The sequence below is a fragment of the Oncorhynchus keta genome, chromosome 13 (assembly GCF_023373465.1).
Source record: "Oncorhynchus keta strain PuntledgeMale-10-30-2019 chromosome 13, Oket_V2, whole genome shotgun sequence".
Taxonomy (NCBI): domain Eukaryota; kingdom Metazoa; phylum Chordata; class Actinopteri; order Salmoniformes; family Salmonidae; genus Oncorhynchus; species Oncorhynchus keta.
In genome coordinates, this window is record NC_068433.1 from 50265789 (window position 1) to 50336383 (window position 70595).

Sequence of the window (70595 nt, forward strand, 5' to 3'; positions counted from 1 at the left end):
GCCAAAAAGCTCTATTTTTGTTTCATCAGACCAGAGGACATTTCTCAAAAAAATACAATCTTTGTCCCCATGTGCAGTTACAAACCATAGTCTGGCTTTTTTTTATGGAGGTTTTGGAGCAGTGGCTTCTTCCTTGCTGAGCGGCCTTTCAGGTTATGTCAATATAGGACTCGTTTTACTGTGGATATAGATACTTTTGTACCTGTTTCCTCCAGCATCTTCACAAGGTCCTTTGCTGTTGTTCTGTGATTGATTTGCACTTTTTGCACCAAAGTACGTTCATCTCTAGGAGACAGAACGAGTCTCCTTCCTGAGTGGTATGATGACTGCGTGTTCCCATGGTGTTTATACTTGCAGACTATTGTTTGTAAAGATGAACGTGGTACCGCTTGGAAATTGCTCCCAAGGATGAACTAGACTTGTGGAGGTTTACAATTTGTCTGATTTCTTTTGATTTTCCAATGATGTCAAGCAAAGAGGCACTGAGTTCAAATAAAATAAAATCAAATGTTATTTGTCACATACACATGGTTAGCAGATGTTAATGCGAGTGTAGCGAAATGCTTGTGCTTCTAGTTCCGACAATGCAGTAATAACCAACGAGTAATCTAACTAACAATTCCAAAACTACTACCTTATACACATAAGTGTAAAGGGATAAAGAATATGTACATAGTTTGAAGGTAGGCCTTGAAATACGTCCACAGGTACACCTCCAATTGACTCAAATTATGTCAGTAAGTCTTTCAGAAGCTTCTAAAGCCATGACATAATTTTCTGGAATTTTCCAAGCTGTTTAAAAGGCACGGTCAATTTAGTGTATGTGAACTTCTGACCCACTGGAATTGTGATACAGTGAGTTATAAGTGAACTAATCTGTCTGTAAACAATTGTTAGAAAAATGACTTGTGTCATGCACAAAGTAGATGTCCTAACCGACTTGCCAAAACTATAGTTTGTTAACAAGAAATTTGTGGAGTGGTTGAAAAAGAAGTTTTAATGACTCCAACCTAAGTGGACGTAAACTTCTGACTTCAACTATAAGTATTCACATACGAGTCAATACATGTTAGAATCATCTTTGGCAGCAAATTACAGCTGTGAGTGTTTCTGGACAAGTCTTTAAGAGCTTTGCCCACCTGGATTGTACATTATTTGCACATTATTGTTTAAAAAATTCTTCAAGCTCTGTCAAGTTGGTTGTTGATCATTGCTAGACAGCCATTTTCAAGTCTTGCCATAGATTTCCAAGTCGATTTAAGTCAAAATTGTAACTATGCCACCCATTCAATGTTGCCTTGGTAAGCAACTCCAGTGCATATTTGGCCTTGTGGTGAATTTATCTCCCAGTGTCTGTTGGAAAGCAGACTGAACCAGGTTTTCCTCTAGGATTTTGCCTGAGCTTAGCTCTATTCTGTTTCTTTTTATCCCTAAAAACTCCCTAGTCCTTGCTGATGACAAGCATACCCATAATATGATGTAACCATTTGCCTGAAACATAACCCTTTGTATTCAGGACATAAAGTTAATTTATTTGCAACATTTTTTGCAATTTTACTTTAGTGCCTTGTTGCATATTTTGGAATATTTTTATTCTGTATCAATCAATCAATTAATCAAATGTATTTATCAAGCCCTTCTTACATCAGCTGATGTCACAAAGTGCTGTACAGAAACCCAGCCTAAAACCACAAACAGCAAGCAATGCAGGTGTAGAAGCACGGTGGCTAGGAAAAACTCCCTAGAAAGGCCAGAACCTAGGAAGAAACCTAGAGAGGAACCAGGCTATGACCAGGCTATGAGGGGTGGCCAGTCCTCTTCTGGCTGTGCCGGGTGGAGATTATAAAATAACATGGCCAAGATGTTCAAATGTTCATAGATGACCAGCAGGGTCAAATAATAATAATCATAGAGGTTGTCAAGGGTGCAACAGGTCAGCACCTCAGGACTAAATGTCAGTTGGCTTGTCATAGCCAATCATTCAGAGTATCTCTACCGCTCCTGCTGTCTCTAGAGATTTGAAAACAGCAGGTCTGGGACAGGTAGCGCGTCCGGTGAACAGGTCAGGGTTCCATAGACTCAGGCAGAACAGTTGAAACTGGAGCAGCAGCACGGCCAGGTGGACTGGGGACATCAAGGAGTCATCAGGCCAGGTAGTCCTGTGGCATGGTCCTAGGGCTCAGGTCTTCAGAGAGAAAGAAAGAAAGAAAGAGAGAATTAGAGAGAGCATACTTAAATTCACACAGGACACCAGACAAAACAGGAGAAATACTCCAGATATAACAGACTGACCCTAGCCCCCGACACATAAACTACTGCAGCATTAATACTGGAGGCTGAGACAGGAGGGGTCGGGAGACATTGTGGCCCCATCTGACGATACCCCCGGACAGGGCCAAACAGGCAGGACATAACCCCACCCACTTTGCCAAAGCACAGCCCCCACACCACTAGAGGGATATCGTCAACCACCAACTTACCATCCTGAGACAAGGCCGAGTATAGCCCACAGATCTCCGCCACGGCACAACCCAATAGGGGGTTGTGAAGGAAGCCTGTTGACGTTGCTTCCAGAGGCAGTTTGGAACTTGGTAGTAAGTGTTGCAACCGAGGACAGACCATTTGTATGTGCTTCAGCACCCGGTGGTCCCGTTCTGTGATCTTGTGTGGCCCACCACTTCCCTGAGCCGTTGCTGCACCTAGAAGTTTCCACTTCACAAAAACAGCAGTTACAGTTGACCGGGGCAGCTCTAGCAGGGCAGAAAAAGTAGAGTCCACTAATTTGAAGGGGTGTCCACATACTTTTAGTCATGTAGTGTTACTCATAATTGGGGCCAGGAGAAATTCTCCACTCTTTTTAAAACCGGTAGTTATGTCCTACAGCACCAAAAGGTTGATAGTGCCATCTCAAGCCACCTGTTGGCATTTAGACCCTACAGGGGATGCACCTGTGTGGGAGGGGCTAGAAAGATACTCCTGACCTGTAAAATGACTAACCACGACTAACCATGTGTTCATTATGTTGAAATGTGTTTGAAAGAGGCTGTAGTGTCACCAGTAAAATGATTGATTGAACTGCAGGTTAATGTTTGTGTTGTAGGTACAAGGAACACATGCGGAAGCGCGATGACACCAAGGAAGATGGGGCTCTGGAGAGGCACCTGTTCCACGGGACCGTCGGGGACTTCATTGAGGACATCTGCCACAACAACTTTGACCCACGCGTTTCGGGAGTCAATGGGTTCGTGTACAGCTACGGCTCCTACTTCGCCAGCGACGCCTCCTACTCCAACACATTCGCTGCGGTGTCACCTGACGCTGGGGTGCGTAACATGTTCCTGGCCAAGGTGCTGGTGGGATAGGTGAGCATGGGCAAGTGCAAATACCGCTGGCCGCCAACCGTCAGATCCACAAAGGAGGACTACAACCTATACGACACCTGTATGGACCAGCTGGTCAACCCCACCATCTTTGTAGTTTTTGACCGGTGCTAGTGCTACCCCTACTATCTGATCAAATACAAAGAACTGCTAGTGGTGGACGTTAATGAGTAGGTTTGCCCTGGGAGAGCTAGTGTTGCTGCCTGTGACTGTAACTGTTGTTGTTCACTGGATATTCATTCCACACCAGACCGTAATGCAGCACCTTGCATTAAGGTGAAAGACAGTCAAAACTGTACCAAACAAAATGTTTGTGTATCCAGTCCAAAGGATAATGTTCAAAGCCTTCCAAAGACTTGGAATGTTTTAAGAAAAAATGGGTTTTATGAAGTTTTATAATTACCGTTTTTACAGTAAGTTTCTACAAAGTCCCATTTTAAAATGGAATTATAAATGTAACACGAAAACAAGTTTGATATATTTTCTAAATGTTTTAATAATCAAAGCAATTGTAACACTTGGTCATATAGAAAAAATAAATGTAAAGTTCTAGATGTTGCTTTCAACATGTTATTGAAAATAAATGGGTTTACTGAATACATCAGGGGCAGTCGGTTCTGTTTATGATTAGGGAGGACATTTTTTTTTTAAACAAGCATGGCATTATTTCTATTACAGAATATTGGATGACTGTCATTCATATTCCATTCACCCAGTTGAATGTAACACCGATAGGTTTAGGCTACTACATGATACTAACATTTTCCCTATACCCATCATGAGGTTGCTACAACCTAGCCTATGAATGAACGTTTATACAGTCGTGCTGTGAAAAGGTTTTTGCCGCCTTTCTATTTTTGATACTGAATGTTATCAGATCTTCAACCAAAACCCAATATTAGATAAAAAAAACAAAAATACATTGCTAAAAGGCATCACAATTGAAGTTTTGGAATGGCCTAGTCAAAGTCCTGAGCTAATCTCAAGGGTCAGAGTTAAAGCAGTTCTGCATGCAAGGAGGCCAAAATTCCTCCACAGTGACGTGAGAGACTGATCAACAACTACAGGAAGCGTTTGGTTGGAGTCATTGCAGCTAACTGGCAAAACCAGTAATTGAGCTTAAGGGGACACTTTTTCCCACAGGGGCATTGGATGTTGCATAACTTTGTTTATTAAATAAATTATATAAGTATGTAATTGTGTTATTTGTTCACCCAGGTTCCCTTTATCTAATATTAGGTTTTGGTTGAAGATCTGATAACATTTAGTATAAAACATACGCAAAAGTAGAGAATTAGAAAGGGTGCAAATAAATGTTTTTTACTAAATACATTCATTACTTAAACTTACAAGGGGAGTCTTGTTCACTTTACAATATCTTCATTTATTCAATTTACAGTCATATTTCTGAAATTCAATTCCCCAAAAATTGTCAGAAAGTTAAGTTATGAATGGAATGCAATTCCCCTTAAATATCTTGTAGTAAAACGGTATATTTCTCTCTTTTATATATTTTGTACAAACAAACCCTTTCCCTCTTTCTAACAGTACATCTTGTGAATTAACTTTCCCGACACTGTCACACATCAGTGGACAGGAATCAAATGCATCCTGCAGGCTACCCCAGGAATGTTCCTAATCCTCCAAGAACAAGAATCACACTACTGGACAGAAGCATCTCTATAGCACATCCATCCAGCTGAAACTTTAATCAAGGGTGACTTTTTCATGGTGCAAAATAGTTCAAACCTGTGCAAAAAAATACTGTTAAAGTAATAATCTGGCATTGTGATTTTAAACTTTTCTTCAGCAACGAGCGTTGTACAAAAGGCCACTATTTATGCATTTTTCAGTGTACTAAAAACTCTACTTAAATTACTTTTTATGGTCACCTTTAAATATATTTTTTGCACATATTTGAACTATTTTGCACCTTAAATGCCACCCCAAAAGTAATTTCCCACGGGGCACAGACGTCAGTTCAACATCTAGTTTTGATTTACATTTGGTTGAGTCGTGAATTCAACGTAAAATCAACAAAACATTTCATCCAGTCATTGGATTTAAAAGTTGAGTCAAAAAAAAAATCATTTTTGCAAATCCAATCAGTGTTCCATGTTGATTCAAAGTCATAACCTCAAATGTTGGGGTTGAAATGACGTAGAAACATTGTGGATTCAACCTGTTCTTGCCCAGTGGGTTCTCAATGACCTCATGGTACAGTACAAGTGTAGTCTGCTGAACAGAGTAACACTTCCAGCTACAGTACATATCAAATGTAGTGTTATTATTCAATCTGGTGTCATTTTACATGGGTAGATAAGTTTGGCATATAATGTAGACTGAGTACAGGGCGACCGTTGTCACTTGGAATCCAAACGGAATATTCCTCTATTGTTTGGATTCCAGGCTCTATTGTTTGGATTCCAACTTATGTATTCCACACATTGAAATGACATTTAGATATATCTTACATAAAACTAGAATGAAATCCTTTAATCGTGCTTGCTGGGCAACTCTATTGACTTTCCCGTGTGGTTTTAACTTGACATGGGGCTAAGACATCACAAAATGACATGTACAAAGGAATTGCAGTAAGAAATGTTCCCTTCCAAACTCCTCAGAATGCTAATGAGATACTTTTACTAACATGTGTTTTTAAAACAAGGAAACAGATGAGGACACATTGGATGGACATGCATGACTTCAACACTTTCTGATATGCAAGCAAATAAATGTGATTACGAGAAATTCATCTTTAAGAGGAAGAAAAACTATGTCAACCCTTTTTTATTAACGTTAGAATTGTTGAACATCTTGATGCTGCAAAATGGCTGGAAACCGAAAACACGTGACCATTTGACGACAGTGAGGTGAATTTTAGGATATAGACCATAAAGTTTCCAGAGTTCGTCAAAAGAATCGCACAACAGTGATTGTAGAAGGCAACATAATGTAAAATGGGAGTAAAATGACACTTGGAATCAACATTAAAGGAAACTTTAAAAACATCTGCTAAAAACGAACAAACTCATAAGTTCATCAGACATGTTTTGAGGCCTATAAAACATTCAAATCTGATATAAATCAAAGACACCATCTCCTGTGACCTGGTCTAGTCTGTGTTAGAAGTCCTGTCCCTAACAGGGAGTGTTTGGTCTATGATGCTTGGTGTCATTTTTCCCTTTCAACCAATTTCAATACACATAAAATCACCAATATACAACAGCTAAAGCAACAAAAAGCAATACAAACTCAATGAAACAGAACGACAGATAAATACAAATGAAAACAAAGGCGCCTTGATGATTTGTGACCAGTTTCCCTTTGTGGACGGTAATTTCATTTTTCTGCCGATAAGGAAAATCCTATATCCTCCACCCAAATCTACTTGCTTTAGTCCTCTCTTTTACACAACCACTCTCTTCATCCGCTCTCCAAGTCAGCGTGATTAGTGTGCCATGATTGGATGTACCACGTACGGGTGAGAGGTCATAATTCATGATTATTTTCATAGTGGCAGACTGCTGGTGAGCTGTACAAGGAAGGCGCTGAATCCTGTGAGGGGGAGGGGCGGTGTTGTGGAGTTGGCGTTGTCCTGGAGGGGGGTGAAAAGGCCATGGAGGGAATGGCGAGTTAGGAGTCGTGATGGGGTTGGTCACTCGCAGGCCAGTTTACTGTCGAAACTGGACAGGCCAATGGCGAAGGCTTGCAGGGCACACATGGGGTAGTTGTAGTCTAAGGTGAATACGTCCTCGGCCACTCTGCCAAACTGCATTACGATGTAGTCCGCTGAGGGAAGAGAGAAGAGATGACTCAATAATGTGAAATCATTATTCCATTTTACTCAAGGAGAGGGGGTGAGAGAGTGGGAAATAGAGAAAGTGAAAAAGAGCAAGAGAGAAAGAGTCAAGAGAAGCACTGACGGATCGACTCACGATTGTTGTCGTGGACGATCTGAAAGTTCTTGACGGAGGCCTGTGTGACGCGGCCGTGGAAATTGAGCACGTAGGACTGGGTGTCGTCATTCCACACGGGGGCCTTGTTGTGCAGCTCGATCAGGTTCTCCAGTGAATGGTTCTGCCACTTACTTAGAAGGCTGTCCTGCTCCTGGAAACACACAGACAACAGGGTTGTATTCATTAGGCACTAAACAGAAGAAACAGGACTGAAACAGGGAGTGACAACCTTGACTTATCCAATAAGAACGCTCAATTTAGTTTTCCATTGCGTGCCCTAATAAATACGACCCGGACATCCAAACCATCTGATCTGACATCACTCCCCAGTGACCACATCTCACAGCCCTTAGTGGGTTAGCCTCAGTTTCCATTACATGATGTTGACTTCAATACTCACTCCATTATTCAGATTGTGCTCAATGATTTCCTATTTCGAGGTGTAAGAATGCCTCTTTCAAGGTGTAAGAGTCTTAAAAACCTTTTAGGGCTCGGCGTCCCGCTAGCGGGACAATTTCCGGTGAATCTGGAGGGCGCGCAAGTCAAATAAATAATCAGAAACATATGGACATTAAACATTTAAGTACATATAAGTGTCTTATCAGTTGAAAGCTTAAATTCTTGTTAATATAACTGCACTGTCTGATTTACAGTAGTTATTACAGCGAAAACATGCCATGATATTGTTTGAGGACGGCGCCCCACATCAAAATATTTTTCCACCGGCGCAGGTTTCATAAAATCACAAATAGCTATTAAATATTCACTTACTTTATGAAAAATGTTCCTCTGATTTGTCATCCAAAGGGTCCCAGCTATAACATGGTGTCGTTTGTTTTATAGATAAAACCCTTCTTTATATCCCAAAAAAGTCTGTTTAGTTGGCGTGCCATTGATTTGAGTAATCCACCTGTGCAACATGCAGAGAAAGGAATCCGAAAATCTACCCCTAAACTTTGTTTCAACAAATCAAAATATGTTTCTAGTCACTCCTCAGATACCCTAAAATGTAATCAAACTATAATATTTCTTACGGAAAGAAGTATGTTCAATAGGAAACCGATTTTAGAAGGTGTGTCCTGTCTTCATGGAACGCACAAACACAAATTTCCAAGACTGTGCCCCTGTACTAAAACTGATATTTCTTATTTGTTTTTGAAATTACAAGCCTTAAACCTTGAACACAGACTGCTGACACCCTGTGGAAGCCATAGGAATTGCATCCAGGAAGATAATTTTTAGTATGAACTTATACTTGCCATTCTAAAAAAAAAACTAAAATTAGGTTTGGTTTATCTTTCGAATTTCTCCTACCCTATCTATTGTGTTATATTCTCCTACATTATTTTAACATTTCTACAAACTTCAAAGTGTTTGCAATGGTACCAATTATATGCATATCCTGGCTTCAGGGCCTGAGCAACAGGCAGTTTACTTTGGGCACGTCATTCAGGCGGAAATTTAGAAAAAAGGGGCCTAGCCCCTCAATCATGCCCTCTGACACGCCCCTCTCCCTTACTGTGCATAACAGGTACAGTGACTACAAATGTTAGGAGAAGTGATTGGAGTTGTACAGTCCCATGGGGCTGATACATACACAGTTTGGACGGACAGGAACCCTCTCAAAGTTCATGTTCATGCCTGGGATGATGACGGTCATCTTGCGGGGACCTTTGAACCCCAGAACGTTGGTCTCCTGCAGAGAGAACACAGGGGATCAGAATGTCACACAACCTTACAGGTTCAATAATATTAGTGTGTGTGTGTGTGTGTGGTTCCTCTCTAGGTTTCTTCCTAGGTTTTGGCCTTTCTAGGGAGTTTTTCCTAGCCACCGTGCTTTTACACCTGCATTGTTTGCTGTTTGGGGTTTTAGGCTGGGTTTCTGTACAGCACTTTGAGATATCAGCTGATGTACGAAGGGCTATATAAATAAATTTTATTTTATTTTATTTTATTTGTGTGTGTGTGTGTGTGTGTGTGTGTGTGTGTGTGTGTGTGTGTGTGTGTGTGTGTGTGTGTGTGTGTGTGTGTGTGTGTGTGTGTGTGTGTGTGTGTGTGTGTGTGTGTGTGTGTGTGTGTGTGTGTGTGCACTCACATAGCAGATGGCTGCGAGTTCCTGTCGTGTGTTGCTCTCCTCCAGCAAAGCTCCAGGGTTCTTACAGGGGTTGGTGCCTTGGTCATACACCGTGAACTTGGTCCCCATCAGGTTAGACCTGCAGGATGACCAGACCAATCACATTAGAGTCTACAATGACCCTCCAGCACTCACAATCCCACCCAATAGAGTTATCAGATGCAGCCGAGGGCTCAAAACAATATGTAAATTGTTCATCAGCAAGGATTTAGAATTATATTTAGCAGAGTTGTGACAGAGTGAGACATGGTCCTACCTCAGTTTCCCCATGAAGCTCTCTCCCTCGCGTGACAGGTCCGTGGCGTCCACTGAGATCAGGTAGTTGGACGTCTTGCTCTTTTTCCTCTTCCTCCCAGCCAGAAGAAACAGCTGGGTGAAACAAAGAGAGTAAACTCAGGGTGAGAGGGAAACTCACAAACCATCATTTTAATCACTGCAGTCAAAACAGGTGTTACTCTTACTTTATATTCTCATACCATTTCAAATGTAGCTATTGAGGAAAAGACAATGAAACAGGCCCGTGAAATACAATTAAAAAGAAATCTCTTGACTGTAAATCTATCTAGGTCTTCTCCATGTTAATCCCCCATGACAGGATGTGAGGTCAAATGTACCTTCCTGCCGTCCTCTCTCTCCATGTGCATAAAGTAGGTGGGGTACAGGCCGCGGTCCATTCCCTTCTTGTCCCGGGATATGCGGCACTTGACGGTGACGCCGCGGAGGGCGGGACGCACCACAAACTCCTCCAGGTTGTCCACTTCGATCAGGGCGCTCTCCGCCGTGGGCGACCCCGGTGTCACGCACTCCTGTAAGGGGGGAAAAAAACACACAATGATACGTCACAAAACATACCGGCCAATCACTGTTATAAAGGAGATACGGTCCAGGAGTAGGGGGGGACAACATTCATCTGCCATCTTGTTGTTTCAGTGTCTTCATGCATTTCTATATGTCTTCAAGTGACAAGTTGATTTGCCATGTGAAAATGAATACATTAGAAATCTCACAAGCCATAGCCACATAGCTATGTACAGTGGGGCAAAAAAGTATTTAGTCAGCCACCAATTGTGCAAGTTCTCCCATTTAAAAAGATGAGAGAGGCCTGTAAATTTCATCATAGGTACACTTCAACTATGACAGACAAAATGAGAAAGAAAATCCAGAAAATCACATTGTAGGATTTTTTATGAATTTATTTGCAAATTATGGTGGAAAATAAATAAATCCTGCAGTGCCAGGCGTGTCCCCCTTCTTAAGCCAGTACATGTCCAGGCCCGTCTGAAGTTTGCTAGAGAGCATTTGGATGATCCAGAAGAAGATTGGGAGAATGTCATATGGTTAGATGAAACCAAAATATAACTTTTTGGTAAATCGTCGTGTTTGGAGGACAAAGAATGCTGAGTTGCATCCAAAGAACACCATACCTACTGTGAAGCATGGGGGTGGAAACATCATGCTTTGGGGCTGTTTTTCTGCAAAGGGACCAGGACAAGTGATCCGTGTAAAGGATGACAATGATCCCAAAAACACCGCCTGGGCAACGAAGGAGTGGCTTCGTAAGAAGCATTTCAAGGTCCTGGAGTGGCCTAGCCAGTCTCCAGATCTCAACCCCATAGAAAATCTTTGGAGGGAGTTGAAAGTCCGTGTTGCCCAGCAACAGCCCCAAAACACCACTGCTCAAGAGGAGATCTGCATGGAGGAATGGGCCAAAATACCAGCAACAGTGTGTGAAAACCTTGTGAAGACTTACAGAAAACGTTTGACCTCTGTCATTGCCAACAAAGGGTATATAACAAAGTATTGAGATAAACTTTTGTTATTGACCAAATACTTATTTTCCACCATAATTTGCAAATAAATTCATTAAAAATCCTACAATGTGATTTTCTGGATTTTTTTCTAATTTTGTCTGTCATAGTTGAAATGTACCTATGATGAAAATTACAGGCCTCTCTCATCTTTTTAAGCGGGAGAACTTGCACAATTGGTGGCTGACAAAATACTTTTTTGCCCCACTGTATGTGCTCCTAATGATATGACAGGACAGAGACAACTATATGGTTGGACTCACTGTGTTGGACTTTGCGCTGGAGGCAGACGCAGGCCGTGTTGACTCTGGGTTGGGGGACAGCGAGCGTGGCCGGTCTTCATCACCGTGTTCCTCATCCTCACTGGCCTCTTCGTAGTTCATACTGCCTGACAGACCTGGTCAGGGGAGAAAGAATGCACTATGGGAGATGTGGCCTACAGCTTACACTCCATTGGTTGGGATCAGGAGGACCCAGGGTTCTATGCAGACATGAGAGATCATCTCAGATGCCCAGCCAAGCTGAAAACTCCTCCATATCTCCTCAGTAATCCCATAGGTTCTTATTGCCATGACTCAAGGAGAGATTTTTTTTCTCCTTCGACCCATTGTGATTAGCCTGCATGTAATGGATATGGGCAATGCATTTCTTCAAATGTATGCAGATTTTGTTTTTGATAACATAGCCTTTGATTTGTTCCAACTAAGTCATCATACTACCCCAGTTGAAAATATGAACTGATGCAATATTTCCTGTATCGGAAAAGGCCACATATTACAATATGCAGCTAAAACTGCTCTCTATAACATTTAGTATTCCCCCCAAAATTTGAGGAGACAACCTAACCTTAAAACAGCTGGCAGAGGATAGAAAGGAAAGCGGATGCGAAATAGTGCTGAGTAACTGTTGAGACCCATTGAGGAAGAACTTTTCTGTATGGAACAGACGAGACTACCCAGTAACCAGGTTACGATAGAAGAGACCTGTTATGAACCTCTAGCCATCCCAGCAGCCTTCATTATCCCCAGACACCACTGTTAGTCCACTTCAGAGCCCTATACATTTCCACAATGGAAAAAATACAGTGAAATACAAGACAATAGATTCTCCATCTTCATTGTGTTTTATCCATCACTGAGAGCTGATTTCCTGGGCCCAGATTAAGCCTTGTACTAAATGCACGTTAAGCATGCTTTTCAGTCCAGGAGTAATCTGTGTCCACGAAACCGGCCCTGATTGTCCAATGTAAAGGGGTTAGTTAGGAATGAGGGAAAGCAGAAATCCTATTGAGAGATGCCAGCCAGACAGACACAACACGGTGTGGTCAGACAGGCCTCTGTGGGAGCTGCTCTGGACAGGTGTCAGTAATGCTGCTAATTGGATTTACCAGCCGTGACTCTGGCTGGTGCTGTGGAATATTTGAATGAGAAAGCATTTTTTAGATGCGATAGCAGAATTCAAAGTGAGCAGGGGAAAAATGTCCGCTCTCAATGTGTTCCATTGTTGATGATACAAGAAATATTAACCTGTTTTCCTCGGTGTGTCTTGAAGCCAGAGTATGATATCTAGCACTTTACATCCAATGACTAGGTTATTACCAGTAACTATATAATTCACTGTTGCTGTATCCTCAGTTTCACCTCTGCTCCATAGAGTTAGTGCTGCAGAGAGAGGATAGGAGGGAGGGAGAGAGACAGAAACCCAACAACCTTCACTCCAGCCCTGTCACCATGGGAACGGCAGGCTGCTCTCTACTACCTGACTGGAGTAGTTTCTCCCTGGCAGACAGTGGGCGCTCTGGCCCCTCCTCCTGCCCCTCCTCTGGGCCCTCCTCCACTGCACCAACCAACTGGACCACCCTGCCGTTGGCGGGGTCAATCAGAGAGGGGGAGGGGCTGAGAGAGATGTCCCACGCCTCTGCAGACAGACACATATGTATTGGCCAACGTGGCTAGAAACAATATGTACACAGTGGTGTTCACTCCATCTAGCCCCAGAGATGTCTAAATGTCAGGGTACTGACAAACATGAAATACAGACCGCAAATGTCAGCTACATTCTAATAGTGACTCAAAGGCATCAATTAAAACAACAATGTTTTGTATAGTCACTTCTTTTACTAAATCAGCCAAATGGAAATGCCAATACGTTCTGATAATACAACTTTTCTAAAAAGAAAGGGGTCGATGCTCAGGTTGTAAAACCAAAACTTACAACGTGATCATTTCAACCACTTTCTCGGTCTAGCAGCACATGAAGAACTTTACCCTGGGAACTCGCTGACCAGTTTTGATTGAATAGCGTCCCCAAGTCAAATCCAAATGGAGGCAGTAGGCTATTACTAATCCTTTGCTGTTTCCATTTAAATTCGTTTACACTGGGAAATAAAACTGATTGGGCAGCCAGGCACTATCTAAGGCACCTGAGGACAGGCTGGATCTCAGTAGCACTAAGCAGACCAGACATTCATTCATGATGAACGTTTGCATTATTGAGAGGGGAGTGTTACCTGCCCTCTTGTTGCTGTTCAGGAGAAGATCCTTAAAAACGGAGGCTAATGCAGTAATACACTGCCCTTAATCTGGGTCTCAGGTTTAACTAGGTAATACATCTCTCTCCCGGATATAGACCTGGCTATCTTAATTTAGCTTGTCATTTCGCACAGTAACAGTACAGAATGATATTGAATTGGTCTCAGGAAATGAAAGAGACTTCAACACTCTTCGTGGACCTGCCAGAAGGAAGGAAGGTAAAGTGGCATAAATAGGTACTGTGGTAGGTGGATGCTACTCTTGCCCCTTACAAAATTATCAATTTCTCACTTTCACCATCAACCTCGCCCTCCGCCGGCTCTCTAACTGCACACTGCAGCACCACAGCCCTGGGAGGAGGTAGTATCCCAGAGCAGGGAAAAGGTTTTAGCACTGTGCAATGGCTTTTAATGAGAGCAACTGAAAGGACAGCAGCAACAATAAACCACAACCTCCAATGTTCTTGAGACTGTCCCTGAACAACGATGTTGACCAGATATGCTCCCATTTCTCATCTGTCCTCCTTCGCTTTCTTTATCTTCTCACCCCATCCTGCATTCTCTCTCTCTTTCAGTTCAGCCTGTCCTCTCACTAAACTACAAAGTGCCTCTATCAGCCCAGAAGTGTGAAAGAGACACTTATATCGAGTGATCTCTGAAGCTGCTTAGTATTCGACCCAGAGGATTTATCAGGGTAGATGATGATATAACTGACTGACTCGCATGTGTACACACTCTCCTAGGTCTTCTGTCTATAGCACTACTGCGTATGAGACATTGTCTGTGCTGTGTAGGTCATAGGGCTAGGACTATTTCCTGGTCACATGGTCTGACCATAACTAGGCCCCAGAGTATTTCCTGGTCAAGTAAGGTGTTCAAGAAACCCCCCAGCCTTACCTACTGACAGAACTCTTTATAACACTCTACTTTAACACTCCTATCTTCTGTCCAAACTGGCTGTCCTGACTCCCTAACCCCCTTCTCACCTCGTTTCTGCAGCAGCTCATGGATGTCCGTCTTGGGCTCCAGCAGAGTCTCCGTGTCCCCGTCCCGGTCAGGCTCCTCGGCGAGGGGAGACTGGTGCAGCGGCTGGGACAGGGGCTGGGACTTGCTCACCGACAGAATCTGGATCTTGGTACCCAGGTCTGGGGCCTCAGAGCCCATGAAGGCAGCAGGGCCGTCGATACCTGCAGGGTGGGGCGCATTCATAGACAGGTTTTTTTAATGTCTTGAATTATGTTAATGACTTTGCTTGTCTGTGTGTTTGAGCATCCAGCTGTTTACTTCTCCAAGAGCTGTTCTGTATTCCTGTCTGTGCTTCCCTGAGGTGATTTGATTTGTACCTACTCCTTATTACTTAGCCGTCTGCTTGCAGCTGCGTTTCTCTGTAGTACCTATCCTCTATGTTCATGTCAGAGCTTAGCCTTGTGCCATGGAGTGATATGCTGCACTGAGCAGGTGGCCCTTTTCTTGCCTGAGAGTCTGAATGCTGCTCTGCCTCTCTGAATGTGACTCTCTCCTCCCCATCTGAAGGCCCCTCTGGGCATCAGAGAGAACAGCTTCCTGGGTGTCTCCTCCACTACATTGAACAGGCGCTTCTCCACACGTCCCAAGACTGAGGGAGGCGTAATTAGACACACGCACCACACACACACCTCAATATATTAGTTTCCTGATTGTTTGGAGGAACATTTTATAACATTGTATCCCAGTATGTGAGAGACTAACATACATTGCATGCCAATGTACAATGGGAATTGATGGGAAATTATGTAAAATATATCACTAGCCACTTTAAACAAATACCCTACATTATTATCTCATATGTATACGTATATACTGTATATACTGTACACTATATCATCTACTGCATCTTTATGTAATACATGTATCACTAGCCACTTTAACTATGCCACTTTGTTTACATACTCATATGTATATACTGTACTCGATACCATCTACTGTATCTTGCCTATGCCGCTCTGTACCATCACTCATTCATATATCTTTATGTACATATTCCTTATCCCCCTACACTTGTGTGTATAAGACAGTAGTTTTGGAATTGTTAGTTAGATTACTTGTTGGTTATTACTGCATTGTCGGAACTAGAAGCACAAGCATTTCGCTACACTCGCATTAACATCTGCTAACCATGTGTATGTGACAAATACAATTGGATTTGATTTGATTTACAGGTGATTGGTATCCGAAGTGGGATGCACCAATGTTTATAACCCTATTCTCTAGTCTTGTATTTCCTGACTGGTCTTCTCTACCTCGATCTGGAAGGCCACTCTGCTCCTCCAGAGTGAGCTCCATGACTGGCCCTCTCCCTGCTTTCCTGGGCAACATGGGGCCTGGCCCCACCTTCTCCCACCACTCCCTCTCACTGTCCTCACCTGACGTACTGCCCTCACTCTGGACTGGAAAGCAAATGGATCATCAAAGAATTCTTCTTCATAGCCAACAACTGTTTATCTCTGACTGTGGACTGGGGTGCAATCACTCAGCACTGATCCTGCTTCCTCAGACCCATTACTTTATCCCGATCGTGTGATCTGACCCCGGAAAAACTAGCTAGTACAGTAGCTAACCCCAAGAACCAAGGCTCACCGTCCATGATGACATCGCTGATGATGCCGAGGCGCGACTCCACCAGCGGGGCCTGCTCCTCACTGCGCCGAGGCCTGGAGCGCCTGGGCCGGGCCTCTGGGTTGGGCTGCACCATCAGAGGCTCCTGCCGCTTCCGCCGCTGCTTCTGCTCCAACAGCGCCCTCTGTGGACGGGGGGGGGGGGATTACGACAGTAAGAGTTTACCATGCAAATATTGTTTGTCCGTCCGGCCTTTCCTGCCCCAGACTGACAGCTGGACTGACAGCTGGTGATAAGGCTCTAGTGATCCTCTCTCTCTGGACCCTACCTGTATTTGTCCAGGTATACCTGGCCTCTCTTCCCCACAGTCCATGAGGACACCATCCCTTTCCCTCATTAAAACACTCTTTAATCATAGAGGTCTGGCTGCTATGTAATGCATACCTCTAGACTGTGTACTTCCAGTCATTGCTCGAACACTAGTTAGCATTCGCTCGCGAAACTACAGCTAACTTCCTTCCTACTGGATGAGGAGACATACAACTGGTACCCACGAGTTCATCTGACTCTGGGGAAGAATTACTTTATGATGACTTCCTCATCATCAAGCCAGACACTCATCTATATTCAACCTTATACAGACAGCCTTACACCTTTTCCAGATAACCAGACAATCAGTAACGACTCTGTCCTTATCAGATACTTGGGACACTGATCGAAAAACCACCGGTGTTGGTGTTTTGAAAAACAAAGTTATCTTAAGCAATATGACAAAACAAATTAGCAAAAAACACAGTATCATAGCTTGCCAGCTTCGTTTCAGGGGTGTCAAACAAGATGCATGTTCCTATGGTAACTGTGTCAGTGTCCTTGATAGACTCCACAGTCTTTGTGGTTGTCTTTTCACCACTCCCACTGTTGTTGGGGGAGAGGACAGAATATGATGGCCATTCAATGTGTATCTCAAAATGGAACCCCAGATGGCTTTGTAAACAACACACACACAAGCGTCATGACCTGACCTGGCAAATCATTCAGCCACAGTAAAATGTAATGTTTTCTTCCTTCAGTATCTTTGACACTAAATTGGAAGGCAGAATATGCAACTCGCATAGAAACAGAACAGGTGAGGTAAGGTTGGCTAGGCTATATTTATCTCATAGTAAAGGTCACAGAATAATGGACATTTGTATCCTAGCATTACCACTAGAGGAAATGGGATATAAGAGAGTTAGCTACTCAGTGAAGGAACCTTCAGCAACAAATCCATTGAAATCAATTTAGAAAAACCTGTTACATGGGTCCTGGACAAGTAAGCCTAGACTGTTGTAAAAGATGCTGAGACAAAGTAACAGAGTGCTTGACATACAGTGCAAACAATTCAAACTACTTTAATAAACCTAGAGTTGGAAATGCTGCTTCCAGTGGAACCCTATAACTCTGTGCTGTGCTGACTGAGGCTCTGTTCAGTACAGGGACAGAGAAACTGGGGACAGGGGACAGTGACAAGGCAGTGGGATCATTAGAGCTGACATTGTCACAGCCATCACAAACGCTCTGGGAAACTAGGGACAACAGCGACGAGGGTTGGCCCCCTTTAGATTTATGGCTAGACAAATACACAGCACGATGTCTCTATGACTATAATAAAGCTTCACACTAGAGAAATGGTCCATTTCCATGAATTACGGTGACATTTATCAGTTGGCTCTGCAGTCCTGGTCTCTGGTCAAAGCAGGCAATGGGTTATGTAACTGCCTCAATTAGTGGGGAGCATCAAAACAACAAGTGGTGTTTAGTGATGAACTGGGCTGGAAAGAAACGAGAGGTCCTTGTCTCTCTGAAGCCTCATTGGGCTGATTAACCACCACTACAGAAAGGTTTTATTACTCAGGGCTAACGCAACACACACATTCAGGGTCAATGCAACACAGGCGCACACACACAAAAGCACAGACACACACGCTCGTACCTACACACACACACGCGCACACACTACCATGGCCTGCTTCTATTTGACACCTGAAAAAGAATATTAATTAAATACCCAGTCTTGGATTAAAATGCAAATAAGACCAGATGAAAGGCCTCTGGGAGCTTAATGGTTTCAGCTTGGAGTCTGATGGTTTACATTTCAAACAGGCTTTGTTTTAAAGGGACATTTCGGTCTTTTGGCAATGAAGCCCTTTATTTACTTCCCCAGAGTCAGATGAACTCATAAATAGCATTTGTATGTCTCTGCATCCAGTATGAAGGAAGTTAGAGGTAGTTTTGCGAGCCAATGCTAACTAGCGTTAGCCCAATGACTGGACGTCTATGGCATCTACTAGCATGCTAGCAATTACAAGAGACTTCCAGTCATTGCGTTAACACTACTTATCTATTGCTATAACGCTAGTTAGAAACTTCCTTCAAACTGCACGTAGAGACATACAAATGGTATCCACAAGTTCATCTGACTCTGGGGAAGTAGATACAATCGAAATACCGAAATATCCCTTTAAGAGGGGAAAACGGCTCGCCTCTTCGTTTTCTTCTAAGGCTAAAAATAGCAGACAAATGAATAAATCATCTGAATGGATTATCATAATGAAACAGACTGTTAATTTGGACACAGGATAGAGATTCCATGTAAACAAGAAATAAAAGCCCCACAATGCTTCACGATGAGATCCTACTTAAAAATGTGCCATACATCTGACCCAGGATCTGATTAAACTTTGAAACCCTTTTGTCTAGTTTTTTTTCTTTGTCTTCCCTCTTTGCTCTGGGCAACAGTAGTCATCCTGTGTAAACTGGCTAGCAGTAGTCTTCCTGTGTAAACTGGCTAGCAGTAGTCATCCTGTGTAAACTGGCTAGCAGTAGTCTTCCTGTGTAAACTGGCTAGCAGTAGTCTTCTTGTGTAAACTGGCTAGCAGTTGTCTTCCTGTGTAAACTAGCTAGCAGTAGTCTTCTTGTGTAAACTGGCTAGCAGTTGTCATCCTGTGTAAACTGGCTAGCAGTAGTCTTCCTGTGTAAACTGGTAAGCAGTAGTCGTCTTGTGTAAACTGGCTAGCAGTTGTCTTCCTGTGTAAACTGGCTAGCAGTTGTCTTCCTGTGTAAACTGGCTAGCAGTAGTCTTCCTGTGTAAACTGGCTAGCAGTTGTCTTCCTGTGTAAACTGGCTAGCAGTAGTCTTCCTGTGTAAACTGGCTAGCAGTAGTCGTCTTGTGTAAACTGGCTAGCAGTAGTCTTCCTGTGTAAACTGGCTAGCAGTAGTCGTCTTGTGTAAACTGGCTAGCAGTTGTCTTCCTGTGTAAACTGGCTAGCAGTAGTCTTCCTGTGTAAACTGTCTGGGAAATGCTAGCCAAATTCATGTAGGCTGTTTTTCTCTCACTGATGTGATATTGATCTGTAACTAAGATGATATTGCTGATGGAATCTTAGCAATGGCCACTCCTAGATTTAACTAATAATAATGTTTTTACAGAACGGTTACCTCACAAGAACTGACAGCAGTAGAGCAGAAACTGAACTGTCTCACTCGCTGACAGAACTCATCAGTGGCAACGACACTTCACTGAATTAACCCTATCCAAACTCGACAGAACTCAAACCTAGTTCCTAGTTTGCTTGGACTATATGTAACAGTATAATTTTAAACCGTCCCCTCGCCCATACCCGGGCGCGAACCAGGGACCTTCTGCGCACAACGACAACAGTCACCCTCGAAGCATCGTTACCCATCGCTCCACAAAAGCCGCGGCCCTTGCAGAGCAAGGGGAACTACTACTTCAAGGTCTCAGAGCAAGTGACGTAACCGATTGAAACGCTATTTAGCACACACCGCTAACTAAGCTAGCCGTTTCACATCCGTTACACTCACCCCCCTTTTGACCTTCCTCCTTTTTCCGCAGCAACCAGTAATCCGGGTCAACAGCATCAATGTAACAGTATACTTTTTAAACCGTCCCCTCGCCCATACCCGGGCGCGAACCAGGGACCTTCTGCGCACAACGACAACAGTCACCCTCGAAGCATCGTTACCCATCGCTCCACAAAAGCCGCGGCCCTTGCAGAGCAAGGGGAACTAGTACTTCAAGGTCTCAGAGCAAGTGACGTAACCGATTGAAACGCTATTTCGCTCACACCGCTAACTAAGCTAGCCGTTTCACATCCGTTACATATACTCTTAGCACCTTTTTTTCTATCTAGAACGTTGAACAGTTATACGGCTGTCCCTATAGGAGAACCCTTTAAATAACCCTTTTTGGTTCCAGGTAGAACTTCTTTGGTTCCAGGTATAGAAGGAACCCTTCTGGGTTCCAGGTATAGAAGGAACCCTTCTGGGTTCCTTGTAGAACCCTTTCTACAGAGGAGTCCACACGGAACCTAAAAAGGGTTCTACCTGTAAACAAAAAAAGGGTTCTCCTATAGGGACAGTCGAAGAACCCCTTTGGAACCCTTTTTTCTAAGCGTGTATAACCAGAACATAGAGTATGGCTACAAAATTAGGAATATTTAGGCTACTCATTGTTCAACTATGTGCATTTTCAAACAGTAATATAAAGAGTTGATATAATCTGTTGAATAGACTATTAGATCCCAGTACACCAACATTACACAGATCATACCTCTAAATGATTAAATATCAGAATATTTTTTGAAAAACTGGAGAAAAGAAAGTAGGCTACTTGAAACAAAACTGCCCTACAATTAAAACAATCCATTGTATTATTGTCAATTTAAACAAGACTTAAGAGGATAGGATATGAGAAAAGGATATGACTCAATACACTGTTTCATTCACTATCCTGAGGCATTGGGAGAAAGACATTGTACAGACCTAAAACAAGACACAGGAGGCTAATGAAAATAGCAGACTAGGAGATAGCCCACATCCACGGAAGTGTGTCCCACCAGAGACAGGCTAGAACAATGATATCACCAGGATGAGCTGAAATCAAATGCTCGCACACATGCACAGTACACACACGCAAGCACGTACATATGCAAACACACACACACACAGAAATATACACACCAAAATACATACGCGCAAGCATGTACCAGTGCACACAGACACACACAAACAACTTCCCATGTTACTCTCAGATCAAAATAGTCAACCATAAATGAGATAAACAGAACAGAGAATAAGAGGTGCTGACCCACCCTGTCCATTGGTGTCCGGAGTGGGACAGAGAGTAACAGTGAAGTGCAGAAGTTTCTCTGTGGGGCTCAGGGTTCCATGCTCTGTGAGACCGCGTCACGTCTAAACTCTCCCCCACTGAGCAGCACTCTTGCCGGGCATGCCTCTGTCTCCCTGCCCTCCACTACCCCTGGATCAGGCTTTCAGATCAGACAACTAACACAAGGATAACGACGCAACACCAGCTTCCCTCTCACTCTGAGTCCGTGTCTCCTCCTCGGCGTGTGTGTGAGAGAGAACTAGAGTGTATGTGCGTGTGTCTGGGTGGTCACTGTCACTAACTGAATCAGCGGTCGTAAGCACCCCGGGGCAGAGTGAGGGAGAGAGAGAGAGAGAATGAGTGAGATGGAGAAAGGGAGGGAGGGAGGGAGGGGGATAGAGGTGCTGCGAGTGTCAGACAGTAAGAGCAATTTTTTTTCTGTGTTTGTGTGTGTGGGTTGGTTTTTCTATCCTTGTGGGGACCTAAAGTCCCCACAAGGATAGTAAAACAAGGAAAATTCTCCCTTGTGGGGACATTTCTCATGTCCTCATAAGGACAAAGGCCATTTTAAGTTAGGGATTAGGTGAAGAGTTAGAATTAAGGTTAGAGTAAGGGGTTAGTGGTTAGGGTTAGGAGTTTGGTTTAGGGTTACAAACTTTAGAAGCCTTTTTAAAACTCAAATGCACTACAAATTCTCAGCAACAAATGTGATTAAATTCAGATCCTACATCTGTAGGCATATAGTGCACTACACAGACTCTGTCTATTGAAACCTTTCTACGGTTAATCCCTACATAGTGCACTACTTTGTTAGGCTCTGGTCAGAAGTAGTGCACTATGTAGGGAACAGGGTGCCATTTGGGACGCAGACATCGAGTCAGTCTATGTGCCTACCAATCATCTCATCCATCTTTTACTCCATTGTGTGACTGTTGCTTAAGGCTGGTTTCTTAAACCAAATCAGTCCGTTTCACTTTAAAGCAGCGTGGTGATAAGGATACTGTAGGCAGGAGGGATTGTAAGGGACAATCATCAGACACGCAGACCAGGAAGAGCTGTTCGCTGAGAAAGGAGCAGATTTGTGCTTTATCTCTACAATGAGTGCTAAAACAATTAACTTCCGGACAAATACTTTTCTTTCTACTAATTGGATCAATTGTACTTTCCTTCGAAAATAAAAGAGTTCAAAGACACCCTGTTTTCCCTCGGTTTCATGACAATCAGCCTTACTGTGCTGATGGTCGGAAATTCATAGCCTGAGTGACACCGGAGGCAGAAAACAAGGTCATTTATACACTCGCTGCCAGTCAAATGTTCAAGCTTGACAGGCTCACAGCTATAAACATGGACTGAGACCTCAAAAACAATTCTGACAAAAGATGAAAAGACACCAAAAACAACCAAAACATCAAATGCAAAATGCCTCTAGATATAAATAATATGGACTGGTCTGGTCATTTCTGCATCATAAATAGAATACTCATGACATATACCCTGAACAAGTCTATGGAAGCTGTAATGTCTATATGGGAGCTGTAATGTCTATAGAGTGGCTATGTGTGTTGAACAGGTGCTGTATGTGGCGTAACTAGTTAAATGTGTTTAATAAAGTTAGTCATTACCTGCTTTTCCAGCTTCTGCTGCCTGAGGCTGGTGCTGTCATCATCAAGGGCACTGAGAAGAGATGAAAGACAAAATGGTTACTATCCACTCATAACTCATATCTGACTGAGACATAATACAAGTGGTTATGTGGTTAATATGAATCTGTTATCTGGATCTCATCTGTTATCTGTTATTTTTCCAATAAGAAACTAACTATTTTCTACAGTGGTCACTAATGAATGCACGCCCGATCGAGGTTGGGTGGCAGGCAGATTTTCATACTGTTTCTGTGCCTTCCCGGGGGGTATTTGGTATTACCGGAAGTGCACACAAGGGGCCTTATTTCTTTTTAAAAAAGGTATTGAAAACCATACCATCGGTATATCTAAATACCCCGGTACATGGTATATCGCCCAAGCCTACCCTGTTGTCACTTATAATGACATGAATGATTTTCAATGGAATTCCACCAGGGGGAATCGCTGCTGTGAATAATAACTGAGGACAACGCACTGAAATCTCCTGGCAGAGATTGAGATAGAATTGAACGTTACCAAGGTGTTCGCTTGAAAAAGCAGTTACACTGCTGCGTATAACTAAGACTGTCATACAGGATTACTGTCATACCTTAGGCTATAACTGTTTGAGCTTAGCCTGACTGCATGATCTGCACACTGTAAAAAAACATGTAGTTGTTAATAGATATCATTTTGTCCAGGAGTTGTTTATGACCACGTAGGCTAACTTGACCGTGAAAAGCTTAGGGCTCCAGCTACAAAACTCAAAAACTCAAAAATGATACTGTATCAGGACTGTATAATGCAATAGAACAACGCATCAGACAGCAGCACCACCGTGCTACAAAGCAACAGCAGTTACACCTAAAACACAGTTCTCCATAGAGTCCTGTCTCTGGCCGTCAGAGTGGTGACTGTTGTTTGGGACTACTTTTCCTGGACTCCTGTGAAAAGGCCTGCTGGGTACATGTTGCTAAGCTACAGTGGAGAAGGAGAAGAAGGTGGGAGTAGCAGTGGGAGTCTATTCAGAGGCACAGAGCGAGTTAGAGGAACCCACCGCTACTCTACCCAGCCACAGACTTAACCTACAACACACTCTCACTGACAGACATAACCTATAAGACAGACATAACCTACAAGACACTCTCACTGACAGACATAACCTATAAGACAGACATAACCTACAAGACACTCTCACTGACAGACATAACCTACAAGACTGACAGACATTACCTAGAAGACACTCTCACTGACAGACATAACCTACAAGACACTCTCACTGACAGACATAACCTACAAGACACTCTCACTGACAGACATAACCTACAAGACACTCTCACTGACAGACATAACCTACAAGACACTCACTGCAAGAGCACAGCCTTGGGGGGTGATGGAGGATGGGGGAGTGTGTGATGGAGGGATGGGGAAGTGTGTGATGGAGGGACGGGGGAGTGTGTGATGGAGGGACGGGGGAGTGTGTGATGGAGGACGGGGAGTGTGTGATGGAGGACGGGGGAGTGTGTGATGAGGACGGGGGAGTGTGTGATGGAGGACGGGGAGTGTGTGATGGAGGACGGGGGAGTGTGTGATGGAGGATGGGGAGTGTGTGATGGAGGATGGGGAGTGTGTGATGGAGGATTGGGGAGTGTGTGATGGAGGACGAGGGAGTGTGTGATGGAGGACGAGGGAGTGTGTGATGGAGGACGAGGGAGTGTGTGATGGAGGACGAGGGAGTGTGTGATGGAGGACGGGGGAGTGTGTGATGGAGGACGGGGGAGTGTGTGATGGAGGACGGGGGAGTGTGTGATGGAGGACGGGGGAGTGTGTGATGGAGGACGAGGGAGTGTGTGATGGAGGACGAGGGAGTGTGTGATGGAGGACGAGGGAGTGTGTGATGGAGGACGGGGAGTGTGCGATGGAAAAGTGTGTGATGGAGGACGAGGGAGTGTGTGATGGAGGACGGGGGAGTGTGCGATGGAGGATCGGGGAGTGTGTGATGGAGGAGTGTGTGATGGGGGATGGGGGAGTGTGATGGAGGATGGTTGAAGATTGTGAGAACAAAAAAAAACAAGGTTCTGCAACAAGCTGCTGAAATCTCTCAGAACAATTTAACATCTCTGGGCTTCACAAATTTCTCTGTCAGTCCACATACTCATAACATCTGTTGCTGTCAAACAGCCTGGGCTGTACTTTACCCTTTACATCTCCCATTCAGACACAATGTGTTACAGGAGTAGGACAAGAAGAACTTCATTAAGCACAACTATCTACAGTAAATAACAATCTCTCCATACCACTGATTTACTCTCGCTCTCCCTCTGAGCTGTAAATCTCATACTTCTGGTGTCTGGGATAAGGTCCGTGACACATCACACTGCTGGAGGATATAAGGGCCTCATTACGTCATCAGCACCGCTTCTGACGGACAGTCACCAAATGCCAAGAGGAATAGAAAGCAGAACGATCATCTGCTGAGAGGCAAACATCATCCGTCTATTACGTGAACTCAGATTATTACAGACAACAACATAGATAACTTGGCCACGTCCTCTGACATCCTCAGAATGATTAATTAAAATCATTAAGCTAAGCAAGTAAGTCAATTATTACAGATTGAGATTCCACATTTTGTGGCAATAAGAATTGTTGCCAATGTCATCGAACCAATGAGTTTTGGACCGGACTTTGCGAGTTGCTTGTCTATTCATTCAACAACAACCCCTGTTTGGTCAGCTTAACATGAATGATCAGTCATCTCAGAAGCTGCAGAGCACTCCGTTTTAGTGTACTGATTGTTACAGCCCTCTTCAAGTCTAATGAGCCCAGTGCAGCACTATCCATACAGGCGTGCAGATCTGTCCACAGGGAATCCATTACATGGCCCTGAGGTGTTGGTGACAGTAGTGACGAGGGAAGGATGATGGGAGGTGTTAATTACACATCCGGGATGGTCATTACACTCGTAGGAAGAAAAAAAAGGTGCTATCTAGAACCTTAAAGGGTTCTTCGGCTGTCCGCATAGGAGAACCCTTTTTGGTTCCATGCAGAACCCTTTCTACAGACGGTTTTACACGGAACCAAAAAGAGTGCTACCTAGAATCAAAACAGGTTCTACCTAGAACCACAAAAGGTTATCCTATGGGGACAGCCGAATAACCCTTTTAGAACTGTTTTTTTAAGAGTGTAGGGTGGCCTGAGGAGGGCCAGCTTGGGACCTGGGTGGAGACGCAATGGGAATACTCTCCACTGGGGAAAGGCTGGAGACTTGGTGTGTATGGTTACTACCAAAGGGTGTTTGACCTCTTTTGGAACACTGACCTATTGGAGCTTACTAGGAATACAAAAATTATACTTCGGCCATGAAATTACTAGTTGGTGGAAGCTGTGGGTGCCTGGGTGGATGGTTAATTATAGGTATTCTAATGGATGGGTGCTAAAGATGTAGAATCTTAATTTGAGCCAGTTTGCTACAGCAGGAGAATAATCTTGAAGCAACAGGAAATGTGAATCATTATGTAGATTATAATTAATGGAAGCCTTTATAAACCTCAAATACACTCCAAGTTTTAGATTTCCTGCATTGCAGGAAAGTTCTCCTGCAACAGGGTGATGAAATTAAGATCCAACATCTGTGCTACTTACCTTGCTGTTGCGGTAGAGGAGAAACTGGCGGAGCTGGAGGGTCTTCAGGGCCATGGTGTTTTCGAACAGGAACACAGGACACAGAGAAGAATAGAGTTAGCAAGAGATCAGTGATACCAAAAAGAAGAATGCTAAAACGGACCTCTGGCAGTCTCTATGGGGGTGCCACAGGATTCAATTCTCGGGCCGACTCTTTTGTCTGTATATATCAATGATGTCGCTCTTGCTGCTGGTGATTCTCTGATCCACCTCTACACAGACGTCACTATTCTGTATACCTCTGGCCCTTCTTTGGACACTGTTAACAAACCTCCAGACGAGCTTCAATGCCATACAACACTCCTTCCGTGGCCTCCAACTGCTCTTAAATGCTAGTAAAATTAAATGCATGCTCTTCAACCGATCGCTGCCCGCACCCGCCCGACTAGCATCACTACTCTGGATGGTTCTGACTTAGAATATGAGGACAACTACAAATACCTGGGTGTCTGGTTAGACTGTAAACTCTCTTTCCAGACTCACATTAAGCATCTCCAATCCAAAATTAAATCTAGAATCGGCTACCAATTTCGCAACAAAGCCTCCTTCACTTATGCTGCTAAACATACCCTCGTAAAACTGACTATCCTTGACTTCGGCGATGTCATTTACAAAATAGCCTCCAACACTCTACTCAGCAAATTGGATGGTCTATCACAGTGCAATCCGTTTTGTCACCAAAGCCCCATATACTACCCACCACTGCGACCTGTATGCTCACATTGGCTGGCCCTCGCTTCATATTCGTCGCCAAACCCACTGGCTCCACGTCATCTATAAGTCTTTGCTAGGTAAAGCTCCGTCTTATCTCAGCTCACTGGTCACCATAGCAACACCCACTGTAGCACGCCCTCCAGCAGGTATATTTCACTGGTCAACCCCAGAGCCAACACTTACTTTGGCCACCTTTCCTTCCAGTTCTCTGCTGCCAATGACTGGAACGAATTGCAAAAATCACTTATCTCCCTCACTAACTTTAAACATCAGCTGTCAGAGCAGCTTTACCGATCATTGCACCTGTACACAGCCCATCTATAAATAGCCCACCCAACTACCTCATCCCCATATTATATATTTGTTGCTCTTTTGCACCCCAGTAGCTCTACTTGCACATCATCATCTGCACATCTATCACTCCAGTGTTAATGGTAAATAGTAATTATTTCGCACTATGGCCTATTTATTGCCTTACCTCCCTAATCTTACTACATTTGCACACACTGTATATAGATTTTTCTATTGTGTTATTGACTGTACGTTTGTTTATCCCATGTGTAACTGTGTTATTTATTTTGTCGCACTGCTTTGACTCATCTTGGCCAGGACGCAGTTGTAAATGAGAACTTGTTCTCAACTGGCCTACCTGGTCAAATAAAGGTGAAAATAAATAACACTGACACTGTGCTATAAAAGACTTACTGAGAGACAAGCAAACAAAACGCAGCCCAATAATAGCCTGTTACTTTGTCACGAACAAGTTTTAGGATACCCTTCATGTCATGGCATTGTCCTCGGTCTGTTGGTGAAAAGGCTTGAGAATAGGATGAGACTCCTGCATACAGATGACAATATGATGCAGTTCCAAACGTCTCTGGCATTTAGCATAAAATTAGAGACTTTATTATCAGACGAGAGACAACAGAGAAGCATATTAACAAACTGCAATAAACGGATTCTCATTCATATACTTCACAGCTTTGGACTAATTTAAATCATGTTTTAAAGTTCATTGAATAAAGTAAATGTAATTTCCCCTTTGGCAAATTACTTTCCGGGGTTAAAAAGAAAGACTGAACGAAGTCTAATTAAAATTCTATTTCCCCAGAGGTTGGACAGAATGGCTTCAGTTCCAGTTCAGCCAGTGAAATCACAAGAGAGAGGGATTATTCAAAACAGGGTGATGACATGGGTGAGATTAGGCAGCTTTTGATTACCTGGCATTCAGATCAGCTCCTCATCAAGTTAAAGCTAGAATATGGGATTTGTTTTTTGTGTGAACCGGCAGCCCTGCTAAATACCAAGAATTGAAATGACCATTAAAACAGATTTCCAGATTGCAGATTGTGCCTTTAAGGAAGCCAGACAAAAAGACACCAGCTCAATAAATGATCAACGCATGGTGAGGTGTAGAGCATGAACAACACTGTTTAACTAGGCTTAGGATATTATAGGACTCATACAAGATAAACGACAAGTCTTTTCAACACAAGAAACTTCAATCAAATTCTTTCATGTCAGCTACTTGGTCAAATATTATTCTTAGCACGTCCTTAGAACAAACAGCTGTAAAACAAAACCTCACAATATGACATGTTAAAAAGAAACTAGTACAAGTGGTGGAGCTCTGAATAAGTAACGACGATGCAGCAGATGAAACATGAGCGTGGGAGAGATACTTAAAGAGATCTTTTTTTTTTATTATCCCTGTTTACACTGCATTTGGCCAGTGACACTTTGCTTCTTGAAATTCCAATATCTTTCAAACTTGACTGCTGACATACAGCCCCAAAACGTTTTGTATCAACAGTGGACTAATGAAAAAAGTGGATTCCCTTTAACAGCAGGTAAGCCATTCAGTCCAAGGAGAACAGAGAACAGAGGTGTGGGTAAGAGGTAGGAGCAGTGGGAACAAGAGGATATGCTCAAAGCCTATCTGTCTGTCACAGGCACAACTAACACCTGATTCACAGGACAGACTCCTATCAGTTCCTCTACCATATTACAGTACACATTTATTAGAAATCAAGCACACAGAGTGTGTGTGTACAATATGATCATGTCTACGTGCGAGTGTGTGCCTACGTAGGCCTACTGAATACCTGTAGGACCAGCGGCTGTAGACAGGCTGGGAGACACCACTCTTTACACTGTCCATGATGCTGTATCAGCCAGTCTAGGTGTGTGATAGTCAGTCCAGCGGCAGCTCCGGTAATGTATGGTACTCCCAACCTGGTCCAGAGTCAGTCTGAAGGTCTACCTGGAGCTCCAACTACAACCCTGCTACCCTGATGCTGGAGGCAGTCCCATCCCGGGGAGTGACAGCGCCACACAGCTGAGGGTGAGGTCTCTGAGTAGCAGCAGTTGCCATAACGCCACACTTGAGGCTAGCCTCTGAACACAACACAGTGAACGCACAGGGATTTGTTAGGGGAGTCTAAATGTGGTGTGAGTTCATGCCAAGACACCGGGCATAAAATCCCTAAACTTGGTCCTCTGACTTAGTTATATGTCTGTCTTTCTTCAGTTTCTAAGATGTATCAGATATATAGACTGATAGGCCACGTGCTAAAACTGGACATGACTGTATCGGAATAGCTAAAAATGCTTTCTGCAGAACTCCACAGACGCCATTTCCTCTGACTCAGAGGGAGATATTGCACATATCAAAACCGCAGACCATTGACTAAAAAACTGAATTTAACACCAATTGGGAAAGTTTACGTTTTGTGAGCTTTAACCTAGGCCTAGTATCTTAAGTTAAAATATTCCAACACTTTTATTTTGACAGAAAATGGCAGATGTGAAACCACATTATTCTGGTTTTCTGCCTTTCTACATAGGCTTTTCTTACATGCTCCTTGAATCCGTGTAAGTAGAACGGTTTCTGGATGACAACCAGTTACTCCCAATTACCAGAAGTATAAACAAACAACCCTCTCATTCCTTAAACTGGCAAGAAGTGGGGGGACCTTGATCCTGTTGCTAGAAGATCACAGGACCTTTAAGTCATATCGTCTTCTGTTAGTGTACGTGTGTTTGCGTGCCTGTGAAGGGAAAATGGCATTCTCCTCAGCTGAGGGCAATCTGGGGAATGATTCACCTGAGAGTAATTAAACACTGTCAAAACAAATTATGGAAACAGGAGTTAAGTGTCGACTGGTAGGCACTTGAAAGCATTGCCGTACGTCCATATAACAATGATGAAAACTCAAAGACCGAAACTACAGAAGCTCGCTATCTCATGCATCCCATTGAGTCATGGAAGGTTCTTTGGTCTACACGCAGAATCTGCCCACACGGGATTAGGTAGGCTAAAATGGAGTAGCCTACATGATACAGTTGAGAACCAGCCTACCTATTGCAAATACCAGATTATTTTCCTCTGTCTGTCAGTCCCTGACTCAACTGGGTGGATTGTCCAAGCCACTGCGGAGGCATGTGTTCGGAATGTGCTGGAAAACAGAAAGTAAATTGCAACCCATTTTCTCACCCACAGGTCTTGAACAGTTAGATACTTGAGGTCCAGCTGGTTTGTTATAGGTCAGCTGAGCCATTGTGAAATAGGGATACAACAACCACACCTTTATGGAAACAGAATTCCTGTTAAAGCTGATTTAAGCTGAAGATACATTGAATTAAAGCAGGAACAATTTTCCTACAGCAGACTGAATGGTAACTGATTTTGAGTGAGACTGTGTATGCATGATTATCTTTGGTCACTGACCATGATAATCGTGTGCACTATACCTTACAGACACCATGCGCTTTTTCAGTACAGTTTCATGTGAGGAATTTTCCCCTCTACTCTCAGGTTTGTGATATCAGCCTCAGATACTGCTGTGTTAAGGTCACTTTCCACCTCTCTGTTCAGCTCTTAAAACAGACACTTGAGTCACCCAAGCATGAAACCCACAGCAGAGAGAGAAGAGAGCCCTTACGGAGAAAGAGAGAAGGATAGGATACTGGAAAGGGCTTGAGAGATAGGTTAGATGTTTTACATGCCAGGATTTAAAACTCCCATGTTTCCTCTCTGAACAGACCTTGCAGCTGTGCCATCTGCGTGCATGACAGCTGGACACAAACCAATAGTGTCTGGCTGGTTGGGGGGCTTGGACATGGTGGCGAACCAGGCCTGGTGTGTTGTTTTTGCCTGACAAACCCAGGCTCTAGGTTTCCTTTAGCCGGTAAATGACAGCTTCCGGGCCAAAAAATAAATAAAAAGCCGCTAAATAAAATTGTGACCGGACCCATTGTCCTGAAAAGAAATAAAATAATCTATTGCAAAATAATGCCTTTTATTTATTGATTAAGATACCAGTCAACTTCATAGGCAAATACATTTCATTAGGTTAATAAATCCTCAAGCTGCTTGGAAATTAGTGTCAATGTGCGTTACTATTTTTAGTCACGCAAAAAGATGCAAGGTCCTCACAAGGGACTAAGAGTACTGGGTAAAATTGGCGAAGATTGTGTTGATGATCCCTGTTTCCAGTGTGCCCATCGAGAGGGGATTCTTTCTCCAAATCAGAGTAAATACGGCCTCAAGATCGCGCCTTCTTGAGGACAAAGTAACGAGGCTGATGTGCATCAAGCTGCTCCAAGGAGTTGGACAGTTTTGACTTCCCAACAGCAGCAGCAGCTCACTTTGAGCAGGCCAAGGTCTGCCGCAAATACAAGTAAATTAGAAGCAAATTATTATGTTTGACAGGCCCAGTCTTAGCAGTTCTGCTGCCGCTCTAGGCAAGATCACCATGTATAGTAGGCCAGGCCTATATAGATTTGGAATGGATTGATAGACCAGAGTAGAGTAATGATGTGTATCGTGCACTATTGATGCATTTCAGTTCAGCTTATTCAGTGGCACTTAGAAACTAAAAATGGAGCTTTGGAAACAAGTGCTTTTATAAATGCATGGAGCATTGTAAAATAAGCTTTCTATTAATGAACCAGCTGTAGCAATTTTTTTAAATTTACATATGAAATTTTATTGTCCAACATCAGTTTGATAATTTCTTCATTTTGTAGCCGCGTAGAGTGGCCTCTTTCCACTGCTGTGGTGCTGAATCACAGCTGGAATAGGGAGCGAGGCGGGCTGGCCCTGGAGTTCGTAGACAGCCATGTTGTATTATTTATTAGCCTAATTAAAACCTTTATGCCTAGGCTAAATTAAATTAGAGAGGCCTAGATTGTATTTGAAACCAGCTGTGTTTTTTTATTTATCAATTAAAATGTTCATAAAAATAGGCTATAGGACAGGTCGTTTGCAAATTATATTATACAAATATTATATTTTGAAGTTGTGTTTTATTACTGTGTAAGTGACTTGTTCTTCTAGGCTAAATGTTTCTTCTTTTTTTTAAATGATATTCATTTACGATTTATTGCAGGGACGAAGACGCATTGGGCAATGTTTTGATTTTCGATAAAACCCGTCATGTTGATATAAGAACATCAGTGTACTTTATTTTATTAAACCTTTACAGGCTAATTTATATTCTGTTAAGATGAATTATAATCATCTAAAATGTGCTTTTGAGCACCATGGGAGGACACCCTATGTTACGCACCCAATGCGTATGGATGTCTGGTAAGTTTGTCAAACATCCGGTAAATTAAAATCTTGCTGGTCACAGAGTCTGGGCACCACATTTTCCAAACGGAAACCCTGCCCAGGCTACATGTCTGTTCTTTACACTAATCCTCTACACACATCCTCTGAAAGAATACACAAGCAGATTACATCAAATAATCACAGTCCACATTGCAGCATTCGAAAAGGAAAGGGTGGGAACTGGCCTCTGATTTTATTCTCCTCTCAGGGTAAAAATGGACCTATGGATTTGACACTTTTTCTGCAGAGCTTACAGTAACCTCCTACGCACACAGCACCATGCTCTGCTCTCATGGGCACCTCTGGCCAGCACAGTCCTAATGCACTGACATAAAACAGACATCAATAGGAGTGCTGGGGAACCATAGGGGGAGTTTGTTTCCCTCAGACAAGCCATTACATTAAGGACAGTGCCCTCAGTTCTGAAACTGATTGAGAAGCTAGAGTAAGAGGAGGGAGAAGCATGGTCCAACACGTCATGTCAGTGTTTCCCCTGTATTCATAAAACGTTTTCAGTGTAAACTTAAACCAGATATAAAGAATAGAGGTCGACCGATTATGATTTTTCACCGCCGATACCGATACTGATTATTGGAGGACCAAAAAAAGCTGATACCTATTAATTACATTTTTTTTGTAATAATGACAATTACAACAATACTGAATGAACGCTTATTTTTACTTAATATAATACACCAATTAAAATCTATTTAGCCTCAAATAAATAATGAAACATGTTAAATTTGGTTTAAATAATGCAAAAACTAGCTAGCCATTTCACAACGGTTACACCAGCCTAATCTCGGGAGTTGATAGGATTGAAGTCATAAACAGCGCAATGCTTGAAGCACAGCGAAGAGCTGCTGGCAAAACGCACAGAAGTGCTGTTTGAATGAATGCTTACGAGCCTGCTGCTGCCTACCACCGCTCAGTCAGACTGCTCTATCAAATATCAAATCATAGACTTAATTATAACATAATATCACACAGAAATACGAGCCTTTGGTCATTAATATGGTCGAATCCGGAAATCGCATATACCCTGACTCTGCGTGCAATGAACGCAAGAGAACTGACACAATTTCACCTGGTTAATATTGCGTGCTAACATGGATTTCTTTTAGCTAAATATGCAGGTTTAAAAATATATACTTCTGTGTATTGATTTTAAGAAAGGCATTGATGTTTATGGTTAGGTACACGTTGGAGCAACGGCCGTCCTTTTTCCGTGAATGACACCGCATCGATTATATGCAACGCAGGACACGCTAGATAAACTAGTAATATCATCAACCATATGTAGTTAACTAGTGATTATGATTGATTGATTTGTATAAGATCAGTTTAATGCTAGCTAGCAACTTACCTTGGCTTCTTACTGCATTCGCGTAACAGGCAGGCTTCTCGTGGAGTGCAATGAGAGGCAGGTGGTTAGAGCGTTGGTTGCAATATTGAATCCCCGAGCTGACAAGGTCAAATCTGTCGTTCTGCCCCTGAACAAGGCAGTTAACCCATTGTTCCTAGGCCGTCATTGAAAATAAGAATGTGTTCTAAACTGACTAAACTGACTAAACTTGACTAGTTAAATAAAAGGTGTAATTTTTTTTAAACAAAAAATAATAAATAGGCCAAATCAGTGTCCAAAAATACTGATTTCCGATTGTTATGAAAACTTGAAATCGGCCCTAATTAATCGGCCATTCCGATTAACCAGGTCGACCTCTAATAAAGAATGCGCAAACGATAAAGAGGGTATATATTTTTAAATAAGATCATCTTTGAGAACTAGCTAACAACCACCAGAATAAAAACTGGCATGGGGCCCCTATTGATTTTGTTATGTTTGAGTTACTCAGATAGCATAAGAACACAGCATAAGCCATGGCAAAATGTGTAGAATTGCATGACATTTGCATAAAAGTAGCTATCCAGTGTTTCCAGATTAATACGAAATATGACCTATAACGAATTACAATATGAGTAAAATAGCTTTCCTTCCCAAAAATGATTTTCTGTGTTGGAATGGTTTAGGCGTACCCCAACAACAGAATGGTGTGGGCATATACCGATCATTAAAAATATTAATACGAGTAGACTGCTGATTGGCCAGCTCAACCTCCTTAGGAGTATTACATCATACTCCATCAGGAAAAAGCAAGCATTTTTTAATAAACGGTCTGTTTGAGATGCAAGTTTGAAGTGTTTATTCTCCAATTTATGCTTTGGCCACAAATATGAGTATAGGACGGGTCTATAACATTATTTGGATATGAGTTAACAGAATACTAACTTTTAAAGTGAGATTTTCACTGGACAGTTACTTTAAACTTTGGCATAGCAGTTCAGACGTCTTTTGTCCTCGTCTTGTCGTGTCCTGTATATATATATATTTACAACTTTTTTTCACATACATTTTATTTTTATTTTCCATCAACTCATCTTCAAAACACTCTCCTGCAACCCGCCTCACCAATTTATATTTATAAATAAGTATTATTTACCTCAAATCTGCAATCCTCCAAGAAGCTAGCCAGAAGCTAGCCAGAAACTCCAAGAAGCTAGCCAGAAACTAACCAGAAGCTAGCCAGGAGCTAGCTAGAAGCTAATCAGAAGCTAGTTCAGAAGCTAGTTAGCTTCTTTACTGGCAAATCGTATTCAGTATTCAGTATTCAGCTAACCACGGTTTGTGGTCATCAGCTATCCTTTAGCTCGAAAATCTATCGCCAGTTTTGTACGGCGCAGCGCGGCTCGGAACGGAACATACCGGACCAATTTTTCTCTCCATGTCCTTGGATTTCAACTGCTCTCTGGACATTCATTCCCGGATCTCACAGCTAGCTAGCTGCTATCCGTGTGTCTATCTGCTCTCGTCGATTCCGGAGCAAACATCAATTACTCCGGAGCTAGCCAGCTCCGTCAATCACTCCTGAGCTCCGTCAATCACTCCTGGGCTGCAGTCACCTATCCGGACCCGTTTTACTGCCTACGCGGGCCCCACCGGGCCTTCACAACTGGACTGCCGACGTTATCTACCCGAAGGAGATCCGGCTGGCTCCTCCGTCGCGACGTTACCTGAACGCCCATCTGCGGCCTGCTAACCGTTAGCTGTTTTACCGGCTGCTCTCAGAATAGACAATCGGACAATTTATTTATTTTTATTATTATTATGTTTCTTCTTGGGCCTCTATAACTATATCTATTGTTTTTATTTTATTTTTGTTGTTGTGTGATTTGGACTAATCCCCTCTACTACACGGAACCCCACTAATCTACTGACGGAACGCAAGAGGTGGCTAACAACAAACCTCCATCCTATGCTAGCTTGCTACCGATGTCCTGGCGAGCTGTCTAAATCGCCGTGACCCCCAAACCATCCACTCCACTCACTGGACTCTTTTGATCACTCGACTAAGGATGCCTCTCCTTAATGTCAATATGTCTTGTCCATTGCTGTTCTGGTTAGTGTTTATTGCCTTATTTCACTGTAGAGCCTCTAGTCCTGCTCACTATACCTTATCCAATTTATTAGTTCCACCACCCACACATGCAATGACATCTCCTGGTTTCAATGATGTTTCTAGAGACAATATCTCTCTCTTCATCACTCAATACCTAGGTTTACCTCCACTGTATTCACATCCTACCATACCTTTGTCTGTACATTATACCTTGATGCTATTTTATCGCCCCCAGAAACCTCCTTTTACTCTCTGTTCCAGACATTCTAGACGACCAATTCTTATTGCTTTTAGCCGTACCCTTATTCTTCTCCTCCTATGTTCCTCTGGCGATGTAGAGGTGAATCCAGGCCCTGCAGTGCCTAGCTCCACTCCTATTCCCCAGGCGCTCTCTTTTGATGACTTCTGGAACCGTAATAGCCTTGGTTTCATGCATGTTAACATTAGAAGCCTCCTCCCTAAGTTTGTTCTATTCACTGCTTTAGCACACTCTGCCAACCCGGATGTTCTAGCTGTGTCTGAATCCTGGCTTAGGAAGAGCACCAAAAATTCTGAAATTTTAATTCCAAATTACAACATTTTCAGACAAGATAGAACTGCCAAAGGGGGCGGTGTTGCAATCTACTGCAAAGATAGCCTGCAGAGTTCTGTCCTACTATCCAGGTCTGTACCCAAACAATTTGAACTTCTACTTTTAAAAATCCACCTCTCTAAAAACAAGTCTCTCACCGTTGCCGCCTGCTATAGACCACCCTCTGCCCCCAGCTGTGCTCTGGACACCATATGTGAACTGATTGCCCCCCATCTATCTTCAGAGCTCGTGCTGCTAGGCGACCTAAACTGGAACATGCTTAACACCCCAGCCATCCTACAATCTAAACTTGATGCCCTCAATCTCACTCAAATTATCAATGAACCTACCAGGTACCCCCCAAAGCCTTAAACACGGGCACCCTCATAGATATCATCCTAACCAACTTCCCCTCTAAATACACCTCTGCTGTCTTCAACCAAGATCTCAGCGATCACTGCCTCATTGCCTGCATCCGTAATGGGTCAGCGGTCAAACGACCTCCACTCATCACTGTAAAACAATCCCTGAAACACTTCGGCGAGCAGGCCTTTCTAATCGACCTGGCCGGGGTATCCTGGAAGGATATTGATCTCATCCCGTCAGTAGAGGATGCCTGGATATTTTTTTTAAATGCCTTCCTAACCATCTTCAATAAACATGCCCCATTCAAGAAATTTAGAACCAGGAACAGATATAGCCCTTGGTTCTCCCCAGACCTGACTGCCCTTAACCAACACAAAAACATCCTAAGGCGTTCTGCATTAGCATCGAACAGCCCCCGTGATATGCAGCTGTTCAGGGAAGCTAGAAACCATTATACACAGGCAGTTAGAAAAGCCAAGGCTAGCTTTTTCAAGCAGAAATTTGCTTCCTGCAACACTAACTCAAAAAAGTTCTGGGACACTGTAAAGTCCATGAATAAGAATAGAATAAGAATAAGAACACCTCCTCCCAGCTGCCCACTGCACTGAAGATAGGAAACACTGTCACCACTGATAAATCCACCATAATTGAGAATTTCAATAAGCATTTTTCTACGGCTGGCCATGCTTTCCACCTGGCTACTCCTACCCCGGTCAACAGCACTGCACCCCCAACAGCAACTCGCCCAAGCCTTCCCCATTTCTCCTTCTCCCAAATCCATTCAGCTGATGTTCTGAAAGAGCTGAAAAATCTGGACCCCTACAAATCAGCCGGACTAGACAATCTGGACCCTTTCTTTCTAAAATTATCTGCCGAAATTGTTGCCGCCCCTATTACTAGCCTGTTCAACCTCTCTTTCGTGTCGTCTGAGATTCCCAAAGATTGGAAAGCAGCTGCGGTCATCCCCCTCTTCAAAGGGGGGGACACTCTTGACCCAAACTGCTACAGACCTATATCTATCCTACCATGCCTTTCTAAGGTCTTCGAAAGCCAAGTCAACAAACAGATTACCGACCATTTCGAATCTCACCATACCTTCTCTGCTATGCAATCTGGTTTCAGAGCTGGTCATGGGTGCACCTCAGCCACGCTCAAGGTCCTAAACGATATCTTAACCGCCATCGATAAGAAACATTACTGTGCAGCCGTATTCATTGATCTGGCCAAGGCTTTCGACTCTGTCAACCACCACATCCTCATCGGCAGACTCGACAGCCTTGGTTTCTCAAATGATTTCCTCGCCTGGTTCACCAACTACTTCTCTGATAGAGTTCAGTGTGTCAAATCGGAGGGTCTGCTGTCCGGACCTCTGGCAGTCTCTATGGGGGTGCCACAGGGTTCAATTCTTGGACCGACTCTCTTCTCTGTATACATCAATGAGGTCGCTCTAGCTGCTGGTGAGTCCCTGATCCACCTCCACGCAGACGACACCATTCTGTATACTTCCGGCCCTTCTTTGGACACTGTGTTAACAACCCTCCAGGCAAGCTTCAATGCCATACAACTCTCCTTCCGTGGCCTCCAATTGCTCTTAAATACACGTAAAACTAAATGCATGCTCTTCAACCGATCGCTACCTGCACCTACCCGCCTGTCCAACATCACTACTCTGGACGGCTCTGACTTAGAATACGTGGACAACTACAAATACTTAGGTGTCTGGTTAGACTGTAAACTCTCCTTACAGACCCATATCAAACATCTCCAATCCAAAGTTAAATCTAGAATTGGCTTCCTATTTCGCAACAAAGCATCCTTCACTCATGCTGCCAAACATACCCTTGTAAAACTGACCATCCTACCAATCCTCGACTTTGGCGATGTCATTTACAAAATAGCCTCCAATACCCTACTCAACAAATTGGATGCAGTCTATCACAGTGCAATCCGTTTTGTCACCAAAGCCCCATATACTACCCACCATTGCGACCTGTACGCTCTCGTTGGCTGGCCCTCGCTTCATACTCGTCGCCAAAACCACTGGCTCCAGGTCATCTACAAGACCCTGCTAGGTAAAGTCCCCCCTTATCTCAGCTCGCTGGTCACCATAGCATCTCCCACCTGTAGCACACGCTCCATCAGGTATATCTCTCTAGTCACCCCCAAAACCAATTCTTTCTTTGGCCGCCTCTCCTTCCAGTTCTCTGCTGCCAATGACTGGAACGAACTACAAAAATCTCTGAAACTGGAAACACTTATCTCCCTCACTAGCTTTAAGCACCAACTGTCAGAGCATCTTACAGATTACTGCACCTGTACATAGCCCACCTATAATTTAGCCCAAACAACTACCTCTTTCCCAACTGTATTTAATTAATTTATTTATTTTGCTCCTTTGCACCCCATTATTTTTATTTCTACTTTGCACATTCTTCCATTGCAAAACTACCATTCCAGTGTTTTACTTGCTATATTGTACTTACTTTGCCACCATGGCCTTTTTTGCCTTTACCTCCCTTCTCACCTAATTTGCTCACATTGTATATAGACTTGTTTATACTGTATTATTGACTGTATGTTTGTTTTACTCCATGTGTAACTCTGTGTCGTTGTATCTGTCGAACTGCTTTGCTTTATCTTGGCCAGGTCGCAATTGTAAATGAGAACTTGTTCTCAACTTGCCTACCTGGTTAAATAAAGGTGAAATAAAAATAAATAAATAAAATAAAACTGCACATTTCCTCTCAGTCCCATGGTAAAATGTGTAGAATTGTAGGAAAGGATTAGCAAGTTACTAGAATAACGTCAGCACAAATATGGAAAACATCAGATCAGGATGTGATCCATATCCGATAGAAATTTAATTTGGTGTTAACAGGTTACCCTAGCTAGCTAGCTAACGCTACATTAATTTGCTCATCAAAAGAACCTTGGATACTTTTTTAACTAACTGCTGTTGCATCGAAAGTCTTGCTTGCTTAGTTGCAGCCCATCAACTCGGGTCGAAAGTTGTCAGCACCTGATTCGTCATCAGCTCAACAGTATAGCTGTCATTTAGCCATTATATAGCCATTATAGCTAACCATCTTTTTCTGCCCCAGGTGGGAAAATGTCGATGTGGCTGTAATTTATGCGGTTGGCCACAAATACAAGTATAAGACGAGTCAACAACATTATTTGGGAGTTAACAGCATATAAACTTTTTAAACTGAGATTTTCTCTGGCCAGTTACTTTAAAACTGCTAATGCTCTCTCATCCCCATGGCAAAATGTTTAGAATAGCATGAAACTAGCTATAAAACAGTAAAATGTTCCCTCTGTCGCATGGCAAAATGTGTAGAATTGCAGGAAATTAGCTTTAAAACTGCAACATTTTGTCTCAGCGTCCAAGAGGGCCTCTAAAATGTTCGGTGGAAATCCTAGAGGAAATACTGTATTTCTTGTGCCTACATGTTTGCCTATTAATTTTCCTGAGCCATTTTCCACAGTGTGCATTGATGTCACAAAGGTAATAGCCAATAATATTGTTTGTTGTGGGTGCAATGGTATTGCAACATTCGTGGGCACGCTTTAAAAACCAAAGACTGTGGAATTCTTTATTGCCTCCAGATAGTTCAGCCATCCTACATTCCAATCCACAATCATATGGGGGTGGAGTGTCATTATTTTGACCAGGAATGCACAGCATATGGAAAACGTTTGCTAGTGAAATAAGCAGTAAGAATCTCTAAATGAAACTCAACTTCACAGGGTGAAATGAGATTGCAAAAGCAATGCAGTGGATTTCACTTGTGGGTGCTAGTGTAACACATTAAGCTGCTCAAAAGAACATTGTTTGTCATAATAGCAGGGTCATAAACAGTATAAAGTCAGTTGCAATTTTAATGACAAACTGTCGTGACTGTGTTTATGACAGCTGATTCTGTTATGCCGAAGGGTTCTAGTAGTGTAAAATAATAATCATACTCTGACTGACATATTATCATTTGTCCATTGCCTCCATGTAGCCTATCACATAACTATCACATCATTAACCACGAACTGAACCATCCAACACCCTAATCAACATCGGATTGTCCCCATGTTGGCCACAATTCCATACCATCATCATGCTATATGACATTAGCTTGATTCACCTGCTTTTGTTGATGTTGTTCATCCTTTCACTTCTTCCGTTTCGGGAGACTTCTTCGGTAGTGACCGTGCCAAGTGATGTTGCCAAGATTGCCCACCTCATAGGCCCTAACACTGTATTTTTTAGCAAGCTACCCACATTTCTGCGATGCCGTCTCCAAGGAGAATGGCGCAAGCTCCTATGACAAAGCCACAGTAACTCGAGAAATCGAGTGTAATATAGTCCCCATCTGATGGCTTTCGTGACGCAATAATGTAACGTTAGCAACCCAACATATTCAAGACATGAGCTTTGACAGATGTTTATAACGTCGTTATAGCATCGTTAACATGCATGTTCATATAATTTTGACATTTTTCAGATGGAACGTTATAGCTCGATAGCTAGTTAAAATAAAAAAAGATTCCCTCATTTTCAAACACATTCCTGTTACAAAAAAATATTTAAAAGTTTTACGAGCAATCCATGAAGAATTGTGCGCTTTCTGCTTTACCGTTACCAAGCACGCTAACGTTAGCTAGCTAACTATCGATGGGGTTTTCCTAGCTACAATTCACTGACCAACTCACGCTTCCCTTTCGCGATAAAACGATGTCCAAATGGTTAATGATAAGCGTTTAACTCTGCTTGATTCCTGTATATAATAGTTAGCTACATTTCAAGTTGTGGAAAATATGTATTTTTAGTTTGTGCTTGGTATTATCTTCCATGATTGATTTACCACTCAGCGTGCTCGGCTATCTTCAGGCAAGCAAGAAACGTTAGCTAGCGAGCCTAACATTAGCCAAACTAGCGTCAGTCTTCTCGAGCAACAGTGCCTTCTGAATAAGTTAAGTGAGACTAGTCTCGCGCACCACCCACCAGACACGCTTCGCCCATGCAATTTGGACACTGAATGTCTACATAATATAATGGGCAAACTATATATATATATAAATGTTTTACTTACCTTATGCTGTAGTAACTCATGTTTATCCACGGTTGCTATGGATCCCAGCTGGTGGTGCAGCATACAACTTTCCTTGACACGCTTGGAAAATTGTTCCCCACAGCCCTAGTTACCGCACATGACTACAACGGACTATCCTATTGGATGGCAGGTTATATACACTTGAGTGATTGGACAGGTTTCTTTGCCTCTGCATTCCATGTTACCACAAATGTAGCTAGTAAATAGACCCCTCTATTTATACCAAAGTTACTAGCTAGTGTTGTAACACTCACACCACAAACATTCATTATGCATTTATGTAAAATTGAAAAACAACCCATTTTTAAAAAGATTTAATGTGGACCCAGGGTACAAAGAAAACAAGAACCTAGACAGAGCCACATCCATAATGGGCTGAACTACCAACTGCACATGGACAACGTTATTCCGAGCAGCAAAACAATTGAGTGGACTCAATAATATTATAGTTATTGCAACATATCACTTTCAATCAGTGGACTAATTTATTAATGTGGTGTTAACTACAATTCAGTGTTAATTGCAGAACATGATAGTAAAATGTCAACATTTACAGTTATGTTGATTAGATGCTAATTAGTGCCTCTGCACTTGAAAGAGAACCTCGGTCCATCAGCAACCTCATCAGCCCTCATCAGCCCAGTCCTCCTCCTCCATGTAACCTTGACTCCATAGTCCCTCTCTGGGGTGTCTGTTGCTAAAATCTCTGAAGTCACAGTATGTGGCGGGGTCATCGGCTGTGGCAACAGGAGGCGAAGAAAGGAGGAACTTCCATCATGGTGTAACTCTGGAGTCTCTACATCAAGTGGGGAGAAAACATTGTCCGTGCCAGGGGTGTGGTGTGTTGCTGAGGCAGGAGTCTGAGCAGAGCATGACGCTGGGCTCTTGCCATGTTTGGCAACATTGCCAGCTGACGTTCTAAGGACCCCCACACATCTGCTGGAGGTTGATGCTGCATCATCCGGTGTTATCTCTGACAACCGTCTCCTCTCAGCTGTCCCTTTCCTGAGAGAAGTTATCTGTGTTGGTGTCTCCGTTTCATCTTGGTTACTTAGGTACTCTGTACTTAGAGAACCAACCTTATGAACTTGCAAGCCCTGCTGCTCCTCATGGGCCCCAAGAGCAGATTCTACAGCTTTCTTTCTACGTGCATGCTTTTGATGGAGAGGTTGGGCTGTTGACCTTCTCTGAAAGGATAAGGCTTGGAACTTGCAAACACTACCTTTTCTGGATAAGTCAGAACTCCTGTCAAGAATGCTTGGTGCAGAGAGGCACTTCTTCCTCCCTCGCCTTCCTCTGGGTGCAGGGGGCGGTAACTGATCAAACTGTGGACTCACCTGAAATTGAGTGAGTGAGAGACACATCTTTGAACATGTTTGTCATACATTATTTATAGTCTATGAAAGGACAACATTCAGAAGATAGTAAATAATTACATTAAAAACATGATTATCATCATACACATTAACAGTTATAAACTGTGATTACCCAAGAACTACAGGCTGCGCAGCTGTTCTGTCGCTGCTCCTCATCTAGAAATGACTTGGGATTGAGTGCGCCTCTCACTTGAGGCACATTGTGGTATCTGGCGTCATCAAGTGGTGGCTCAAAAAACAACAGCGACGGCTTCTGTGAGTATGGCAAAGATTTCTTTCTTGTTTTACGGGGCATTAGAGATCATGGTTGAGGAGCTGATGGGGTCAAGAGAAGGTTAAATATATGGTGACGTATTAAAGGAGTGCAGTATGAAACAAATGTGGCATATAAGAAACGTTTTAAACACTACAGCTTGCTTTGGGTTAAGTAGCTAGTTAGCTACAACAACAAAAAATAACAACAGAGTGAACACATGGAAGAGTACTTACGCTTTCGTATATCACACGACTGACCTGGGTGTAAACTGCATGTCAGAAGTAGCTAGCTATCAATGTTTTGAATAAATAATGTCAGAATCAGAAAGGACAAACATTTTGCATTTGCTTCGCTGTCCTCCAAGTCTTGCCGTTAACATAATGGTTAACACTGATTGGTTTTCACATCCACTGGGTTCACCCATTGGATATGCAAAGACCACATGACCGGAATCGCAAATACTGCGCCAAAATTCAAAATCCCATTCATTTTCACACTGAATGAAAGGAGATTGAGATCTACAAACTACCTGTCAACTTTCATTTTCGATTATTGTCATTGTTTAATTAAGGAGTCAAATAACCCAGAACAAAAGCGCATTGCATCACCATAATATGAAGGTTTGTGATATGCAACTTGGTTAAAGTTGCTAGCTAGCTTGCTAATTAACTGGACTAACGTTAGCTTGCAAACTAAACGCGTTAACTATTACCGCTATCTAACTAACTACTAGTTTAGGGAATATTTTTATACCTTTGTATGTTAGCTAGCTAACTATAAACCCGTGGATTAGCAACTATCTAATTTAGCTAACACCATCATGTTCTAGAAGACTGCGTCATAACCATAGCTGATATTTGAAAGACTGGTATTTCTATTCTAAAATCGTTAGCTAGCTAGCTATAGTAACAATTGTCTGGCTGCTTTGTTTTTAATTGATACAATCAAATAGATTTTAGTATAGTTAGGTTAGCAAGTTACTAGAGTAACGTCAGCACAAGTATGGAAAATATCAGTTCATGATGTGATCTATACCCGATATACATTTAATTCAGCGTTGTTACCAACGCTACTTTAATTTGCCCATCAACAGAACCTTGGATAATTTTTTGGAACTAACAGCTTTTGCATCGACAGGCTTGCTTACTTAGTTGCAGCATATCAACTCAGGTAGAAAGTTGTCAGCGGCTGATTCGTCATCAGATCAGTTTAGCTATCATTTAGCCATTATAGCTAACTAGCTCAAACCTAACCAGCTTTGTCTTCCCCAGGGAAAATGTAGTTTTGGCTGTAACGTTACATTCTAACTTTAACGTTACCTGTTATCTCTTCAGACATCAAGTGAAGTCAAAGGGCCAGCTCTGTAATCTGGGCAGAATGAGACAGAGCCCAAGAAGGCCCCTGATCCTTAGGAGGAGGAAGCTTCCTTTTCAGCTAAATGAACCAGCAATTGATGAGCCGGATGGACTACGACACAAGGAAGCATCCACATCCAAACCCTCAGGTGGCCAGTGTTTTCCTGATGGCATCCGTATCATGGACCATCCCACTATGCCTGGCACACAAGTGGTTGTCATCCCCAAAACTGCAGACCTTCAGAGTGTAATTGGGGCCCTCACTGCAAAGGGGAAGGAGTGTGGCTCTCAAGGACCAAACAAATTCATCCTTCTAAGTGGTGGTGGCTGTATCAAGGATGGTGCAGATTCTTTCTGTCAACCTAGCTATATGAGCGGTTGCAGCTCTGGTAGGAGTAGCATGGCTCTTGTCACACAGCCAGAGAAGGAAACACCAATGGACTGCCTAAAGGATACTAGGACTTTGACTACAATTAAACCATGTATGTTTATTTGCATGATTTTGGGTTAAATGACCCTCTACTTTTCCGGTGTTGTTTAATTAACTGTTTGATGATGAACATTGTTGATGCGCACAGTTTTTATTATTTCACAGTGAATAGGGACCTTGATTGCAGTCCTCTAGATGACAGCCTTACTAACATCCAGTGGCTTGGGAGGATGAATACAGACGGTCTTGACCCAGATCCTGCTAAGAAAGCTGCCAACAAAGAGAATCATGACACTTGCCAACAGATTCTCCAGGTTTGGCTCCTCTTTTAGCTTCTCGGTGTGATTGTCAACAGACGTATGTAAACAGTGATGCTCAAGGAGGGTGTCACCGGCAACGTGTTATATGTTTATCTAGAATGTTTCAAGTGTTGCACTCAAGTGTGATATTAGTTCTGTGTGCTTGCTGCATATGTTGAGTTTAAAAGAGTAGTATCTAAATAGGCCAAACAAAGCCAACCTCTCTTTTGTTCTGTTTTGCACACAGTCACAAAGTGAGCGAATGGAAGCACACCGGGTTGTCAAAGACCCCTTGTCAGAGAGACCACCCTACTCGTACATGGCAATGATTCAGTTTGCCATCAACAGTAAGAAGAGCAGGAGGATGACATTGAAAGAGATCTACACTTGGATTGAGGATCACTTTCCATATTTCAGAAAGGTGGCCAAGCCAGGCTGGAAGGTAAACATCCACAATAAGCCCTTGGTCACAGAATGATTTTATTGGTGCCACTGTAGTAGTTGAGGACCAGATCATGTTACAATAGAAGCAGAAAAATACCCCTTAAGCACCCAACAAACAACTTGTATAATTGCCAATGGCATAAGCCACATCCTCTTAGTTTGATATTGTCTATGCTCCTCTGCCAGAATTCCATCCGCCACAATCTCTCCCTGCATGACATGTTCATCCGTGAGACAACACAAGATGGCAAGATCTCCTACTGGACCATCCGCCCAGAGGCCAATCGCTGCCTTACTCTTGACCAGGTTTACAAGGTTGGCATGTTACCCACTTTTCTGTTCTAAGTCATATTTTGTCGCTGGCCAATTACAACTATTGGACTCCACAAAAGGACAAATGCCAGCAAATAACTGTCTTCACTCTAAAATCTACTTTTTGATTATCTTTATAACTCTGTCCCTTTTGACCAATTTTCCACCCCACAGACTGAGTCTGATCCAACTTCCATCTCGTCTCGGACCATGCAGGTCTGTGACCAACATGTAAGATCGTTTTACCCTTCTTTTCATCTGTGGCAGTCAGTCAGGGAGGACAGGACAGTCGGAGAGAGGACAGGACATGCTTTCCATCTGCTCTTGTTTAGCTCATTAAGCTGACAATTAATTTCAGGGGAGATGTGAGGTGTAGGCAGAGAGAGGCAGACGCCACAGGACCACCGTACATAGTAACTTCTCCTACACAGGTCTAACTCATGCCGTCTTCATATGTTGTCTTTGAGAAGAGAAAGGGACCATTTCAATTAGAATAGTTGTGTTGGGAATAAGAAGTTAACATCTCAATTGTTTCCCGCAGCAACAAAAGAGAATTGCTCCTGACATCAAGAAAACATCTGCCAGTGTCCCTGGTGAGTGAGGGAAAGACGTGGGGGAAACAAGCAGCTGGACGATTACCAAACCTTTGAGAGTTGGAAATTATTTATGTGTAGCCGTTGCCTCATTACTTAATTTTTTCCTGCCATCCATATGTTCAGAGAGGAAGATGAAGCCCCTTCTTCCTCGTGCAGACTCCTACCTGGTCCCCATCCAGCTGCCTTTCACCCAGTCACTCTTCCTGTCCTCGTCCACACGGATCCCCCTCTCTGCCCCCCAGCAGAAATCTAGCTCCTCAGGAGGGGGCAAGAGGGTCCGTATAGCTCCCAAGGTAAAGTCTCACCATACCTTTTTTTTATTGTAAAGTGGCTGGAGGTTACTTGATTCCCTATAATCATTAAATTAATACATGTTGTGACTGCGTTTGGCAGGTTACGTACAGTGATGCCTCCACAGTGATGCTGTATGCTCCTCCAGTTGAGGAGATGAAGGAGGAGCAGGTCTGTGTGCCCCTGATCTCCGTTACCCCTAGGGCCATTCTGACCAACACCAGGAAGGAAGTCAGCAGCTCCCGTCGCAAGCAGCGCCTCGTCCTGCCTTCCAACGAGGAGCCCGTGCTCCTCTTCCCTGACAGCACCTTCTTCGACTCGGGCCTGGCCTCCGACGGCTCCGCCTTACAGGATGCCGAGCTCGACCCCCGGCCGGAGCCTGACAGCCCCTGCAGGGATTTCTCTTTCAAGACCCCCATCAAGAGCAGCCACCCAGCCTCCTCCACCCCCAGCAAGCCACCCACTGTGCTGTTAGAGCCCTGGAGGGTAACCCCGCTGGGCAAGGAAAGAGGCGGCATGCTGGACTTCAGCCCCATCCGCACCCCCGGCCCCAGCTTCACCCCGGACCGCCATAACCACACCCCCTTCAGCTTCAGTAGCACTCCCTTTAAGGACCTGCCCTTGTTCAACTCCCCTCGCGAGCTGCTCACCTCTGCACGCTCCTCATCTGCGGCTGGCCCCACCGGCACCTGCTCCCCGGGGCCAGAGCGTCTGCCGGGCTGCTCCAGAGAGCTCCAAATCGGGGGTCCCTCCACAGCCAACCGCTCCCTTACGGAGGGCTTGGTCCTGGACACCATGAACGACAGCCTGAGCAAGATCTTGGTGGATATCAGCTTCTCTGGCCTGGAGGATGATGATCTGGGTATGGGGAACATCAGCTGGTCTCAGCTCATCCCTGAACTCAAGTAGCCACTGCCGAGCAGAGAGCTCAACCCTTTCAAAGTTCATTGCTAGATGAGGATGCCATAGTCTCATCATTACCCAAGCTGCTCACATTGTCTTCCAATCTGTAAATGTGGGAGTTTTCTAACTTAGATTTTACCTTTTGTCTTTGGTTGCTTTTGTCACTACTAACCAGTCTTTTTTTCCCCTCTTGCTTGGTTGTGTTTCATGCCACAAGCTTAAGTGACCATATTTTGATTACAATTCACTGTCTCCCACGATAGTCTTGAAGGAACTTCTAGGGAACTGAAAAGTATGCCTGAGTTGTATGTTGATGTATGTAGCCTACATAGAAGATGTATGTTTAATTTGCACATTTTGTAATATGTTTTGCTCTTTAAAATGTACATTTATACATAGATAAATCATCACTATCCAGTGAGACTGACACTACCATGCTAGAATATAAGATGTGGTGCCTCCATTTGATTGGACCTCTGATAGGATGTAACATGATGTACAGATGATCAACCACCAATGAGAGAAAGTAATAAAACAAGGACTGTCTACACCCAAAGGAGATGCCATTTTTGATTGACCAAGTCAACACTTATTCTGGTGCACTTTTGTAACTTATTCTAGGTATGACGCAATGTCCAATCTGCTTTGTGAACTTTTAAAGAGTGGTAGTAGTGAGTGAGAAACTATGTAAAAGCATGAAGTAGTATGGTGATGTCTTGCATCCGTCTGTAGAAGGGAAATATATTTGAATTTTTAAAAATGTATGTTTGAATTGTCATTGGAAGTTTTTTGGCTAGAAGATTAAACATTTAATGCGTGAGTTTATGGTTTTTATTTTGATCGAAGGGTCATAGTTGTTACTTTGTTATGGGAAAGGAAGACGGCATCATTTGCATATGACCAATTCTGAACGATGTATGGCTTTTTCTAGTTCTTCTTGGCTCGTTTGTTAGCTGTGCTTGTGGTGGACACATTCAGGTTAAAGTCTGAGGAGCATCCTGTCTGCTAGTGTTTAATATCATGGCATGGGATTGCTGGTGATTGACTTGGCTTCCTCTTTTTACAGTACTGGTGTCTTGGAAACGAGTTAAATGTAAATGTTTAAAGTGCCTTTTTTCTTTTTGGGTGGGTGTGCTGACTACAGTGAAACCCTCTGACTTTGCTGCTCCTTTTCACATTGGTTGGGTTTAGATGTCTTAACTTGAACTAGATTCACACAGTCCTGGGTTTCTTGTCCCATATTATAATTGAAGGTATGATAAACTGGAAGAGGCATGAACACCACATAATATGCAAGAACCTTTACATTCTGGCTCAGTATTTATTATATGACTGGTACAACAGACCCCAGAGGGAGGCTTGTGGGAAAACTGACATGGGTAACTTTTGGGATGTTTAAGAAAAGCATGTCTGTTTAATGAATCCTATGTAAATGGGAATAAATGAATACGTCACAGTTTCTCTTTTTGTTTCGAGTACTAAATACCAGTATGTCAACATTTGCTCATGATCGTCATTTTCAATGTAAATAATCAACACAAAACATCTATCGTATTCAAAGCGTAAAAAGTACACCTCATTAATTCAAGTAAACAAAAACAATAGTCATTGGGGGTTTTTCAGCGGAACTAACTTTCCCAGCAGTGAATGCTGTAGCGTTAACGGCTCATTATTTTCCAAATCTAACTAACATGCCTTGGTGTTCACATCTACATACAATATGGAGGGCACAACAATGGGTGTCCGTTTGACCAGTGTGTGTGATTAAAGAGGCGTCTTTAGTAGGTCTGAACTTCCTGCTAAGCCACCTCCAGCAGTATCTGAAGCTGCTTACTGCAGTAGTCTGGAGAATAGAGAGACAGTCCTGTCGGTGACTCACACAACAGCCATAACTATCCCACACAACACCACCCTCATCTGACATTTCTGCTATCAGTAATTCAGTATGATGACAACGACATTATAGTGGCATGATAAGGATGTGACTCACTGAAGCTCTTTCTCCATCGGGTGGGCAGGTGTGAGCGGTGCACGGTCAGGTAGTAGACAGGGACTCCAGACAGGGTGAGAGCACAGCTGCCCCCTGTGTTCCAGGGGTCTGAGTACAGAGACAGCCCAACGATGAAGAAGCACACCACTGTGAAGGTGACTACAATGGCCAGCGGCACCTAGTAGACATAGAATAGAATTATGAGCTGATCATAGGAATAAAACTAGGTAAGCAGTCAAGAAACAGTACCAAACAAGGGGCATTAGTTAATTATAGTAGTCATAGCAACCTTGAAGGGTCTTGGGTGGAGGGGGAAGCGGTAGCGATGGATGAGCATCCCCATGGTCGCCATGGCAATGAAGAGCCACCAGGAGAAGGAGGCAAAGTTGATCAGCTGGAAGATCTCTCCTCTGGCCACCATCACTACCACCAACGGATACTGCAGGAAGGACAACACAAACATCTCAACTGGACCATGAAAGCAAAGCCAATACAGATGTTTGTAAAGAGACTCTAATTGGGTTGGCAAGGTAGACTATGGGCAGTAGTAGTAGACTATACCAGCAGCAGAACAGCAGGCAGAGGCGTGTTTCGATGGATGTGGATCATTGAGAAGAGGACTGGCCAGTGTCCCTCCCTGGCTCCCACGAACAGCATCCTGCACCACGGACAGACAGACGTCTTGCGAATAGAACCAGCCAAGCGTACATCAAGGTGTATGGTTCTGAATTACGAGAGTGCAGCATTATTACCTGGGTGCTCCAAAGAAGCCACCGTTAAGCGCCCCAAGACAGGACACAGCTACCAGTACAGGAATCGCAGAGGCCAAGCCGGGAAGCGCACGATTGGCAAACGTCTGTGATAAACAGACAGCATATATGAGGCTCACATGCCGTTCATTTCACATGTAGTTATTTTCATTTTCTTGGATATTACCATCTGGTGCCACATTACTGACCACAGCCACAGCATCAGACACAAGAAGCTCCTCTGCTGTCATCATGGTGTAATAGGCCACGTTGACAAGAACGTAGCACACAGTCACCGTCACCATGGAGAAGATGATTGCCAGTGGGATGTTTCTGACAAAATAGAGCAGACAATCAAAGACTTGAGGTTACTTGATTTTTTGTGTGTAAATAATTGGTCAATCACATTGTTTTTTTTAATGTAAAATACCTATTTGGGTTAATGACCTCCTCTGTGACAAAATTCAGATAAAACCTGCAAAGAAAGTAAGAGATATCCATTTATCAGTTAACAGTTCTTTATGGATGGTATGGTATGGATTTTTTTTTGTACACTGCTTACTATCCACCATAGGCATATAGAACAGAATAAAAGGCCAATGGTAGCTTATCCAGTGTTAATGTATCAATCTCAAAGCCATTCTGAAAGTTCTCTGTCTGTCCTGGGGAGGGGAGCGAGGAAAACGAGTTAGCAGGGTTTGACTGAATAGGGTCCTGGGTATATTGTGTACATCGTGTATCATGTAACTCTACCAAAACCACTACCCCACCTCTGGCTAATGCCATGATGCCAGGAACGATGATTAGGACCAGGGCAAACATCTTGATGAATGTCAGCGTGACCTGGGTGCGAGATGCCAGGGTCACACTCCAGCAGTTTATCGCCACCACAAATGCTACAGTGAGAGGAGGAAGATAAACCTTGTTGAAATAGTATACCATAGTAATCCAACAATTCACAAAGTCTTATCGGTTGTATTTTATCACTCGCTCACTCCAAGGATGCTGACCAGTTTAATCAGTGCTGTGGGAGGAGCACAAGGGCTGAAAAAGGGATCCACCACATAGCGTCCGAACGCCAGGGACACGTAGGATGCTACAGCTGGCCTTTACAGTCCACATGGAGTACAGTATTAAAGTATTAGAAAAACTGGTAGTAAACTATACTGTCTCCTAAACTATTCTAAGAGTGTATGCAAAGAGACACAGAGATACAGGCTGCTGACCTGATGAATAAAAACTCTGCCCAGAGATGCAGGAACGCAGGCAAGGGTCCTAATGTCTCCAGCAGATAGATAGGTGTAGTGGCCCCCTGACTTTGTAAATGTGGTTCCCAGCTCAGCATAACACAAGGCCCCTGGACAAAGGACAGAGACAGATGACACATCTCCCACTGGGCACAGACGTCAGTTCAACACAAAGTTTTGATTTACATTTGGTTGAGTGGTCATCTAATGTGAATTCAACGTGAAATCACAAAAGAAATTCACCATGTCATTGGATTCAGGTGAAAAGTTGAGTGAAAAAAATACTAAATTCCCGTACGTTGATGACTTTTTTCAAATAGTCAGTTTTCCACGTTGACTCAACGCCATCACATTGGATTTGTTGGTTGAAATGATGTGGAAATCATGTGGACTCAACAAGTTTTTGCTCAGTGGGCTGGGATATGTTCTATTGTATAACTATCTCTATACATTCAGGAAACATATATTTTTTTAAATATTCATTATTCAGTGCATATCACTAGTTATAGCTGTGCTTATAGCTGTGGTATAATAAAGATAAAACTGGGGAAATACCTGGGAAAGGTCAGCCACACATCCACCCCATGCTTTCAGCCCATACTACCCTTTTGATCAGTTTATTTGGTCAGCCATAGGCTATTACCCTATAAACAACCTTGATGAATAGTACAGATCTTCATTTGATCACTTGTTGCTTAGAATTTTGTTGCTTCGAATCTGTGCAGGAAATTCACACTTGTAGTGTATTTGAGGTTTAAAAAGGCTTCTAAAGTTTGTAATTTCCACTGAAATTTCCATTTCAGACTTGATTTGCTCTAATGAAAAATGCATCAACCCCTACAAAAATGGCCATTAATTATAATCCACATAATAATTCACATTTCCTGTTGCAGGCTCATTTTCCTGCTGTAGCAAACTGGCTCAAATTAAGATCCCACATCTGTATATTAAACCATCAGTTTAATAGTAAACATTTGGACATCTGTGCAAGGACTCATATACAGTGCCTTGCGAAAGTATTCGGCCCCCTTGAACTTTGCGACCTTTTGCCACATTTCAGGCTTCAAACATAAAGATATAAAACTGTATTTTTTTGTGAAGAATCAACAACAAGTGGGACACAATCATGAAGTGGAACGACATTTATTGGATATTTCAAACTTTTTTAACAAATCAAAAACTGAAAAATACAGTTTTATATCTTTATGTTTGAAGCCTGAAATGTGGCAAAAGGTCGCAAAGTTCAAGGGGGCCGAATACTTTCGCAAGGCACTGTACTTCCAAAGTTGTGGCAAAATGGCTTAAGGACAACAAAGTCAAGGTATTGGAGTGGCCATCACAAAGCCCTGACCTCAATCCTAGAGAAATTTTGTGAGCAGAACTGAAAAAGTGTGTGCGAGCAAGGAGGCCTACAAACCTGACTCAGTTACACCAGCTCTGTCAGGAGGAATGGCCCAAATTCAGCCAACTTATTGTGAGAATCTTGTGGAAGGCTACCCAAAACTTTTGACCCAAATTAAATCATTTAAAGGCAATTCTACCAAATACTAATTGAGTGTATGTAAACTTCTGACCCACTGGGAATGTGATAAAAGAAATAAAGCTGAAATAAATCATTCTCTCTACTATTATTCTGACATTTCACATTCTTAAAATATAGTGGTGATCCTAACTGATCTAAGACAGCAACTTTTTACTAGGATTAAATGTCAGGAATTGTGAAATGTTTAAATGTATTTGGCTATGGTGTACGTAAACATTCGACTTCAACTGTCGGTGCAAAGGTTGATCGCAGGTGCAAATACCAGAGGATTGTGGACCTTGACCAGATCATTCAACTAAGTGAATACACTCAGCAAAGTGTACTGCCAAAGAAAATACAGCGAGTACTAGAATACACATCCCCCTCTTCCTTCAACTGAATTCCATCTATGCCCATGCCTAAGCAGCCTTGAAGGTGTGAACACCTTGTTTAGATAGCCAGCCTTACACCAACAAGATCCAGTGAATAAATCAAATACCAAAAATTACTTTTAAGCAGCAAAAATCCTTTCACATTCCATTTGAAAGAAAACACAGAAGTAGTCCATTTAAGTGAACAAAAAAGTGTTCTCTCTTTAAGAACACAAAAGTATGGTCATTCTCTTTATGGATAAACTATATAACTATAGATAAACTATCTTATACTGAAACTGCTTGTATTTATCCAATGAAGATTGCTGTATGTAGAGGACTAGCATAGAATATGAGACAAGTTAAGAGATGAGACAAGCCGAGTGGAACTGTATGAGCTGAATGGGTAGATGAGTATAACCCTCACACTTGCACAAGGCCCTCTCCCCTGAACTTGTTTTGTACCCTCTTATTGGTTCTTGCAAATCAGCACAGTCAGTAACCATATAAACTCAATTCATTGTACTGTGTGTGTGTGTGTGTGTGTGTGTGTGTGTGTGTGTGTGTGTGTGTGTGTGTGTGTGTGTGTGTGTGTGTGTGTGTGTGTGTGTGTGTGTGTGTGTGCGTGCGTGCGTGCGTGCGTGTGCGTGCGTGCGTGCGTGCGTGCGTGCGTGCGTGCGTGCGTGCGTGCGGTGCGTGCATGCACTAAAGTTTTTGTTGGTCTTTGTGTATATGTGCCAGTGTGTGTAAAGTTTTGCTTGTGTGCACAGCTTTAAACACGGACTACCATGGGGAGAGAACCCAAACACCCCTTGTAGAGGCAGCTGTACAGCTAACAGGAGGGTCACTTTCAACAACAACTTCACAACAGAGAAAGTATACGTGCTATAGGAGCAGATGGCCTTACTGATGTTCTCACTAATATCCACAAAATATCAGTAGAATTAATTCATAACCAAATCATAACCAAATAACATCCAATATGACACAAATGTCAACACTAAAATGGGGTTGAATGCAACATCAAATAATTGGCATGTCAATTTTGTCTCTCTGCACACACGCCTGATGAATAAAACCAAGGTCATGGAGTTTGTCCCTGTGTGTGTGAACTGTGAAGTATTTCTGTCATGAGCAAGGAAACGTCAGAGTAAGATCACATGTGAGGGATCCAAAAGAAAACTATGAAAAAATGTATCTGGCCTCTCTTTTCTTAATGCTTGGGAGACTGTGGCTGTGCATTTCAGTTAATCAATCGCTTGTTAACAGCAATTAACAAAGGCATTATAGCTGCTTTATTTTAATTTGACATGTTTAGTTGTAATTGCATGTCTTGACGATGGGTGTCGGCATTTCCGGGAAACTAAGGATCATATTCACAATAACTTATCTGACATTTCACCACTATACACCATCACATTATGTGGCTAGAATAATACAGAAAGGGATAGTATGGCATTTATTTGTCTTATTTTCATGTTTATTCAGCTGAGAATTGTGAGGATGTTTTGGAGAGATCCCTACTGCTATGAAAAATAAGTATTTCAAATTGCTTTAGGTCCAACATCAAATATCACGTCTAATATTTAGAACCTTCTAAATCGGTCTCTCAACAGAAAATGGAGTAAAGGAAAGTCCCTTAACGCCCAAACCTTACTTTGCACAGTATAATCAGCTCATGCCATAGAGTTATTTTGAGTTCTACAACTTTATCACTTGCTGTCCTTGTCTTACAAAAACAGTGATGCAAATGTATTGCAAATGCTCTGTTGTTCCAGATATCCCACAAATCAATGATCATATTATGTGGTTATATTTATGAACTAATTAATACTTTAATGTCGCATAGAGAACTCTGCTTTGCAACATTCATTTTTCTTTGAATTGCAAGCATATTTTGGGGATGTCAAAATAGGTCCCAAACGATCAACTGGAACCCCACTTATCCGGCACGCCGGGCGAGCTAAAGCTAAATCGAGCGCAACTGAAGGGTTACGTATGAATAAGAGCGCAAGTGATTGGCTGCCTTGTGTTCATGAGTAATCTCCGAATATGATTGGTGGCGAGTGCGGAAGCCAAATAAGAGCGTGTATATTGCCTCAGAATGTAAACAAATTTGTACAAGGCAGGTACCACCAGCACATAATTTACGGCACGTTTAACATATTGGTAAAAACATTACTAATGTTTGGTTGACAGTTGGTGATTCGTCTTACAATTTATCGGCACAAACAACTAAAATAGATATAACGTTAGCTACCAACAATACAATAATGAGCAACTCGTCCACCTCAATGGCTCACACTCTCAGCTTCGGATCTGTCCGTCAAAGCCCCCCGCTGAGTTCAAATTTTGCACTGACACATGGATTGTTGGATGCAGCTGCCGAGCAGTTAATGGTTCAGAGGGATTTCCAAGCTGCTTTCGACACATGTGAGAGAGGTCTGGTGAGCCTTTTAAACGCAGAGCAAGAAGACAGCAGGTGGGTATTAGTTCTTAGAATTTGCTCTGCTTTTATGACATGGTCCTTGTTGCATTGCATTATTGGACTAAACCGTTGTCCATCTGACTTTCAGGTATGGGGAGTTGAAGGCTGCACTCTGCATTGTGGGGATTCAAGCATTGGCTGAACTCAATCAGTGGCCTGGTGTACTGGCATGGATTCTGCAACATTATGAGTGCCCTGAGAAAATATCTGCAAAAATAATGCAGATGTGGTGAGGAAAATATAACATAGTTAATATGCAGGCTCTCATTTCTTCCATTATAACAGTTTTGTACACTGCAGACACTGCACATTGTGATTTATGTTTTCAATTGGCATGTAAATGTATTCCCCAATTCACCCTACAGTCATGTTTTTCTCCATGTCCCTCATCTTTTTTTGTAGCATACTCCTCTACACCAAAGTGGGCGAGCAAGCTATGATGCAGGAGGCAGGCCATGTTTGGCTGTGCTGCCCATCCAATGGGAGATTGGCAGGATTTGGGACTGTAGCAGAGCTTTATTTACTGCATATTCTAGTGCCTTTAGGTCATATGACAGAGGCACGGGAGTTGGTTTTTGGTGAGGTGGGAGGTATTGCATTCACAGAGGACCAGAAACAAACTGCACTGGATATCGTGGAGAATAAAGAGAACCTCAGCCAAGAACAACATCCAAGCCCTAATCCCAACACCAGTCCTGTGGTGGTGGTTGCTGGACTTAACACACCTCAAGGTGCATCTCACTTACAATTGCATTAACCATTTGTATTGCCTTTAATGTTGCCAGACAGTGTGACTGACTGTGTGTTTGTGCTTTATAGGTGCTGTGATTCAGAAACTTGAGGCCTTGCTTAGGCTTTTGAACAGAGGACTATCAGTAGCCAGTGGTGGGTTATTCCGTCTTCAGAGATTTTTTCTGGCTGCGGTCCTTCTCTACATGCTTTTTGTCCGAATGGATCCAGGTACAAAATAAATAACGTTGTAAGCCTATTGTTCAATCATTGAAAGAAACTGTCAACATCCAAACAATGTGGTTGCTTTAGTTAATACTAGTCTAGCACTTAGCATACAGCTTTTGTCTAACTTTTGATTGCACCCAACCTACCTACAGTATTTAAACACATAAGAGACTAGATATCAGCACGAAGAGGAGAAATGTTATGATGATTCTTGGATATGGTTTCTCCACAGCTCATCCCTCATCTTTCCCATGGATCTCACAGATGTTGCAGATGCTGAAGCAGATGTGGGACGCCATGTTTGCTCCTTACTATCGAGCCAGAGCTCAGAGCTAAGAACTGTAAAACCATACAGGCTGGTGCTGGGACATTATGGTTTAAATTTGACTGAGAACCAAGAGCTCACCATTGACCCTCACCATGTAAACATGAATTAGTGACTGAGATAAAGAGAGAAATTAGGGGGGATTTTGTTGGCAACAACAACATTTATAACTGTGAAGGCAGAGTGTGAACAGCATGGATACCTGTGAAGGCAGAATGTGATAGTAGTAGTCAGAATGAATTTCCTTGGTGTTGCAGATTCAGTTGCTCCCATATATGTGTGTGTGTGCGAGCGAGCCAGAAAGCGATTGAGTGTGTGTGGTGACACATTTTGTGTTGATATGAATTGCCCAATCCAAAACAACTGCTGTAAGCAAGCTAATTGTAATCAGATGCATGTCATACAAATTATAACTTTTACATGACAGTGATAGATTTTTAATTGGTAAAATGATAATTATCTCATTATGAATTACTCCAGTATCTTTCAATAGGGTCTGGCTCCAGCAGATACCTTCTCAGGTCATAGACCAATTATGTAGTACAATAGCAATTATGTAGTACAATAGTGACATCAAAGTAGCCTACATAATCGCAAAGCATGTGAAATATATTCACATGCGCAGCACACACAGCTCATTTCTGCAGAATATCAGGCAGCAAACACGCTCAATTGGTTTTCGCATTGGAGCAGCTCACAGAATTGAACGACATCAGTAGCTGGTATTGTAGGTAAGAGGTTTCAACTTTTATCTACCAGGAACTGAGGAAACAATGGAACCAGGTATTGAAAAAGTTTGGTCTGAATTCTTGGTTGAATCTTTGTTGTTTGAGTGAACATTTCTATAGGCTTCACCAAAAAAAACTTGGTAAAGGGTTACCTGGCAGAATGAAATCATGATAATTTGTATCCATTTGGAGGGCATTTGTTTTGCAAACTCTGCCATGTAGGCCTACATTGAACAGTACAAACACATGGCTAGCCAAATGGTCACTTGCTAGGTGAGCAATTCAATTAAAAGGCAACCACACCCTCCAAATATTTATATTTTTCCCAGACCAGAGAAAATGGACTCCTGATGTGTTTTAAGCATTGTTGTGGACTTTCTATTAAAAAGTGTTATTTTTAGTGAAAACCTGAAGATGTGTAGTAAAACTGAAGAAAAAAAACTGTAGGAAAACAGCATTTTTCACACAGAGTGCCTTTCCTTCACCGGAAAGCCTTTTTGGATTGGGGGGGGGGGGGCAAAATTAGAGTATACCCACTTCTCCAAGCATCACTGCTAGACAGGGTTTCCAGTTAGCCTGTAATAGCTGTTTTTTTTGTTTTGTTTTTTTGCAGATTAAGTAAAATTGCCACCTGACAATTGTCCGGGAGAAGAAAAAAAATCCCATTGCGAAATAATGCTTTTTAGCCTATTAATTGATAGAAATACCAGTTGATGGAAATGCATTTGACCAGTCATGGTTATTGGCCTGTCTTAATTTGCATAATTTTGTGGAATTGAATTGGCATGTGTGTATTATATTCTTTATGTATGTTATTTATCACATGCACAGCATACAGATACAGGGCCTTTTAGCGGAACATGTGTCAGACAGCTTTTTTATAAGCCTAATCAATGAGCAACAATTCTAAATGCAATCCTGTGGTAATAGTTTTTTGGGCCTCCCGAGTGGCGCAGTGGTTTAATGCACTGCATCGCAGTGCTTGAGGCATCACTACAGACCCGGGTTTGATCCCAGACTGTGTCACAGCCGGCCGTGACCGGGAGACCCATGAGACAACGCACAATTGGCCCAGCGTCGTCTGGGTTAGGGGAGGGTTCAGCCCGCCGGGATTTCCTTGCCCCATCGTGCTCTACCAACTCTTTGTGGCGGGCCGGGCGCCTGCAAGCTGACTTCAGTTGTTAGCTGGACTGTGCTTCCTCAGACATATGTGTCTGGCTTCTGGGTTAAGCAAGCAGTGGGTCAAGAAGCAGTGCGGCTTGGCAGGGTTGTGTTTTGGAGGACGCATGGTATGCCTAAGTATGCCTATTTAATTGTTTGAAACCTGAAGGTTTTACTACATACAGTATTATCAGTACATGTCTTGGGCCAGAGCTGTCCGCAACCCACCCACTTGTGAGTCAGGCCAGCCAATCAGAATTAGTTTTTCCCCACAAAAGGGTTTTTATTACAGACACAAATACACCTCAGTTTCATCATCTGTCCAGGTGGCTGATCTCAGACGATCCCGCAGGTGAAGAAGCCGGATGTGGAGGTCCTGGGCTGGTTTGGTTACATGTGGTCTGTGGTTGTGAGGCTGGTTGGACGTAATTCCAAATTCTTTAAAATGACTTTGGTTGAGAAATGAGCATTACATTCTCTGGCAACAGCTCTGTTGGACATTCCTGCATTCCCGCTCCCTCAAAACTTGAGACATCTGTTACATTGTGTCGTGTGACAAAACTGCACATTTTAGAATAGCCTTTTATTGTCCCCAGCACAAGGTGCACCTGTGTAATGACCATGCTGTTTAATCAGCTTCTTGACATACCACACCTGTCAGGTGGATGGATTATATTAGTAAAGGTGAAATGCTCACTAACAGGGATGTAAACACATTTGTGCACAAAATCTGAGAGAAATAAGCTTTTGTGTGTATGGAAAATTTCAGGGATCTTTTATTTCAGCTCATGGAACATGGGACATGTTACATGTTGTGTTTCTATTTGTGTTCAGTATACATATCAGTCATTATCAGAATGACCTTCAGTGCATGTCTGTGGTGCTGTGTGTGTGCCAGTGCGAGTGGGCCATTGCTCGAGGAGAGAGAGCGCAACATTTCAGCAGCAGGTGCATAAAATAATAACAGACAGACAGACTAATTAGATCAACAATTCAAAACATAACTTGTAGCAGTTATCTCACAAGTTAACTATAGCTAACTATGCATACATTTTGTTGTTCCTTTCCACCGGCACTGTAGAGCCTAAACAAATCTACACTATTGGAAAGCTGGGATTCACAAATTTAAAATGAATTCCCCTCTATTAAACAGTAGCCATGTAATTGCAACAACGTAAAACATATTCTAAGAATAGCCTGATTGGCAAATAATTTGCAGTGCATAGATCTCCCCCAAAACATGAATATTTTAGCCTTGTATATAACTGTGTCTAGTTAGATACCTTTCTTTTGAAGTAGCCAACCTTATCCATTTATCTCTGATTCATTGAATGAGGGAATAATTTTATAAAGACAAAAGTATAAAAAAAATGTGGGAGGGGGGGACCCCAGCGCCACCCTTGCCAACCCCCTCGCTCCACAGTTTGGGAACCACTGGTCTAAATGGACAGACTTGGAAAAAGACCGCTCCTGCACTTAAGGCATAAGGCAATGGGAAGCAGCTTTCCCTAAGTAAATTGAATGAAATTGTCAAAATTATATAGCGTACTCCTGTCTATAGAGAATTTTAAAAATCATTCAAAATAGGCTACTAAAACATGTTTTGGCCACAGAGGATCATTAGCTGCCCCTAGCCTTAAAAATTAATTGAAAGTGATACAAATGGATACAAATAGTGCAGTCTAAGCATATTTTCATTAGAGAATGCTAAATTCAATCTGTTGAAATCGCACTGTGGATGTATTAGACTTCAGAATTGCATTTGGGGGCATACTTATATTTCACTGTACAGCCTATGGATTGTGGATCAATGAAATTGGTTATCGGTCTACTCAGTGCCACACACAGAACTAAACTGTGAAGAGTTTACACAAATATTAGTGCCATAGCTCTTATTGTGGGACTTTGACTAGTAAATCATCAATACACATAGTAGGATGTCTGGTAAGCTTTATGTGGCTCATTTCACAGTGGTTTCAGTCCCACAATATGAGCTATCACGCTAATATTTGTGTAATCTCATTGCAGCTGTGTTCTGTGGGTGTCACTGAGTAGACTGATACCCCATTTCATTGAGCCACAATCCATAGGCTGTACAGTGAAATACAAGTATGCCCCCAAATGCAATTCTGGAGTCTAATACCAGTCAAAAGTTTGAAAACACCTACTAATTGAAGGGTTTCTTTATTTGTACTATTTTCTACACTGTAGAATAATAGTGAAGACATCAAAACTATGGAAAAACAGATATGGAATCATGTAGTGTTAAAGAAATATATTTTAGATGCTTCAAAGTAGCCACCCTTTGCCTTCATGACAGCTTTGCACAGTCTTGGCATTCTCTCAACCAGCTTCACCTGGAATGCTTTTCCAACAGTCTTGAAGGAGTTCCCACATATGCTGAGCACTTGTTGGCTGCTTTTCCTTCACTCTGCAGTCCAACTCATCCCAAACAATCTCAATTGGGTTGAGGTCGGGTGATTGTGTAGGCCAAGTCATCTGATGCAGCACTCCATCACTCTCCTTCTTGGTCAGATAGCCCTTACACAGCCTAGAGGTGTGTTGGGTCATTGTTCTGTTGAAAAACAAATGATAGTCCCACAATAACAATTTTTTGGTAAACTACATGCTTCCATGTGTGTTATTTCATAGTTTTTAACCCTTGAATTAGTAGGTGTGTCCAAACTTTTGACTGGTACTGTATGTCATAACACACAATAGGCTGACTGCGGAGACCATTTCCCTCAGTCAAAGTCCCACAATAACAGCTACAACACCAATATTTGTGGAAATTCTTTACATTTGTGTTCTGTGGGTAACACTGAGTAGACTGATACCCCATTTAATTGAACCACAATCCATAGGTAAGGCTGTAAGTATGCCACAAATTATTTGGGAGTTTAATACATCCACACTGCTTTTTCAACTTGTTTTTTTTGCCAGATAGCTAATTATTGTCTTTTGTTGAATTTATATAACAACATTCCCAACTTGTTTAGCATTATCTAGTCCAAATATGGCATGATTCCACAATTTGCAACCATTTGCATCACTTTCTATTGGGAACCTTTATTTTGAAGGCGACCCGCAAATTCCACTAATGTGGCTAATCCTTCATGTTTGCTGTCAATATGTACAGTCATGCTTTTGAACCGATTTGAACAGTCAAGGCAGAAGATCTACGGTGACGGACATGGATACAACAGCTCTGGTCTATAAAATCCTCTGTGCCCATAATGGGTATTTTGAGCTGGAAGAAATGCGTGCCAACTTTAGCACGCCAGAAGATGACCTGGAGAGTGTTTTAGGGAATCAGGATATGTTTACCAGTGCTGTCTTTGAGGGAAACAAACGGATATTTGCCAAGACGAAAATGAGATTATGCAGAGACAAGGAATGTAATGGCTGCAGCAATTTACATCTGTGTATATTCTACCTTTATGGAACGTGTCGATTCAATGAGGGGTAAACCTTGTTATTACTTTGGTCAATAGGCCTTGTCAGACTCCCTAATATCCCGTGTTTTAATCATATTGCTGGGATGTCACCTATTAATGCCTTGTTTTGAAATGTTCTATATAAAAAAATGGTCTTGTATTATGCAACATGTAGGCTAATTTAAATGACACGTTGTGAACAGTTGGTTGTAGTGGCAGTAGTCCGGTTAATATTGTTTGTAGATTTTTTTCTATATAATGTGGTTCTAAATATTAAGATTTAGAGGTTGCAGTATGTATTTTGGAAACTGTAAAACGTTATTACAATGTCATTAAGACAAACAAAATGGTGTCATTTTACTCCAGCTAAAACACGGCCATAAAAGCTGGGGCGTGTTATAAAGCAACACAGCTGTTCAATAGCCATTTTCATTTGATATTATATGCTTTCGCCAACATTTTCCCGTTAGTATTATCAATCTCAAAATGCTGTTTAAAAAAAGAAGGGCAGTAGACCTGTTAGGAAACTATTGCTTTCTTTTGATAAGGACTCCATGAAAGTGCTAGCCACTGCCCTCATTCAATGCCATTTAGACTACGCTAGTACTTCCTGGTTTCGGGGTTTATCGACATTTATGAAGGGGATGCTACCAGATATAACGGATCAGGGTAGTATTAAAGGTGAGTCCACGTACTCACATAGGCAGGAGCTGCTTTCAGGAATTTAACTTGAGGATAGGGTGTCCCAGATTAGACTAGGTTTGGTTTACAGGAGTATTTATGGTCCTGCGCCCAGGTATCTAAGTGATTACTTTCCTCGTGTTAGGGATGCACACAATCACAGCACCAGGTGAGGTGTTGCTGATGTGTGCTTATACAGGTTCAGGAGTAATGCAGGGGAAGGTATTTTCTTGTTCTGGGCAGCTTTAAACATTTAAGAAAACATATGTTTGATGTCTTCTGTGCCCATGTGATGTAACTGCAATGAAGAGAGAGATGTTCTTCTGTGTTATTGTTTTATTATTTCACTGCCATACTGTGTTTAACTGTGTTCGATCTTGTCTCAAGGACCACAATGGAAATAAGTCCCAGACTTTGTGTGTTATCCTCTGATTTTGCTCATGTGCATGTATGGCTTTTTCAAATTTTATGTGTGCTTGTTTTTTTAAATGGTCCAATTAATAAACTAAACTTTGATTTTCAGACAACGGTGCCGCTTCTGTCATGAGCTGACGTCAGAATACAACATCAGAGTCCTGAGAGAGCATCACCTGGAGAAATTGGACAGGAGGGAGCTGTGTATGTTACTACTGCAGAATGACAACACCCTCTTACCCCCAGTAAGCTCGTATTTTCAGGCTCCTTGCAACTTAGTGGAAGCAATTTAAAAGCACACACACAAACATACTTTCAGAAGATAAATTATGTTATATTCTTACTTGGAATAAAAAATATAAAAAATTCGTAAGTAAAATGGGTTCATACGAGAATGTACTAATGCATCTTAAATGCATGACAAAACATATTTTTGAGGTGGACATGGGACGGGTTGATAACCAACTGGCAGTGTTTTCTTTACTTCATTCTCTTGAGTCTTGTTCATATTTACATCATAATATAATGACCTAATACTGTATATCCTCTAAATTGAGCATGTAGATATCCAGAGTAAAGAAATGTAATTTCCATTTAATACATTTGATGTGCACCTACTCGGAGTGGTCTGTGTTTGTCTCCAGGTTTGCTTCACATACAACAAAGGTAGTGGAGAGTACGGATACTGTCCTGACAAGGAGAAATGCAGAAGACTCCACGTCTGTGAGCGCTACATTACAGGAACCTGTGCTGCAGAGGTGGACTGTGACAGGTCTCACGACTTCTACGAGCCCCACCCGCTCAACACCCTACAGCAGAGGGGACTACCTAATGAACTGGTGGCATCCATGTTGTACACCTACCGCAACAACCAGGCCATTCAGAATGAGGAACGCTCTAGACCTGTGTGTCATCCTCCTCCACCACCACCACCACCCCCACAAACATATCTCCCGGCCCCCAATGTTGTCCAAAGAGAGACCCACTACATCCACTCACAGCCAATCATAGTACACTCACAAGTGACCCCTTCAATGCTCTGCAATTTCATGTTAAAATCACGTCCCTTTGTCCACACCAAACCCAAGAGCCATACTAAGCCATCATCAGCTTCACACCAATCAAAACCCTCTAAACCACCTACACCAGTTCCACACCAATCAGAGTCCGCTAAACCGCCTCCACCAGCTTCACACCAATCAAAACCCTATAAACCACCTACACCAGCTCCACACCAATCAAAATCCTCTCACACGGCTCCACACCAATCAAAATCCACAAAACCACCTTCACCAGCTCCACACCAATCAAAATCCTCTAAAGTGCCTCCACCAACTTCACAGCAATCAAAATCCTCTAAAGGCCCTCCACCAACTCCACAGCAATCAAAATCCTCTAAAGCGCCTCCTCCAACTCCACAACAATCAAAATCCTCTAAACCGCCTCCACCAACTCCACAGCAATCAAAATCCTCTAAACCGCCTTCACCAACTCCACAGCAATCAAAATCCTCTAAACCGTCTCCACCAACTCCACAGCAATCAAAATCCTCTAAACCGCATCCACCAGCTCCACACAAATCAAAATCCTCTCAACCAGCTCCACATCAACCAAAAACAACCAAAGCTCCTCCATCAGCCAGGCGAAGATGAATTTTTGCAGAAACCAGAAATCACACAGTACCAGTCAAAAGTTTGGGGACACCTACTCATTTCAGGGTTTTTCTTTATTTTTGACTATTTCCTACATTGTAGAATAATAGTGAAGACATAAACTATGAAATAACACATATGGAATCATGTACTAACCAAAAAAGTGTTAAGCAAATCAAAATCACTTTATCGGGGTTGACAGAAAAGTTGTCAACCCCGATAAAATGTAATAATAATCCACATTTCCTGTCGCTTCAGGATTGTTTTCCTGCTGTGAAGAAACTGGTGAAATTAAGATCCTACATCAGTATCATACTGACAAGATATACAGTACGTACATGGGTCAGGATTTGAACCCTTGGGGGTAGGAGAAAACTGAGACTGTTTGACGGGAGCATTATCTCTCTGCGCCACCCCAAAGCTTTGCTTGTTAGAATTTCATGATATCTTGATGTGAAACATGTGTTTCCTAGACTACATCAGAAGACAGCAGCCTTGGCTGGATTTTAATTCATAACATTTGCGCTTCTAATATGTCTTTTATCAGCTTTCTAATATAGAAATGAAGAAAGTGTTTATTGTGCAAAATCCTTATGTTTTGTGACTGACATGCTGGATATCTCAAGGCTATAGCCTGACAGAATTTCAAAAGAAACAAAGAGAAAAGTATTCTTTCTCTACAATGCAGTGACCATTCCTCTCTGCCACCATAGCACTTGAAATGTGCAAATTGGAAATGTAGAAGTTTAGAAGCATTTTTATTAACTCATACTCTATAAGTTTGGGTGGTTAGAGTGTTGGACTAGAAACCAGATGGTTGCAAGTTCAAATCCCCGAGCTGACAAGGTACAAATCTGTTGTTCTGCCCCTGAACATGCAGTTAACCCACTGTTCCTAGGCCTTCATTGAAAATAAGAATTTGTTCTTAACTGACTTGCCTAGTTAAATAAAGGTTTTTTAAAAAGTTTGCATTTCTTGCCAATGTGGTCTCAGAGCATTTCATATTGTTCTGTACGTAAATCTGAGAGACTCCATTTAGTATATGTTACGGTATGTATGGTATGTATTAATTTGTGGATGTTCATTATCCATTTCGTGTGATATGTTACGAATGACAATTCATATGATATGTTAAGAACTGCAATTCGTACAATATGTTACAAATTGTAATACATACAATATGTTATGAAATGCAATTCATACAATACATTACACATTTTCCAAATATAATATATGTTACAAATTTGCAAACTTAAGTTACGAATTCCAATTTGTTGTGGCTAAGGTTAGCTAGGTTGCTAGCGCTAACATTAGCTAGCTGGCTAACGTTAGTTAGGCTAATGGTTAGGTTAAAAGGTTAGCTAACATGCTATGTAGTTACAAAGTAGCTAAAAATTAGTATGTAGCTGCTAAAATTGTCTGTGATGAGATTCAAACACACAACTTTTGGGTTGCTAGACATTTGTGTTATTCACCCAGACCAACCACCCTCCTTTCGATTTTGCCTTAATGTACATTTGGTATGGTTACATATGTTACATACTATGTTACTTCTAGTTCATTAGACCCATTCTCAGCAACAAAAGAGTGATCAAATGAAGATGTCCTAAAATGGTAAATGTGACGTAGTACAGTAGGGCTCACACACACGTGCTCCAACACATACCTTTATTGGTAAACAAACAGTCAACTTCATTAATATTGTCAGTGTATTCAACCTTAACAGCAACGATTCCAAATGCGTAATGGCCAACAAATAATCCAGAGCAAACAACGGCAGAATAAAAAAATTGGGTTTGGCTGGCAGGGCCAGGCTTTTGCCGAGATACACGTCCAGGCATTTTTTTTGTATGATTTGTCTGAGCTTTAATAGTAGAGTTACCATCACTGTTCTGTATGAGGCACTGGGGGTAAACCTGATAATTTCAAAAACTACGAACACATTGGAGTCTTGGATGTTGTCCACACAGCTGTCATAGAAGATGGATCCTCCTGTTTCTTTAGGAGGTGGTTTCACATAGCTGAAGTTTCCCTCAGGGAAGTCTCCCACCAGCACATGACAAACAAACATGGACCTTGCTGGCTGGTGTAGCTGTGGGAGAACTTAGCATCCCGCACAGTAACTTGTTTTTAGCCCCATTATGATCTATGATGTTCACAGACATAGGCAAGCACATTTTCTGTGCCAATTCAATAGTTATTCATAGTAGTAGTGGCATCCCACCTTTTCCGTAGGCAGTTCTATTTGCTCCACATAGTCTCCAGTCAATGTTGTCTCTGCAAATACTGTCAACATGTTGAGTCAATCACCCCAAAAAACTTTCTCATCGATGCTTCTTCCTGAGGATTTGATCATCTGAGCATGAATGAACCTATTTCAGTGTGGAATCATTTACAATTAGTAAGACTAACAAAGGTGCCATTCAAATGGTAATTTCCATTAGAAGCTGTTCAATAAATGAATATTGATATAACTATCTGTTAGAAATATTATGAACAAACAATATTCTAATTTTAAATAGAACTGTAACTAAGTGAACTTATACTCAGTTTTATTATATCTGATTAACAATATGAGTTCATAAGAAGGGATTGTGTGACATGGACAAGGAGTAATTAAAGTTAATGAACACCATTCCAACTAGGAAGAAAGGAATGGTTTGTGGATTAAGTAAACAGATAAGGTAGTTAACCTATAGTTGAACCGACGAAACTGAGCTCTGTTTTTTTTTAGATAAGGCTGTGAGTGCATTCCTAGGTTGTCTGTTAATTAGAACTGTCAGCTAAGTGGTGATCGATAATGGTGAGGAGTCAAAAGTTAATTCAGCTGTGTTGTGTGTCCTCTGTATGTGCTAGTGCGTCAGAATGAACTCAGAATGTACTTTTAAAGTTCCCTTTGTCTCGGTCGGGAGGAGGGGATTCATTTTACAAGCAATGAAATTACATCATGTTATTGTATATAAACTGTTGCTCGTGGGAGCGCGCTCCGAGAATAAATTCTGTTACCTATTATTGAAAAGACTGGTCTCCGTCTATTTTATGCAAACAAGAATCTTACAAATTCTCATCAAATAGATTAAGGGAATTAAATTAATGAAAACATATTGGAATAACTAAATTACAGTAACAATATCTCTTTAAGAAACCTACAGTGTATCAATTAATTAATTAAATTGTATCAATTTCAAGACTAGTCATTCAACTGAGACTGCTCTTCTCTGTATCACGGAGGCGCTCCGCACTGCTAAAGCTAACTCTCTCTCCTCTGCTCTCATCCTTCTAGACCTATCGGCTGCCTTCGATACTGTGAACCATCAGATCCTCCTCTCCACCCTCTCCGAGTTGGGCATCTCCGGCGCGGCCCACGCTTGGATTGCGTTCTACCTGGCAGGTCGTTACTACCAGGTGGCGTGGCGAGAATCTGTCTCCTCACCACGCGCTCTCACCACTGGTGTCCCCCAGGGCTCTGTTCTAGGCCCTCTCCTATTCTCGCTATACACCAAGTCACTTGGCTCTGTCATAACCTCACATGGTCTCTCCTATCATTGCTATGCAGACGACACACAATTAATCTTCTCCTTTCCCCCTTCTGATGACCAGGTGGCGAATCGCATCTCTGCATGTCTGGCAGACATATCAGTGTGGATGACGGATCACCACCTCAAGCTGAACCTCGGCAAGACGGAGCTGCTCTTCCTCCCGGGAAGGCAGACTGCCCGTTTCATGATCTTCTACGCCAATCACCCACTACCCTGGTTGATGCTCTACCACTGAGCCATTGATCTCACCATCACGTCAACTCCATTGTGTCCTCCCAGAGCGCTAAGAACCTTGGCGTGATCCTGGACAACACCCTGTCGTTCTCAACTAACATCAAGGCGGTGGCCCGTTCCTGTAG

At 42.5% G+C, this 70595-nt stretch overlaps 5 protein-coding genes and 1 pseudogene across 12 annotated transcripts; 3 read left to right on the forward strand and 3 right to left on the reverse strand.

Annotated features, from left to right (window-relative positions):
* Positions 1-3858: 3858 nt before the first annotated feature.
* Positions 3859-42874, reverse strand: LOC118392592 (tubby-related protein 3-like). 7 transcript variants are annotated; one of them, XM_052460579.1, is made up of 14 exons: positions 30454-30599; positions 29702-29993; positions 26844-26885; positions 23199-23250; positions 16428-16590; positions 14798-14998; positions 13040-13198; positions 11545-11678; positions 10088-10279; positions 9730-9842; positions 9435-9552; positions 8937-9035; positions 7319-7490; positions 3859-7172 (listed from the first exon to the last, which is right to left on the reverse strand). In XM_052460579.1, exons 2-14 carry the CDS (start codon positions 29755-29757, stop codon positions 7039-7041), a joined length of 1635 nt encoding a protein of 544 aa, XP_052316539.1. In that variant the 5' UTR covers positions 29758-29993; positions 30454-30599; the 3' UTR covers positions 3859-7038. The 7 variants fall into 7 exon arrangements, with proteins under 7 accessions (XP_052316539.1, XP_052316541.1, XP_052316537.1 ...); XM_052460581.1 differs by lacking the exons at positions 29702-29993; positions 30454-30599 and adding an exon at positions 42693-42874; XM_052460577.1 differs by lacking the exons at positions 29702-29993; positions 30454-30599 and adding an exon at positions 41745-42544.
* Positions 42875-43011: 137 nt separating this feature from the next.
* Positions 43012-44741, reverse strand: LOC118392504 (uncharacterized). 2 transcript variants are annotated; one of them, XM_035784541.2, is made up of 3 exons: positions 44579-44741; positions 44202-44404; positions 43012-44050 (listed from the first exon to the last, which is right to left on the reverse strand). In XM_035784541.2, the coding sequence occupies exons 2-3, from the start codon at positions 44382-44384 to the stop codon at positions 43286-43288; spliced, it is 948 nt and encodes a 315-aa protein (XP_035640434.1). In that variant the 5' UTR covers positions 44385-44404; positions 44579-44741; the 3' UTR covers positions 43012-43285. The 2 variants fall into 2 exon arrangements, with proteins under 2 accessions (XP_035640434.1, XP_035640435.1); XM_035784542.2 differs by having other exon boundaries at positions 44603-44734.
* A 63-nt stretch (positions 44742-44804) lies between these two features.
* Positions 44805-49795, forward strand: foxm1 (forkhead box M1). Its single transcript, XM_052460576.1, has 9 exons — positions 44805-44965; positions 45680-46182; positions 46296-46444; positions 46677-46871; positions 47060-47188; positions 47360-47416; positions 47727-47778; positions 47905-48074; positions 48175-49795. The coding sequence occupies exons 2-9, from the start codon at positions 45723-45725 to the stop codon at positions 48979-48981; spliced, it is 2019 nt and encodes a 672-aa protein (XP_052316536.1). The 5' UTR covers positions 44805-44965; positions 45680-45722; the 3' UTR covers positions 48982-49795.
* A 739-nt stretch (positions 49796-50534) lies between these two features.
* Positions 50535-53309, reverse strand: LOC118392594 (cystine/glutamate transporter-like; annotated as a pseudogene).
* A 3600-nt stretch (positions 53310-56909) lies between these two features.
* Positions 56910-59890, forward strand: pex26 (peroxisomal biogenesis factor 26). Its single transcript, XM_035784543.2, has 5 exons — positions 56910-57336; positions 57431-57571; positions 57745-58073; positions 58162-58302; positions 58532-59890. The coding sequence occupies exons 1-5, from the start codon at positions 57128-57130 to the stop codon at positions 58633-58635; spliced, it is 924 nt and encodes a 307-aa protein (XP_035640436.1). The 5' UTR covers positions 56910-57127; the 3' UTR covers positions 58636-59890.
* Positions 59891-63599: 3709 nt separating this feature from the next.
* Positions 63600-69716, forward strand: LOC118392507 (zinc finger CCCH-type antiviral protein 1-like). The gene is made up of 3 exons (XM_035784544.2): positions 63600-63978; positions 65155-65290; positions 65690-69716. Exons 1-3 carry the CDS (start codon positions 63707-63709, stop codon positions 66695-66697), a joined length of 1416 nt encoding a protein of 471 aa, XP_035640437.1. The 5' UTR covers positions 63600-63706; the 3' UTR covers positions 66698-69716.
* Positions 69717-70595: the final 879 nt, after the last annotated feature.

What these genes read in the sequence shown, in the direction of transcription:
- LOC118392592 (XM_052460577.1), bottom strand. Translation starts at nt 41,845, where the DNA reads ATGAGGTGGGCAATCTTGGCAACATCACTTGGCACGGTCACTACCGAA. An exon ending in AACAACATCAACAAAAGCAG is followed by an intron (nt 26,886 to 41,744) that starts GTGAATCAAGCT and finishes ATGGCCCTGAAG; the next exon opens with ACCCTCCAGCTCCGCCAGTT. An exon ending in AACTCGCAGCCATCTGCTAT is followed by an intron (nt 9,036 to 9,434) that starts GTGAGTGCACAC and finishes TTCTCTCTGCAG; the next exon opens with GAGACCAACGTTCTGGGGTT.
- LOC118392504 (XM_035784541.2), bottom strand. Translation starts at nt 44,384, where the DNA reads ATGCCCCGTAAAACAAGAAAGAAATCTTTGCCATACTCACAGAAGCCG. An exon ending in GCGCAGCCTGTAGTTCTTGG is followed by an intron (nt 44,051 to 44,201) that starts GTAATCACAGTT and finishes ACTCAATTTCAG; the next exon opens with GTGAGTCCACAGTTTGATCA.
- foxm1 (XM_052460576.1), top strand. Translation starts at nt 45,723, where the DNA reads ATGAGACAGAGCCCAAGAAGGCCCCTGATCCTTAGGAGGAGGAAGCTT. An exon ending in TTTGACTACAATTAAACCAT is followed by an intron (nt 46,183 to 46,295) that starts GTATGTTTATTT and finishes ATTATTTCACAG; the next exon opens with TGAATAGGGACCTTGATTGC. An exon ending in AACATCTGCCAGTGTCCCTG is followed by an intron (nt 47,779 to 47,904) that starts GTGAGTGAGGGA and finishes CCATATGTTCAG; the next exon opens with AGAGGAAGATGAAGCCCCTT.
- pex26 (XM_035784543.2), top strand. Translation starts at nt 57,128, where the DNA reads ATGAGCAACTCGTCCACCTCAATGGCTCACACTCTCAGCTTCGGATCT. An exon ending in GCAAAAATAATGCAGATGTG is followed by an intron (nt 57,572 to 57,744) that starts GTGAGGAAAATA and finishes CTTTTTTTGTAG; the next exon opens with CATACTCCTCTACACCAAAG. An exon ending in TTTTGTCCGAATGGATCCAG is followed by an intron (nt 58,303 to 58,531) that starts GTACAAAATAAA and finishes GTTTCTCCACAG; the next exon opens with CTCATCCCTCATCTTTCCCA.
- LOC118392507 (XM_035784544.2), top strand. Translation starts at nt 63,707, where the DNA reads ATGGATACAACAGCTCTGGTCTATAAAATCCTCTGTGCCCATAATGGG. An exon ending in ACGTGTCGATTCAATGAGGG is followed by an intron (nt 63,979 to 65,154) that starts GTAAACCTTGTT and finishes TTTGATTTTCAG; the next exon opens with ACAACGGTGCCGCTTCTGTC. An exon ending in ACAACACCCTCTTACCCCCA is followed by an intron (nt 65,291 to 65,689) that starts GTAAGCTCGTAT and finishes GTTTGTCTCCAG; the next exon opens with GTTTGCTTCACATACAACAA.